At 41.2% G+C, this 72,089-nt stretch overlaps 6 protein-coding genes across 6 annotated transcripts; 4 read left to right on the forward strand and 2 right to left on the reverse strand.

Moving 5' to 3' along the window:
- Window positions 1-633: 633 nt before the first annotated feature.
- LOC309516922 (vomeronasal type-2 receptor 26-like) lies at window positions 634-9,369 on the forward strand. Its single transcript, XM_082195880.1, has 6 exons — window positions 634-1,126; window positions 1,886-2,051; window positions 3,387-4,235; window positions 4,986-5,213; window positions 6,430-6,556; window positions 7,036-9,369. Exons 1-6 carry the CDS (start codon window positions 909-911, stop codon window positions 7,935-7,937), a joined length of 2,490 nt encoding a protein of 829 aa, XP_082052006.1. The 5' UTR covers window positions 634-908; the 3' UTR covers window positions 7,938-9,369.
- Window positions 9,370-19,168: 9,799 nt separating this feature from the next.
- On the forward strand, window positions 19,169-25,167 carry LOC309516839 (vomeronasal type-2 receptor 26-like). The gene is made up of 4 exons (XM_082195788.1): window positions 19,169-20,023; window positions 21,285-21,512; window positions 22,106-22,232; window positions 23,583-25,167. The coding sequence occupies exons 1-4, from the start codon at window positions 19,187-19,189 to the stop codon at window positions 24,482-24,484; spliced, it is 2,094 nt and encodes a 697-aa protein (XP_082051914.1). The 5' UTR covers window positions 19,169-19,186; the 3' UTR covers window positions 24,485-25,167.
- Window positions 25,168-50,668: 25,501 nt separating this feature from the next.
- Window positions 50,669-51,580, forward strand: LOC309516493 (vomeronasal type-2 receptor 26-like; the record flags this gene model as incomplete). The annotated part of the gene is made up of 1 exon (XM_082195258.1): window positions 50,669-51,580. The coding sequence occupies one exon, from the start codon at window positions 50,669-50,671 to the stop codon at window positions 51,578-51,580; it is 912 nt and encodes a 303-aa protein (XP_082051384.1).
- A 9,458-nt stretch (window positions 51,581-61,038) lies between these two features.
- LOC309516495 (vomeronasal type-2 receptor 26-like) lies at window positions 61,039-61,950 on the forward strand (the record flags this gene model as incomplete). The annotated part of the gene is made up of 1 exon (XM_082195260.1): window positions 61,039-61,950. One exon carries the CDS (start codon window positions 61,039-61,041, stop codon window positions 61,948-61,950), a length of 912 nt encoding a protein of 303 aa, XP_082051386.1.
- Window positions 61,951-63,594: 1,644 nt separating this feature from the next.
- Window positions 63,595-64,545, reverse strand: LOC309516496 (olfactory receptor 11H6-like; the record flags this gene model as incomplete). Its single annotated transcript, XM_082195261.1, has 1 exon — window positions 63,595-64,545. The coding sequence occupies one exon, from the start codon at window positions 64,543-64,545 to the stop codon at window positions 63,595-63,597; it is 951 nt and encodes a 316-aa protein (XP_082051387.1).
- Window positions 64,546-68,965: 4,420 nt separating this feature from the next.
- On the reverse strand, window positions 68,966-69,928 carry LOC309517347 (olfactory receptor 11H6-like; the record flags this gene model as incomplete). Its single annotated transcript, XM_082196488.1, has 1 exon — window positions 68,966-69,928. The coding sequence occupies one exon, from the start codon at window positions 69,926-69,928 to the stop codon at window positions 68,966-68,968; it is 963 nt and encodes a 320-aa protein (XP_082052614.1).
- Between the last annotated feature and the right edge of the window lie 2,161 nt (window positions 69,929-72,089).

The following is a 72,089-nucleotide window of genomic DNA, read 5'->3' on the forward strand; positions in this document are numbered from 1 at the left end:
TCACCATGTTCTACTGTGTCCTAGGCTCCATGGGAATGCTGGCCATGGTCAGTTTCACTGTGGCTTTCCTAGCTAGGAAGTTACCAGACAGTTTTAATGAAGCCAAGTTCATCACCTTCAGCATGTTGGTCTTTTGCAGTGTGTGGCTGTCCTTTGTTCCTACCTACCTGAGTACCAAGGGAAAGTAAATGGTGGCTGTGGAGATCTTTTCTATTATGGCCTCTAGTTTTGGGTTACTAGGCTGTATCTTCTTCCCCAAATGTTATATCATTTTGGTGAGGCCAGAGTTAAACAGCAGGGGACAGCTTACAATAAGAAAGAAATAAAGCATGACCAAGTGTATTTGATGTGGCATATAATAGATGGGCTAAATCTCCTTCCATTCATTTTGCCACAACCCAACAAAACAGTCCCCCATAGCTCATAGCCCATGTAGCTCTTCTCCCTGCAATTTCCCCTAACAAAGTACTCTGATTAAGGGAAGCAGTGGCTCATGTATCCCAGTCTCATAGAGCTGGAAAGGGACCCCAATTCCAAGATACTGACTACATATTTTGGAAACCCAATTGGTTACAATGTCTTCTTTAATGAGCTTCTAACTTTTAACATCTAACTTCATCAATACACCACTGGTCTTCTATTATCTAATGAAAGGGTAATAAAAATAACAGTTCTGAATAGGTGACAAACACATTTTCTTCAGCAATTCCAGAGGGAATTCTTACCATTGGATGAATAACTACATTCCTGCTTGATGATTAACAGGGCTATAATTTGAGTCTGATTTTGGATACTCCCAGATTGCATCATTTTGGGAAAATAAACTACCATTTAAACAAGACAATTTTAACTCAGAAAAGAGAAAATGTAGTTTCTGCATAGAACAAACAGTTGCCTTTGTATTGAGAATGGTGGTTTTAGTGGTCTTGCTTCTGGAACTGTTTTCATACAAAGTATGTCAGGCTCACATAGCAAAATGCAGGCTTCAAGATCCACACCATCCACTTCACATGTATCATCAGCCAGGAGAGTTCCTCATTGGTGGCATTGTTTTCCATAGTGGCTTCATCTCATCTCCAGCAACATTCACTGAGGAACCCCCACCAGCGCTGCCTGAAGAGCTTGTGTAAGAACTAAGCCACACATCTATTACAGAACAGGAATGATCAAACCTAGAGATGCAGCCTCAGAATCATGATGGAATATATTATGAAACATAGAATTTTGTGAATTACAAAATGAATTTCAGTAGCGGCAAATGTCAGGTTCTGCACTTAGGCAGGAATTACCAGCTACACAAATCTAAGGTAGGGAACACCCGGCCTGCCAGTAGCACACTTGAAAAGGATCAAGGAGTCTGCATCCACAGAAGTATAGTGCCCCAATCAAAAGAAGTAACAGAGCAGCTCTATTCTGCCATGCTCAGACCACACCTGGAGTACTGTGCTCAGTTGTGTACAGCACTATTTAAGGAGGATATTGACAAGCTGCAACATGTGCAGAAGGAGGATGATACATATGATCAAGGGTCTGGAAGCCAAAATTATGAGGGAACATTGAGGGGGTTGGCTATGTTTAGCTATGAAAATAGAAGACTGAGTGGATGTAGGATAGACATTTTTAAATATCTCATCAGCTGTCACCAGGAAGATGGAGCAAGCTTGTTTTCTCCAGAGGGAAGGACCCAAACCAGTGGATTCAAGATGCAAGAGAGGAGATTCTGTCTAGACATCAGGAAGAACTTGCTAATTATAAAAACTGTTCAGCAATGGAATAGACAGGGAGTTAACTCCACTGAAGTCTATATGCTTAACTACTTTGTTGATATGTAAAATGATATACCAGTATATGTTCCTCCTGATGCCCTTTGCAACTCTCATTCTAGGGTGGTGCCTAAGCTTTACCAGCACATTGTGGCCTTGGCATTTGCAGTCAAGGAGATCACTGAAGACCCTCACATCTTACCCAATATCACCTTGGGCTTTCACTTATATGACAGCTATAACAATGCAAGGAGCACATATCTCGCCACACTGCTACTTTTATCCAGGGTGGAGAAATTTGTTCCTAACTATCTATGTGATGTTGAAAATAATCTGGCAGGGGTCATTGGGGGACTTGATTCTGAAATCTCCTTTTATGTGGCAACTGTTTTGGATATCTATAAGATTCCGCAGGTAGGACACCTATGTACTATACCTCTGTTAGCTTGAGTTTCAGGTAGGTAGCCGTGTTGCTCTGGTGCAGTAGAAATATATAAAATTAAAAAATTTAAAAAATTGTCCACTAGCACCTTAGAGACCAACTGAGTTTGTTCTTGGTATGAGCTTTCATGTGCATGCACATTTCACAGCACCCGTTCAGGGTGTATTACCACTTCTGGGTTGGGATGAAATTGGAGCAGAACCAGTTCTTTGGAATGTAAAGGTGGTACAGGATTAAAATAAAATAAAATTACCTGAATTAGGGGAAAGAAAGGCTGCAATACCAGAAAAAATATGTCACACCCCCAATCTCTTGCACACACATTAAGTATCTGAAGAAGTGTGCATGCACACAAAAGCTCATACCAATAACAAACTTAGTTGGTCTCTAAGGTGCTACTGGAAGGAATTTTTTTTATTTTGTTTCGACTATGGTAGACCAGCACGGCTACCTATCTGTAACACACATTAAGGACATCCCAAAGGCAATTGGTGGGAGAGTGGGCTTCTCTCTCACCAGCCATGACTCCACACGCAATATGTGTATGTTTAGGGGGAAAGCACTTTCAAATTAAACACACTCTGAAGGTATGACAAATTGCAGATATAATCCAGTTATGCAGGAAAACAGTAATAGTACTGAGCAGCTGGTTCCAAAGTGAAATAAATGTTCATAAATGATGTCTGAGGTCTTGAAAAACAAGAGGGAGAAATGGCAGTTCTGCTGTGTCTTGGGGTATGTGCATCATGAATACGAAAGAAGTTCCAGAGAAGGAATGTGTATGCAACCCAAGTTGCAATTCTGTCATGACTACAGTAAATAATGTCTTTTACAGTGTTAGGCAATGCTATGTTTAGGGCATTATGTGTCTCTCCAATCAGTTGTACATGACCCTGCCAAATTTTGCAAGTATGTGAAAGTTAAAAAAATATAAGATAATATAAGAACAATCCCCCTGTCTGGTCAACATAACAAATGTGTAACAAGCAGGAATAGGAGATGATCGCAATTTCCAGACCATCTGCATGTGTGTTTAGTATAAATGAGAAAGCAATGCAACCCCTGGTGGGTGGCAAAAGGCATATCTGACAAACAGGATTCACCACATAATGTATATGAATAGTTTGAAAGAACTCTACAAATATTACTTTGCCTCTTCTCTTCCTCCATTTACTTTTTAGCTCATTTATGGCTCTGCTCCAGTGATGAATGATAAAAGCCCAGGGCTTCCCTTCTACCAGATGGCAGCCTCAGAAGCCTTTCAGTACGAGGGAATTCTCTCTTTGCTTCTGCATTTCAGGTGGATGTGGATTGGAATTATTGCAACGGACAATGACAATGGAGAAAGATTTGTGCAAACCATTTCCCCAATGTTTACCAAGAGTGGTGTCTGCTTTGCATACATAGAAAGAATCCCCAATTTTAGTTTTATTTCTGAAATTCCTGGCATGGTAACACAGGGGGCAATAATAAACGAGAAAATTTTTAGCAGCAATGCTAACGTAGTGGTTGCCTCTGGAGAATCTTACTTCATGACAACTTTTAGGTTGCTTTCATACTTTTCAGAAAATGATGACCAGACAAAGAAAGTAAAAAGTAAAGTATGGATAATAACAGCCCAGGTTGAGTTTGCTTCATTTGTCTTTCAAAGGTACTGGGAGGCAGGAATATTCAATGGTGCTATATCCTTTGAAATTCACTGCAAAAACCCACCAGGATTTCATCAGTATGTTGTGCACAGAAACCCTTCCAGCACAGATGGGGACGGTTTTATCAGGGACTTCTGGCAACAGGCCTTTGAATGTGTATTCCCAGATATCACTGCAGACAAGGCAGAGGGGAATATTTGCACCAGAGAAGAGAAGCTGGAGAGCCTTCCTGCATCACTTTTTGAAATGAGCATGACAGGCCATAGTTATAGCATCCACAGCGCTGTCTACGCCATGGCCCATGCTTTACATGCCAGATTGAGACATAGAGGAATGGCAAACGGAGGGAGAGGGAAGAATCTGAATCTGCAGTTTTGGCAGGTAAAGGCTGAACATCCTCAACTGTGAAAGTCCTCTTCCTTCCTGACACTTTTTGGGTTCCCAAAAGCCTATCGACTTGTTCTTTCCTCTCAGAGTTCAAACATTTGAGCGGGTGTGTTAGGAAGAAGAACAAAGAACTGAATTTATAATTCTACAGACAGAGTAGGAGGTGGCACTGATATGATAGTATCCTAGATAATTCCCCACATATTGTGCTGCTTTCAAATGACAGTAGACCCTATAGGAAAGGGAAATGATAGTGGTGTCCTTCCTTGAGTAGGTACTGCCTTGTGTTTGAAGAGAAAGCATTTGTATGAGGGAAGCTTTACAGCCCAGTGAGGTGCCACTGCATTCATATATAGGAAGCTGTGGTAATGGTTGAGAGAGATGTTCAGCATTCCCTCTATCCCATATCAAACAAATCCTTCCTTAGAGTAGGTGGTCACACACCACTGCCATGTCTTCCAAGATGTTCAGTGATGCTGAGGAGTACGAGAGAGAGAAACCTTGCTACTCACACATATTTAACTTGCGGGCATTCAGAGAGAGACGGGTTGTAAGGACGTTTGAAAGAGAGGCATGTGTGTGAAAGAAAACTGGTTGACTCCAAACGTGGACTTGAATCCACTGACAGTTCACTGAATCACCCCTCACCATTTGCTGTAGGTTCTGCTCATAGGGGAAAAATACTCCTCCCTGCATTAGACTAATGCCTTTTCCAAACCCATGTCTTTTCTGTTTTCAATCTAGCTCCATCACTTTCTGAGAAATATCTCATTTAACAATATGGCAGGAGATCTGGTCTTCATCAATCAGAATGGAGAGGCCGCATCTAGCTTGGATATTGTCAATTGGATCATATTCTCCAACCAAAGTTTGCACAGAGTGAGAGTTGGGAGGATAGATCCGCAGGCTCCTCCAGACCAATCATTACTCCTTGATGAAGATGCCATCACATGGCACAGTTGGTTTAACCAGGTAGGGTTGCATTGTTTGCTAATTCAAAAGAGATTAAGTATTGAATAAGCAATCATTATCCACCTGCAGGTCTACTCACTATCTTTTGAGTCATAAATTGATGAGTGGTGTATGACCAAAGCATCCAGGTACCAGATTAAGAGCCAAAAGTTTGCTGCTAGAAGACCAATATTTTATTAAGGAGGTTACAAAACAGAAGAACACTTTTACTACAAAATAAAGTTAAGCATGGCTAAGAGTGTAAATATGCCTTAGGGGGTTGCTAGTTCAGATGAAAATAACAAAAGCTAGGTTGTCTCAGCCTGATCCCAACCATTCACAGAGCCAGTGTGGTGTAGTGGTTAAGAACGGTAGTCTTGTAATCTGGGGAACCGGGTTCGCGTCTCCGCTCCTCCACATGCAGCTGCTGGGTGACCTTGGGCCAGTCACACTTCTTTGAAGTCTCTCAGCCCCACTCACCTCACAGAGTGTTTGTTGTGGGGGAGGAAGGGAAAGGAGAATGTTAGCCGCTTTGAGATTCCTTAAAGGGAGTGAAAGGCGGGATATCAAATCCAAACTCTTCTTCTTCTTCTTCTTCACAGACCACACTACAAGCTGCATCCATGGAAATGTGGGTTTTGCATCACACAATCCTTCATCTGAATGTGTGTCATTAAGTCCAGATCAAATAACAGTTTTTCTATGAAAGGGCCTGGAGACAGGAGGGCAAGTTTTCTTTCAGTCAAATGCAGCCTCTGGGTACATTCCCCCAGCACAAGAGGGGATACATGCTCAGAGACCATGAAGCTACAAAGTGGATTTCTTCACAATCATTGTGACCTTGAAGCAACAATATATCAAACAATGCAGACAAGTAGTAAGCTTGACTAATTAAATGGATTGTTTTTTCCGCTGGGGGACTTCAACTAGAATCCTAAGTAGAAAAGAAGAAAACTATTGTAAAATAAACCAAAGCAATTTGGATTTCTGTATAGAATTTTTGATTGGAGCAGCCCCTGATAGCTGCAGTCATTTTTACCATCTCGGCAAACTCACAAATCTTAACTTGCCATCCCAGAACAATACTGAGGGAATATCACATAATTTCAAACATTACTACTACTACGAATATGAAAAAAGTAGTTGCTCTCTGTATGGCCATTACATATTACTGAAATTCTGTATCCAAAGTGATTAGTCCCTTGATGAACCTTCTGCTGTTTCATTTATGGATTAGACTCAGCCTCTTTCTGTCTGTACTGAGAGTTGTCTTCCAGGATCCAGCAAGAAAGTGAAGGAGGGAGAGCCCCCTTGCTGCTACAGTTGCATCCCATGTCCAGAGGGGAAGATTGCAAACCAGGAGGGTAAGAGAAATAAATAGATTCAATAGATCCAGACTCAGTACTTAGGATTGAATGGTGCTGTAAGGAAGGCTGAGTTTAAGTTTCAAAAAAGGAGATCATCTACTGTGTGTGTGACCCTGCCTCTTTGTAATCATTGCCCTTCAGATAGTCTAAATATGCTAATCAAATGAGAATGACTATGCATTGAGAGTAGTTGGGTGGTATGTGGTTCAAATCATATCTAGAGGGGTCTTGGCACTCCTTCAGACTTACACAGGCTGCACCCAGACTAGTGTGAATAAACATTCAGTTGTCATTGGCTCTGGCTGTGGCACCACATAGTTCTGAACCAATTAAATTCAACAATACCACATTGCAGCACATTAGACAGTATTCAGCATGTGATTTAATTTGAGCAGAGCTCTTTTCTTCTCAGACAGAAAGTCAACCGGACCCAACAAGGTGATATGAGCTAAAGGTCATTTCCTTATTTTTTCCAGATATGAATGACTGTGATAAATGCCCTGACAAAGAATATCCAAGCAAGAACCAGGATGCATGTCTACCCAAGGATATCAGCTTCTTGTCTTACAAAGAACCTTTGGGCATCAGTTTAGCCTGCTGCTCTCTTTCCCTTTCCTTGATCACAGCTCTGGTACTAGGTACATTTATAAAACACCATGACACACCCATTGTCATTGCAAACAACCGAAACCTCACATACACTCTCCTCATCTCTCTCCTGCTCTGCTTCCTTTGTGCATTGCTCTTCATTGGCCGACCTGAGAAGGTGACATGCCTCCTCCGACAAACAGCTTTTGGCATCATCTTCTCAACCGCTGTCTCTTGTGTCCTGGCAAAAACCTTCACGGTGGTTTTGGCCTTCATGGCTACAAAACCAGAATCCAGGATGAGGAAATGGGTGGGGAAAGGACTAGGCCACTCCATTCTCCTTTCCTGCTCCATTGTTCAAGCATGCATATGTACTGTGTGGCTGGCAACCTCTCCCCCATACCCAGATGTGGACATGCACTCAATGACAGAAGAAATTATACTAGAATGTAATGAAGGGTCTGTGGCAATGTTTTTCTGTGTCCTCATCTACATGAGTTGCCTGGCAACTGTAAGTTTTGCTGTGGCTTTCCTCACCAGGAAGTTACCAGACAGTTTCAACGAAGCCAAGTTTATCACTTTCAGCATGTTGGTCTTCTGCAGTGTTTGGCTCTCCTTTATTCCTTCCTACCTGAGCGCCAAGGGAAAATATATGGTGGCAGTGGAGATCTTCTCCATCTTAGCCTCCGGTATTGGGCTGCTCGTTTGCATCTTTTCCCCCAAATGTTACATAATCATTCTGAGGCCTGAGCTGAACAATAGGGAACAGCTAATAAGGAAGAAAAAGTAAAGACTTAAGAAACCTGTCCTTTCTGCATTTTGTACTTTTCTCTGTGTGTACAATAGAATATTTGCAAAGATGTGTTCAGCAGTTGCCTTACATAATTTTTTCTAGACCTGGTGATTCATGATAGTTAGTCATAAATATTGACTATTGAATTCACTCCGGAGAAAAGAGTGAATAGGTGATTAACCTCTCTTGCTCTGAAAAAGCCATTTTATGTGTTGGGGAACCAAGATGCTGTCAGCTCCCAGGAATCCTGGCAAAGTTAAGAGACTTATCAGAAGAAGAATCAGCATCTTGCCCCAAAGCCACATGAAACTCCACAGTTTCCCACAGATTTCGGTTTCACTTTGCAGCCAGCACGTCCAAAAAAAGGACCAAGAGTTTAAAGTAATATAAAATGAAAATTCTTAACAATCAAAACACCCTTCCCTGTTTATAATCTTTCTTACCTGGAAACAATAAAAAAGGCTTTTTGTTTTGTTTTGCTAAAAATGGTGTCTTCTTATGCCAGCTGTCAGCTCACATTCCAAGTGAAATTTTCCATTAGCAGACAGATAACACCAGTTGTAATTTATCAGAGTCTCAAAAGTAATTTAAATAATGGATATTTACCTGACCTAATGCTCCGTTTGTTTATCTTTGGGGCTATTATGTGGTGTTTGGGCCTTTCTCTACATCACTCACCCCATCTGAAAATTTATTGGTCTTCACTTTGTGAAGCAGCTTTTTTTTAGAGCACCATATCATTAACCAATACATAACTGCATCTGTTAATGGAGTGTCAGCAGTAGATGACAATTGAACCATCTTTGCTCCCGGAAGCCTTCACTCTCTTGGTCTCCCGTTCAGGATGACTCCGAGAAGACTTTGGCTGAAAAGCAATAAACATGTTTTCTTTAGTCATATTGCAGAGACTCGACAACCCATATCAAGTGATTACCTCACTTGTAATTATCCCATTACTCCTAATAGCATCCTTCCGACACCCTCAGGACTTATTCTGGCCACATGCAAAATGCTAAAATTAAGACTATTAATAAGGAAGGTCCTATTAAGAACTATGAACTATTCAGAGCTGGTTATATGGAAACACAGAGAATCATCATTGTGATGACCCTTTTTTATATATTGTACTATTGTGGCTTTGCATCATCTGAGGCAATGACCATTCAAGCTGCTGGCTTTGCTATTCAGGATCATTTGAATAGCAATGGTAAAATAGTTAAATTTGTGCCAAAAATAAATAATCCCTTGCAAGATGGTAGGGTTTTTATTGCAGGTGGTATTACTGCCGATACAGAGCTTGTGCAAGTTTCTTCCTCTTCCTCCATGTTCTGTCAGAGAGCCAGTCTGTATTCTTCACAAATATTATCAGTCAGGAGATCTCATCATTGCTGGCATTATTTCTCAGATCTACATATTTTCAGATACCCTATCCTTTGAAAAACACCCATCTCATACTATGAATCAGCAGCTCTTTGCTGGTTGAAAGATTGGCTACTTCTGGAGAATACAGACATTTTAGATTTGGAAGGGTTTAACAATGTTTTCGGGTGGCATGCATATATATGGTATGACAAGGTGAAAGTTCATAAAGCTTTTAAAAATCACATTGTAAGGAAAGCACTATACAATGTTTGGATTAGATATAAAGATTTGTTGGAAAATAGAACCCCAAGGTGGTTATCGCCAATGGAGGCAAAAGCCGTGAAAAAGCTGAACATGGAGGCCAAATGGCCAAAATATTGGGAAATTTTGGAACAAGAGGGAGATAAACTGAAGCTACAGAGTTATGAGAAATTGAAGGTTAAAGTACGAGATTGGCTCCATTATTATCAAATAATGGAGGTCTACAAGCAGGATAGGAAAATTGGCTTCCAGGTGGAAAAATCAAAATTAGAAACAGAATTGTTAGAACCCAATACTAATAATCTGTCAAGAATGTACACTTGTTGCTGAAATGGAATACACAAGATGAAACAGTGAAATCAGCTATGATAAAATGGGCACAAGACATTGGTCATAACATTATGTTTGCTGACTGGGAACAGTTGTGGATCACCGGTATAAAATTTACGGCATGTAATGCCTTGAGAGAGAATATTATGAAAATGATATATAGGTGGTACATAACCCCAGTCAAGCTAGCAAAAATCTATCATTTGCCTGATAATAAGTGTTGGAAATGTAAAGAAACTGAAGGTACTTTTTTTCACCTTTGGTGGACGTGCCCGAAGATTAAGGCTTTCTGGGAAATTATATATAATGAAATGAAAAAGGTACTTAAATGTACTTTTCCTAAGGAACCAGAAGCCTTTCTCTTGGGCATTGTCGGCCAATCGGTACCAAAGAAAGACAGGACTTTTTTTATGTATGCTACTACAGCAGCAAGAATTCTCATCGCAAAGTATTGGAAGACACAGGATCTACCCACTCTGGAAGAATGGCAGATGAAGGTGATAGACTATATGGGACTGGCTGAAATGACTGGCAGAATCCGAGACCAGGGGAAAGAGACGGCGGAAGAAGATTGGAAGAAATATTGTAAAATTAATGAGGGCTAAAATGTTGAAGTTATAGAAAACAGGGGATTACAGCTGTGGAAGATTAAGTAAAAGAAAAGAACAAGGGAAAATTAGATAAAAGTAAGGGGGAGGATTTGCTGAAATAAATTTGGGAATTGGAATGCAAAAAGGGGAGGTACGGGAAAGTTAGTGAAGCAAGGTTTAAGAAAAAAGGATTCGAAATTATACATGTTTGTTTATGTTTTTGTATGTTTGTATTGTGTATTGTTTGTGTTTATATAAATTGTGAAAAACCAATAAAAATTTTTATAAAAAATTAAAAAAACAAAAACACCCATCTCAGGAATTTTCAGATGACCATATGTAAGTTGGAATTTTTAAAACCCATATTATAAAATGATGTTATTCACAGCCAACCTAGTCCTTGGGGTTGGAATTCCACTGGATATAGCCAGTGGGCTAGCAAATTATTGGAGCTTCAGTTGTACCAATTGATTTAAGTCTACCCTACTTGTGTTTATATACGTAGTTCTAATGTTTGTCTTCACATGGCCATCCTGTGTCCCTATGGGATACCATGAGTAAATTCTAAATACATGCAGCATGGGAGTTAAACAAGCCATTTTCATTTCTCTTCCATTTTTGATGAGGCTGGCAGATTTAAAGTGGTTGGACTGCAATATAGAATCACATTTTGAATGTCAGATTCACTTGGGGTTTTGAAATAAAAAATGATAATATACCTATATTGATTAAGCCTCTAAACAAAGGAATAAGAATTCAGAACAATCTGTGATTTCAATGCTAAGGGCACTGCATAAATCCAGTACATGAAGCCATAAGGATGTTCCTTGTTCATCCCCCTCTAGTCTACAGGATTATTCTTGAAGTTTCACCCTAGTATTCTGCATGACAAGATAGCTTTTCTAAAGATATGTATATCACTGCTGAATTTTCATGATGGTTTTTTTAATATAAATGCAACATGATGTGATCATGCAGAAAATTAAATTAGGAAAAAAGTAACTTCAATAGGTTCACATGTGTGCTAATGATACTTTTACAATTTTTTGTATGCATCACAAATACATAGTGGGGATAGAGAAGAGGATTTAGCTGGTGGGTTACACCTTGAGTTACCCCATTCCATACACCACCTTCATAGGGACAGAGGTGCCCATATGTCGGTCATCTGATACTTACTTTATGGTTTCAAGCAGTTTCTTGAACTTTCCCATCCCTGATATAGTCTATAACGTGAAACCTTGGAAATATGCTTATGGCTTGTCCAAGATGGCATGTTGGGCCAATCTCCAAGGCCTGGTAGAACAGAGGTTTCCCACTACAGATCTGTAGTATGCAAAGTGAGAGTTTAACACAATTTAATGTATTGAAACCCATAGCTATACTCCATTCCAAGATATGTACCAAGCTCATTTGAATCTAAAGAGAATTCCCAACATAGGAAATTCCCCTCACATAAAATGTGTGTACTTTTAGCTTGGCGAGGTAAGAATAAGTAGATGTGCATTCAATGCATTCTATACAAGCTGTTCAACTAATGTAAAGCAGCATTCATGTATCCTGGGTGGAATACAAAGAAAAATGCATAACTTCACTTATAGAAATACTGTCGCATTTTTCAACAATATTATTTCAAGGAAAGGTTGGAGAGTGTCTTCCACAGCTGATTCTACATATATTTGCACAGTGACATGAACTTAATCTCACTGGGTAAACTTTGAGGCAAGTATGTCATAGGCCAGATTCCTGATGATGAGAGGATGCAGAATTCCATACCGTTCTTGATTTTGTCACAATGAATAAGCACCAGAACATCAGTAGAAAGCAGGGCCAGAATAGAAGCACTCAGCTCTTTTCTTGACATCATACGCCTCCCGCCTACTTCTGTGTGCGCAGTACACTCTGCTAATTGCATGCCCTGGCTTCTGAAGTCTGGGCTACTGATTTATGTCAGAGCACGGGCTGATGGGAGGAGACGTCCAAGCTGGGCTTGCCAGCTGGCCTCCCAACCCCTCTACATGTCGACAGGTATGTGATGCTCTTTGTAAGTCTGTGCTTCTCCTTGTAGTAAGGTTGATACCACTAATTCTATTTGTCTTGAAGATGCAAAAGAACAAAAGTGGGGAGGAAGGAGTGGTAGGAAGACTGCCATGACTGAGGTGTGTTTTGAGTAAACAACCACAGCTGGCTGCACCTTGTTATCGTGCTCAAAAGGCATATTTTCTAAGACTGTATCACATTTGCAAACTCAAATTAGGAGTGGATATAAATTGATGTTCAGATGTAATCACAGTTTTTCAAATCTAATCCAAATCACTCTCTCTCATATCCTTTAACATTTTTGAAATATTATTTAGCTCATATATAGCTCTGCTCCAGTCATTAATAAAAAAACTGAAGGGATTTTCTTCTACCAAATGTGAACCACCTATATAAAGGGATTCTCCACTTACTGTTGCATTTTGCATGGACATGGATTGGGATGCTTTCTCAGGATGATGACACTATAGAGAAGTTTAAAGAGGACATGTTCCCATTGTTTTCCAAAAAGGGCATCTGCTTTGACTTCATAGAGAAATTCCCCAAACAAACTTCTTCTAGTGATTTTGGCGACATGGTAGAAGAGGGCTTGAAATCTATCAAAGTTGTTATGGAAAGCACTGCCAAAGTTGTGGTTGTATATGGAGAAATCGAGAGTATAATGGCAATGAGATCAATGCACCAGCTTTTACAATTTGCAAATATATCAATGAACATCCAGACAAAAGTCTGGATTATGACAGCTCAGGTGGATTTCACATCATTTCCATTCCAAAGATGTTCAGACATAAATTTCCTCCATGGTGCTGTATCTCTTGCAATTCATTCAAAGGAGGTGTCAGGATTCCATAAATTTATTCAGCATAGGAACCCTTACTCAGAAAACAATGATGGTTTCATAAAGGACTTCTGGGAAGAATCATTCAGCTGTACATACCCCAATTCTTTTGTAGACAAGATGAACAAGAAAGTCTGCACTGGGGAGGAGAAGATAGAGACCCTTCCCGCATCTGTTTTTGAAATGTCTATGACAGGAAATAGCTACAGCATCTACAATGCAGTCTATGCAGTGGCACATGCATTCAGTACAAGGCATTCATCCCAAGTCAAACACAGAGCAATGGCAGATGGAGTAAGATTGGACCAACAACCATGGCAGGTAATGTCCTGCTCATGATTTTAAAGATTGAGGTATACTCCCATATTTGTAGGTGCAAAAATTTCCCATTGCATGCATCTCCATCCAAGACCTTTAGCAACTATTCACTGATTTTATGGCAATTTCTACTCTATGGTAGAAAAAGGGAGGAAAGACCTGATGTTAGAGCTGGGAAAAAGTATCATTTCCTTTCTCCAGTTCATTTTGGGTTTTATTTTTTAAAAAAATAATGTGGGGGGGCAGCTCTGGTTTAGGGCGACCTAAGCTTAAGCTTGAGCTCTGGCTCTGGCTCTGGAGTGGTTGGCTATCGGACGGTGTAGGGGATATCGGGCAATTGCCCTAAAAAAGTTCAAGAACTCTTTCGCCCAGATTTTTACCTCTTGAAATGGGGCATAAGGAATCAAGTGGTGGAATGGGAAAGGGAAAGAGAGGAGAGAGAAAGGAAATGGGCAGCTTCTGACTAGGCACTGGGCCTTGGAGTTTGAAGAAGCCATTCCAGATTAGCCTAGAATGGTGGTTGTGTTGGGGGTGGATGTGTTTAAACTGTCTCTTCAAGCCTAAAAGCCAGGACAAACTCAAAGCTTCCTCTCCTCATTTTAGTCAGCCCCCTTTTATTTCAGTGATTATGGGGTAAGTGGGTAGGTGGAGTCTTCAGTTTTTTTCTAGGGCAGAAATTACTGGAAATACAGAGGCAAAAGCACATTTTCATAGATGTCACATTATCTCTACTGTGCTGTACTTGGAACAAGGGAGCGGGTGGGGCTGTCGTCTAAACCACCGGTTCTCTTGGGTTTGCCAATTGTAAGGACAGCAGTTTGAATCCGTGTAATGGGTGAGCTCCTGTTCCTCAGTCCCAGCTCCTGCCAACCTAGCAGTTCAAAAGCATACCAGCGCAAGTAGAACAGCATTTCCATGAGCCCTATCACTCATCCCGGCATCCAGTTGTGCCAGAAGCACTTTAGTCATGCTGGCCACGACCCAAAAAGCTGTCTGTGGACAAACACCAGCTCCCTCGGCCTGAAGCAAGATGAGCCACATAGTCAAACTTTACTTAACCATCCAGGTGTCCTTTGCCTTTGCCTTTGCCTTTACTTGGAAGGGCATATGTCAAAATCAAGCACTATCTCAGGGGCATTGTGGGAAAGGATAGGTGGGGTATAAATAAGTTGTTGTTGTTTCCCACAGATTCCCACAGATTTTGGTTTCATTTTGCAGCCAGCACTTCCACAAAAGGGACAAAGAGTTAAAAGTAATATAAAATGAAAATTCTTAACAATCTAATTTCCAGTTAGCAGACAAATCACATCAGTTGTAATTTGTCACAGTCTCAAAAGAAAATTAAAGAATGCAGATTTAGCTGACCAATGCTCTGTTAATCTTTGGGGCTATTACATGGCGTTTGGGCACAATGGAGGTTCCACGCACTACATCATTCACCCCATTTGAAAATCCATAACTCCCTTGATTTTAATGGGCCTTCTCTGGTTATGACTTGGATTAGACATCACCGTTTCAGAAACATGTGAGTATAATTAATCATTTTTTATTGATTTAAAGTCCTTCTGTTTCCTATTTTCTTTAAAAAAATCCAGTGATACATGAAAGACAAGAAAAGAAGAAGGGATTTAGAAAAGGCTTTGGCTGAGATAAACATGTTTGCCTTAAAATATTACACAGAAGCTGTAATTCAAAGCAAGTGATTACCTCTCCTGTAATTATTCAGAATTACATCTTCTCCCCTTCCCTGGGGACCTCCTCTGCCCACATGAAAAACAATGAAACTAAGACTGGAAGGTCTTATTAATAACTATCAACTATACAGAGTTGGGTCTATAGACATACGGAGATTGATCAGTCTGACTTTGAATCAGCTGTGTGAGTGACCATTCGAGTTAGCCTTTGCTGCTCAGGATATCAGGAATGGCAGTAGCAGAAAATGTGAACTTGTGCATAAATGAAGAACCCCTTTCAAGATGGTAGTGTTTCGGTTGCTAGTGCTCTTACTGTTGGTGCAGGGGATGTGCACGTTTCTGGATATTTCTCAATGTTCCATCAGAGAACCTGTCCCTGTTCTTCACAAATATTATCAGTCAGGAGACCTCATCATTGCCAGCATTATTTCTCAGATCTACATATTTTCAGATACCTTAACCTTTGAAAAACACCCATCTCAGGAATTTTCAGATGACCATATGTAAGTAGCTGGATTTGGAGGGAGGCGGGGACATAGTACATCATAAATAAATTTACAGCCAACCCAGTCTGCCTGTTGGGATTTGCCTTCACCTGGATTTGCCTCCAATGGAATGAGAAATAGTTGGACCTCATTTCTTAACATCCACCACATTTGATCTTACAGGCAGGAATCTGATATCTAAACCCATTCTCTGGAGGTTATGTAAACACAAAATGGCAATAAACAGTGTATTGAGCAAGATAATATTTGTGTTCTCTCTCCATTTCACTTTGGGAGATTTGACAGAACTCCTGGAACTGATTTAAATAGGACTATTGATGGGACGCAGGTGGTGCTGTGGGTAAAAGCCTCAGCGCCTAGGACTTGCCGATCGAAAGGTTGGCGGTTCAGATCCCCGCGGCGGGGTGCGCTCCCATCGCTCGGTCCCAGCGCCTGCCAACCTAGCAGTTCGAAAGCACCCCCGGGTGCAAGTAGATAAATAGGGACCGCTTTATAGCGGGAAGGTAAACGGCGTTCTGTGTGCTGCGCTGGCTCGCCAGATGCAGCTTGTCACACTGGCCACGTGACCCGGAAGTGTCTGCGGACAGCGCTGGCTCCCGGCCTCTAGAGTGAGATGAGCGCACAACCCTAGAGTCTGTCAAGACTGGCCCGTACGGGCAGGGGTACCTTTACATTTACCTATTCTAAAAAGGTCATTGAATTTCATGACACTCTTCATATCCACATATAGAAGTTAGTATTTTTTTAATTTTCATGTCCTATATATTTGTTGTGAATGCAGTGAGAAACATTGCAAAATTCATTTATTTGCTGTGAAATGAAGGTATACCCTGACTAATTGGCATTGCTTACTCAAATTTGTGAAGGAATAAATCAGATTTTATCTTGCAAGATTTACTGTATTTCACAGAACACAGCAGTCAAAATTGCTAAACCATTGGCCGAGTTCAACCATTATTATTTTTTAGCCTTCCCCCTTTACTAAAGCCTAAGCAGTTGATTAAGAAAGCACGTTCACTGCTGGGGATAATAATCATTTGAAGAATAGATAGGGAGTGATTTTCCTACTCATAGCGATGCTGGCTTGGTCACACATTAGTCTATACAGGTCAGTCGAAGAATTTAAATTCATATTTTGATTTACCCATTTCAAATACTCATTTTTCTATTACAAGCTTTATTTAATTTTTTAAAACATTTACCAAGGATAAATATTGGCTTCCAGAACAAATGCTTATACAGATGTCGAGTCTTGCACGCAGACATCCACATGGCATCAAAACAGGCTTGAAACATATTTTACATTAGAAAGTAAACACACCCAAAGGGTATACTTAAAACTAGAGCATGAAGATAATTTCTCCATAGTGACTGCTGTGGGCCTACGTAATTTTTAACCCATTCTTAGAAAAACCCAAACAAAAATGCTACATTTGTATTTGCTTATTAGGATGTGTATTCTGTGTGAATGAAGAACATGCAGACTACAAGTAACTTTTGACAGGCAGATATTAAACAAACAAAACACCTCATCCAGATTCCCTAGAGGCCAGAATAAATAAAAACACCTTATTGAATTATGTCTTCTATAGATATACTAAGAGACTCTCTAAGAAGTCCTGGAAGTTGAGATGGTTTTAAGAGACATCATAGATTCATGAGCCAGTTTACTTTTACACGCCTGTGAAATGTTAGATTACAACCTGTTTTTGTACAATATCTGAACTGATATTGAATTGAAAAGCGGTCTATGTTATGGTCTGAAGCAGATGAACCTTGATGCAGCATGTAACTCTCAATACAGGGTGCTGACTCACCTATACCAGCACATCCTGGCCTTGGCATTTGCTGTAAAGGAGATCAATGAAAATCCCCAGATCTTGCCCAACGTCACCCTGGGCTTCCACATTTATAACAGCCATTTCAGTGCAAGCTGGACTTTTGAAGCCTCAATGGAGCTTCTCTCAAGAAGGGCCAAGGCCATCCCTAACTATAAATGTGATGCTGAGAGCACTCCAATAGCAGTCATTGGGGGACCTAACTCTAATGTCTGTGTTCATATGGCGCCCATCCTGTCTACCTACAAGATACCACAAGTAAGATGCAAATTCAGTCACACCTCAATTTCACTGAATTCACGCTTTCAGAAGCAATACATGCAGTGCAGTCATTCTTTGAAATTCTCACTTCTCTTGATTTTGCAAAGCAGTTCTCCAGTCAAATAATGTGTCCAAAAAAGCACAGATTAAGGTAAAGTGTGCATAAAAAATTCACATTTGTAAAAATATCCTTCAAATGCATTGTATTCATGAAATTGCTTTGCAGAAATGTGCATGTTAGGTAAAATTTGCATCCAGGTTTTGTATTTTAGGAGAAATTTAATCCTGCAGTCTGTAGGGTCTACTTAACCAGCATGGTCCCTGTCAGAAATGAAGAGAATAGGGAGACTAGCATGATGGTATCATCTACTCATCACTGGAGAATTCACTCCTGCAGAGTTCAGGGGTCTGCTAAGCAACTAGTTCTGAGATTTTGAATCACTTCATTTGCACTGAAATAGTGATTGCAATATTTTTAAAAAAAAAATTAATGCTGTCATTATTGTGAGCAGTTTTGAGGTCAGTTTTGTTGTTTGTAAAGCAAATGTAAATATTACTTAGAAATCACAACTCAAATAAAATATGTTCCCTCCAGGGAATGTGCTGGCAAAAATGTATCCTACAGGATTGAATCTACTCATCTCTGCAGTATTATGGTAGTGGTTCAGCCATATGTTTATGTTATATTGCCTCCCACTGATAGATGCGATTGGCCTTCATTCACATTAATGCCTCCTAATATAAACATTGAAGGATGGATTGGGTTTCTGATGATGTTTGAGTATAATCACCACAATATGGCAAGCCTCTCACTAAAAATTCAGTTACAGATGGGTAGCCGTGTTGGTCTGCCATAGTCAAAATAAAAAAATTCCTTCCTGTAGCACCTTAAAGACCAACTAAGTTAGTTCTTGGTATAAGCTTTCGTGTGCATGCACACTTCTTCAGATACACGATACATGCACACTTCTTCAGACACACTTCTTCAGATACACGTGTATCTGAAGAAGTGTGCATGCACACGAAAGCTTATACCAAGAACTAACTTAGTTGGTCTTTAAGGTGCTACAGGAAGGAATTTTTTTATTTTGACTAAAAATTCACAGAGAACACAAATACACACAAGCAAATGTGTTATATTGATAAGAACTTTTCCTCTCTCACTTCTTTTTTAAAACCTTTAGGTCATATATGGTTCTTCACCAGTTATGAATAAACAATCTCAAGGAGTTTTCTTCCACCAGATGTTTCCAAATTGGGACCATCAATATAGAGGAATCATCAAGTTACTGCTGCATTTCCAGTGGACGTGGATTGGAGTGGTTTCTGAGGCTGATGAAAATACAGAAGGTTTTATAGAGAATGTACTTCCACTGTTTTCCCAGAGTGGCATCTGCTTTGACTTCATTGAAACTTTACCTAAGCTAACATCTTCCAGTGGTGTCACGGACATGGTGGGGGAGGGCTTTCACGGTGTCAATGTTATTATGGGAAGCACTACGAATGTTGTAGTTGTACATGGAGAAATTCAGACGATGATGGTAATGAAAATGATGCCCCAGGTTGTAAAATTTGAGCATATACCAATAAGAACCAAGGGTAAAGTCTGGTTCCTAACAGCCCAGATGGATATCACATCATTTCCATTCCAAAGAAATTGGGACATAAGTTTCCTTCATGGTTCTCTTTCCCTTTCCCTTCACTCAGTGAATCTGTTAGCTTTCCAGAAGTTCCTTCAGATCAAGAACCCAATCACAGAAAAAGAAGATGGTTTAATCAAGGACTTCTGGGAAGAGTCATTTAACTGTTCATTCTCCAGTTCTGTTACAGATAATATAGGTAGGCAAATTTGCACTGGGGAGGAGAAGATGGAGGCACTTCCTGTGTCTGTTTTTGAAATGAGAATGTCTGCCCATGGCTACAACATCTACAATGCAGTCTATGCAGTGGCACATGCTTTGCACATCAGACATTCATCCCAATTCAAGCTCAGGGGAATGGCAAAGGGAGTAAGATGGGAGCTTGCAAATCAACAACCGTGGCAGGTAATGTCCTGAAGGTACTTCCATATATTTGGGGGTGGGGAAATGGGCAAGCTCTTTCAACCTTCTATGGGATTAACAAGTTTTTGGACTTTTATTGTTTTAATCAGCTATATAATAATTTAGATCTGATTGTGTATTGCAATTCACTCTGGGATTTATTAGCGTAGAGTGAGTTTTTAAAAAAAATATTTTGTTTTTTAAAAAAACATATAACCACATTGGGGTTAGGATATCAAAAATTTCTTAAGCATTTCTGTCCTTGCATAGAAACCTGTCTTATATCAAATACAGACCACTGGTCCATGTAGATCAGTATTGTCTACACTGACTGACAGAAACTCCCCAGCAATTCAGGCAAAAACCGTTCCTGGGCCTACTTAGAGATGCCTGGGATTGAACCTGGAACCTTCTGCATTCAAGCATGTAAAGGTAACGGTAAAGGGACCCCTGACTATTAGGTCCAGTCGTGACCGACTCTGGGGTTGCGGCGCTCATCTTGCTTTTTTGGCCAAGGGAGCCAGCGTACAGCTTCCGGGTCATGTGCCCTGCATGACTAAGCCGCTTCTGGCAAACCAGAGCAGTTCATGGAAACGCCGTTTACCTTACCTTATCTACTTGCACTTTGATGTGCTTTCAAACTGCTAGGTTGGCAGGAGCAGGGACTGAGCAACAGGAGCTCACCCCATCGCGGAGATTCAAACTGCTGACCTTCCGATCATCAAGTCCTAGGCTATGTGGTTTGACCCACAGCGCCACCCAAGTCCCATTCAAACATGTACTCTACTGCTAAACCAAAGCCCTTCTCCAGGTGCCTTACTGGAAAAAGCAGAGGAGGGTATAACTCCTCATTTTTGCCCATACTAGAAACAGCAACAGGACTGCCATCAGTAGCATTGCCAGCCATGATATCTCACCCCATAATAGTTGCATCCATACCACAGACTTAAATCATGGGCACTACAGTCTAAAGGTAGTAAAGGTATTTTGATAGAAAGACCTAAAGCTCTCTTGATAAGCCTACAATGTGCAAGGCTCTTTAGTGTAAGCCAAGACAGTGGAAGTTAAAGTAGTGGTGCAGTTGTGGCCAATATTCCATGATGTAGGATTTTATGTGACCTTTTCCTGTTTCTAACATTAGCTTGCACAAAGCTTTCAAGAGATTGTAATCCCAAGCCTTCCTGTTGCATGCATTTTTACCACATTGTATGATAGCATAGTTTGAACTTTTATATGTATCTTCCTTCTTATTTTCATTATTTAGCTCCATCACATTCTCAGAAGTATTTCATTTAACAACACTGCAGGAGAAAAGGTGCATTTTGACCCAAATGGTGAATTAATTGCTGGCTTTGACATTATAAACTGGCTCACGTTTCCAAATCAGTCCTTTCTTAGAGTCAAAATTGGGAAGATAGACTCCCTGGGTACCCAGGAGAAATCACTCACCATTCATGAGGATGCCATTGTATGGCCCAACCAATTTAACCAGGTGGGTTCTCTGCACTATTCAGGGTTCATTCCATCACTTGACCAATGATCTAAAAAAAAGGTAGTTCCCTATGTGGCTGTTTCTCCATATTCTGTAAATATAGTGAGCCCTATTCAAACTACAGCTTTCAATCTGAACATTCATGTTGTAGTTACATATTAATGTGCCACATAATGTTCATTTTGCACTTTCAAGGAATCATTCATTCAGAGTGGTAGCACTCTGAAACTCCTTTACCATTATATTAGGCATCTTCTTTCACTGTTATTTCGGGGTTGGTTGGTTGGTTGGTTGGTTGGTTGGTTGATTGGTTGGTTGGTTGGTTAGCTGAAACCCATTTTTCATTTGTGAAACCTACTCAGCAATGCCAGTGATGGCAGGACAAGTAAGTACCATTATCTCTACACATCAACCATTACCACCATTTGGTTCGAGAACTGATGTGATAGATGATAGATGATGGATAGATAGATGATAGATATAGATATAAATATATATGTTATGGTGGAGGATCTAAAAGCCCACTGCATTTGCAATACTCTCTAGTGTTCACGATATTACCTAAAACATTATATTCTGCCATTTATGAACAGACCCAGCCCATTTCTATATGTAATGATCATTGCCGTTCAGGTTATAGTCGGACAAAGAAGGAAGGGAAGCCATTTTGTTGCTATGATTGCTTCCCATGTCCAGAAGGAAAGATTTCCAACCAGAAAGGTAAGAAAGGTTAAAACATGTTATATATTGACGTATGTATGCCACCTATTTCATAGTTTATTTTGATCTGGTTATGCATATCAATGTGTCTTTTTTTTTACATAGATTTCCTTGATGTTCAAAACATTGCCCCAATTCACTGGTAATTGATTAGAAATACATTATAATTTAACTACAAACCTGCTTTTTATACACTGCTGTATCACTATTTAGTTATGTTTCCAGAGATCCATTTGAATACATAGGAATTCACGTAAACAAGTACCACTGATTTCAATGGATCTTCACTAAGCTTGACTAAATCTAAATCTGATCCATTGGCAATTGACTGAAACAAATACTACAGCCTCAGTGGAGAGAAGGGAAATAATGTTAAGTGGCATTGTGTAATATCTAGGAAGAAAAGACAACTTCACAATGTGAATCTTTACCCACAGAAAATGGCACAAGACCTAGTTTTTTTGTGAAACTACCGTTATTAGCTACATGGTGAGGCTGTTGAAAATGAGTTTCTTAATTTGCCTGTATGGGTGAGATGGTAGTGACCAAACAGGGGTGGTGAGATTAAAATGTGTTTGGGAAAGTGTATTTTAAAACATCAGCAGAACGATGAATATATTTCAGCTTATTAAAGTGTGGACATTTTAATAACAAAAAGAAGTCAACAACATTAGTTCTGTAGTAATAAATTATGGGTTAAGCACCTGTAGAAAATGTTTTCCATTGTTTTGGGAGTTAATGTGATCCCAAGTCTCCTAGGGTATAGGGAGATACAAGAAAGTCACTCAGAGCTGCTAATGAGTCTTGAATTCTTTTATCTGTACATGCTCTCATCTCAGCTAAAGCACCAAGCACCAGACCCAGGAAACAGAGCCTTTCTATCATTAAAACAAATGTTTCGGTCTGCTTATACCATGAGCCAGAACTTTCTTGTCAAAATCTTTCTTCTATTCCACTCCACAGCTGATCACCTTTACCATGCACATAGATTCACTGTTAAAATGATCTAAATGAGCTAAAATGAGTAACAGCTGCAGCCTCAGAAAGTGTGGAACCACCAATTCTAGTCTGCTGAGATTTAATTTGATTCCAACTACTGAAATAGTCTACAAAGTACACAGTTATTTCCATTATTTCCACAGATAAGACATTGAGTCAGGAATGGTCAGGTGTGGGGGATACAGGGTGGGGGCAGCGAGCGGGGCCTAGTCTGTGTGGGCCAACAGACACTTCGATGAGTCAAATAGAAAAGTAAAATATAAAGCAAAAGGACTGTGGAAAACTTCCCTCCTACCACCACTAACTCTTAAAAGTGTACAATGAATATGTTTTCTTTATTTCTTTTTCCAGACATGGATGACTGTGTTCAATGTCCCGAAGATCAGTACCCAAACATTGGCCAGGATATATGTCTTCCGAAAGATATAAGCTTCCTGTCTCACAGTGAACCTCTGGGGATCAGTTTGGTCACGTTTGCTCTTTTATTGACTTTCCTTGCAGCTTTGGTGCTTAGGATCTTCATCAAGCACAAAGAGACTCCCATCGTGAAAGCCAACAATCGGACCCTCACCTACATTCTCCTTATAGCCCTCATTCTCTCCTTCCTTTGTCCTTTACTATTCATTGGCCAGCCCATAAGAATAACCTGCCTCCTTCGACAAACTGCTTTTGCAGTGATCTTCTCAGTAGCAGTGTCTTGCATATTAGCAAAAACAACTATAGTGGTTCTAGCTTTCATGGCTACCAAGCCAGGCTCCAGAATGAGGAGATGGGTGGGGGGAAATCTGGCCATGTCCATTGTTATTTTCAGTTTCCTCATTCAAATGATGATTTGTGGTGCCTGGCTGATAGTTGCTCCCCCATTCCCTGATTTAGACAAGCTCTCGGTGACTAAAGAAATTGTACTTCAATGTAATGAAGGATCAGTCACCATGTTCTACTGTGTCCTAGGCTTCATGGGACTGCTGGCCCTTGTCAGTTTCACTGCGGCTTTCCTAGCTAGGAAGTTACCAGACAGTTTTAATGAAGCCAAGTTTATCACCTTCAGCATGTTGGTCTTTTGTAGTGTATGGCTGTCCTTTGTTCCAACCTACTTAAGTACCAAAGGAAAGTACATGGTGGCTGTGGAGATCTTTTCTATTTTGGCCTCTAGTTTTGGGTTACTGGGCTGCATCTTCTTTCCCAAATGTTATATCATTTTGGTGAGGCCAGAGTTAAACAGCAGGGGACAGCTTATCATAAGAAAGAATTAAAGCATGAACAAGTCTATTTGATGTAGCAAATCATAACTGGACTACATCTCCTTATATTCATTTTGCTTATTCTCAGAATGCCTGAACCCAACAAAACTGTTCCCCAAAGCCAATACAGCAGCCCATGTAGCTGGTCTGCCCAAAAAGTTCTCTGATTAAGGAAAACAGTATCATAAGAGTTTTGGCCCGGTGGTTGCCAAGATGTGTTTAGTCGTCTTATGCTATGGTCACTTCCAGATTATTCTGAGAATGACCAAAAGGGTCAATTTCTTATTTGGGAGCCTGTTATTCCATTAGTTCATAGATGAGGTCCCTGTTGCTGCTGGAATCCTCCACCCTATCTATCACACAAAACACTGAGCAATGAATGGTCAATCAGAAGGTCACCTGTGCTTGAAAAAAAATCCAGTATGTTTTAAATAATAAAATCTCAGAAACTATTTGCAGCGATTCCCCAAGAGTGTCATTCCATCAGCATGGGCTAGTGGAATGAGGCGCTTGATCCTAGGCCCAGTACCATGCCAACCCCACCTTTCACAGTGGTCAATAGAGTTGGATTGATTTCACCCAACCCCAGTATTTGTCTTATTTTCACCACTGTCACTGCACCAGAGAATGTGTCTGCCTGGGCAATTTTATTTGATTCATTAATCAGGTCCAAATCTCATTTCTTTGGCTGCATTGACTGTAATGGGGAATCCAAAAATAAAAATAAAAATTCATTTCTGCATAATTGGATGGAATTTGCAGGGAAACAAGCTTTCAGTCAGGCTAAGCCCTAACCTGAGTTTTGGTGTGCTATAGCTAACCCTCCATCCCAATCCCCGTATAGCTCCACTTTTATGCTTATCTTGCCCAATGCCATTTCCGGGGAAACCAATTCAGTAACTAATTGAGGTTTTGTTAGAGACTAGACTGAAGAGGAATGGTGGAGACCATCCTCCCCTCCTCCTGAATCTTCCTGAGAAGAGGAGGACAGTATAGATTTACAACAGTAGTTTGCAGAAGGTCATAGTTCAGAAGCCACAGAGGGGAGAAGCTGGGAAATATTGGGAGAACTGCAAGAGGAAGAAGAAGCACCAGGCAAGAGACAGCTGGCAGACTCACTGTCTTTAGAAAGCATTCCTGACCCCCCCCCCTCCCAGGACCCAGCAGGTGTTGAGAGTAGGAGAACAGAAAGCACAGAGGCAGAAAGCACAGATCAGCCGACACAGGGATGACATATAATATGAGAGATGGAGGGGGTGGGACTTTACTCAGAGCAACACCATTACTGAAATAGAGGCACCTTTACTAAGCCTTTCACTGTGAATATTGAATAAAAGACTGGTAAGAGCTCTTCTTGTTTATCTGCTTCTTGGCTGCCACCATGGGAGGGATCGGATTCCCTGAAGCTTGACAGGTTTGGAGGGAGGGAATCCTTTGTGGCCCTGTTAATCAGAAATCAAGTATCTCAGTGAGACTTTAACATGGAGACTGGGTGGGCAGCTCACAAGGGGCAAATAGTCAACTGTATACATTCGTCCCCCGTACTTAATTTATTTCCTGCCTGAAATCAAGGTGCTGGTTTTGACCTTCAAAGGGACAAGGTTCAAATGCATATGTGGAAGGTCATTCTTGTTCAATTGAAGCACCTTGTCAACATCATGCCTCCACAACTTGAACTAATCTACCCAATGGTGCTCTTGATACTTCCATGAATCAGATGTGTTACCCCCAAATGATGTATTATTTCATTGAAACCCAAGTTAATCAGCAAAGTGCCAACTATTACTACTACTACTACTAAAAATATGATACAATACTAACCACACATACCTGGGAGTCACCCCCACTTAATTCAGTAGCACTTGCTTCTAAGTAGACATGGTTTGGATTCGCAGTTAATATCACAACCCATACGACATCACATACAATGCAGCACTCTCTGTTACAGATCTTGCAGGCTCTATTCCTACCTCCATTCCCCTATCAAATGAGGGATCCAGGATGGAACATTGTTGTGAAAAATCCCACCAACAGTTTCATAGGTTTCATGCATAAGACCTCACCACTGTTTGATTGTTATGAACACAGAACTGTCCATTTTTGTCTTTGAGGCTTTTTGAAGACAATGCCTCTTGAACTGCTGAAGTTCTATAACCTTCCCTGATACCACCTTATCCACTAGGATTGGGACAGCAACTGGGCAGCTTCCAACCATTATCAGAGGGGAGAAGTGAAAAGTAAAACAGAGATTTAAAAAAAAAAATTGGAAAGAGGGAAGGCTTGTATAGTAGTGCCTCAGGTTACAAACGCTTCAGGTTACAAACTCTGCTAACCTGGAAGAGTTACCTCGAGTTGAGAACTTTGCCCTAGGATGAGAACAGAAATCAGGGGCCGGCGACACAGCAGCAGCAAGAGGCCCCATTAGTGAAAGCACGCCCCATTAGTGAAAGCACGCTTCAGGTTAAGAATGAACCTCCAGAACAAATTAAGTTCGTAACTAGAGGTACCACTGTACTTTACCAGGAAAGCAATCATGAATAGTCTCTCCCCCACCTCCCTTTTCAATAGTTCCATTTATGTAAAATCGGTGACCAATGAAGTTTTCCATCTGGGTTCCTTCGGAGATTTCTTTTTTATTATTTATTAAAGATTTCTTAGTTTACAAAAATACATGAATTGTCTCTTTTTTCAAGTTGTGTTTTCTACAGATCAGTTTCATTTGTTGTGAGACATTAATGTGGCTTTATGAGTTCCTTTCAGCCACATTCTTCTTCCTATTCCAGATTACTATATGAACAATGCTACGTAGAAATAAATATTCATGATATTACGTATACATTGATCTTTCCTCATTCTTGCTTTTCATCTGAGTAGGACAAGAAGAAACTTTGGCTGAGATGTGATAAACTTGTTTTCTTTTGCAGCATTCCAGAGAAGCTGCAAGCCACAACAGGAGATTACCTCTTGTATAATTATCAAATTAGTTATTATATTTTTTCCCCACCCCTAAGGAGTTCCAGTGGCCATATGCAAAACTATGAATCATGTTATTAATAACCCTTGAGCCATTCAGAACTGGTGCTATAGGAACAGAGACCTCTGTCAGTCTGATCTCTGATTCTTTGCAACACACTGTTCCAGCTTTGCATCAGCAGAGCAAAGCTTGAATGATGGTCCATGAAAGATGAACTGTTGTGTGCTGTGATTTGCTTGCAAGATGGTATTAGCTATGGTGCTGGTGTTAGTGTTGCTGCCCCAGCTGTCATGCAAGGTTTCTATTGTTCAGTGTTCACTCAGGGACCCCCTTCCAATTCTTCACCAATATTATCAGTCTGGAGACTATATAATTGCTGCCATTATGTCACAGATCTATATATTTCCAAATACCATAAACTTTGATATGCATCCATCCCAAGACATCTCTGATGCTGACTTGATGTATGTAAGCAGTTTTGTGTTTCTTTAACCATATCATACACATGTAAGGAATATATTCGCCTTAGACCTCCTCCCCAGCCTCCTCTCTCATAAGTTTTGGGGCAGATATCAGTGCTATTTTTTTCTAGAAAAAAGGGGTGCTGGAACTCACCATGAACACTCCCTTGTTCTCTTATAATGGTAATGGCACCCACCTGAGAGGTGCTGGAACTGAGTTCTGGTGAGTTCCAGCTTGGGGGGGGGAGCCCTGGCAGATCTGATATCTCACCACTGCTTTTGCAGGGTAGTCCAGGTTTGTATCCTTTCGTTTCCACAAACTTCCCTGGGCAGTGGCCATATGGTCTATTTTTGCACAGTTTCATAGGTAGATATAGAAAGATAGATATCCTGATCTGTAGAAGATGTCCTTTGATGCAGTTTGTAGCTCTCATTGCAGGCTAATGACACAGCTCTATCAACACATCCTGGCCTTGGTATTTGCTATAAAGGAGATAAACAAAAATCCCCAGTTCTTACCTAATGCCACATTGGGATTCCACATCTATAATAGCCATTTCAGAGCATGCCGGACCTATCAAGCCTCATTGGAACTACTCTCTAGAAGGGGCAGTTTCATCCCGAATTACAAGTGTGATGTTGAGAACATTCCAGTAGCAGTCATTGGGGGACCTAACTATGAATTATCTTTCCACATGGCAAATATACTGTGCATGTACAAGATGCCACAAGTAAGATGCATGCATGGAGCATGGGTTATTGTTCTCCTGGACTTTGTATCTTTTGGCTTCAAGGTGGTGTTTGAACACATATGTGATCCAAAATTCATTTCATAAAATGAAAATAAATCAATCAATCTCCCTGAACATAACACACTAGAATGTCAGTTCATTTTTGTATCCAGCCTGACATGTTTTCTTTGTAGCCACAAAGTTGATCTCTAAGGTGCTACTGGAAGGAATTTTTTAAATTTGTTTTGACTACGGCAGACCAACACGGCTACCTACCTATAACTAGATCTTTGTAGCCACAGTTCCATATAGGTCTTTGCACGGACCAAAAAATTGCCTTGTATCTGCACATTTTATTTTATTTTTTAAAGCTGATCCATTTCTGAGTCACTCTGTGCTCTCATTTCCAAGTTGCTCTCTGTAAAGAAAAGCTGTAGTTATTCTATTAATTATAATAGGGAATCTAAAAATGGCTAAAAAAATATTGTTTTCCACTTTTGGTGAAAGTGGATGAAATTTGCATATACAGGAGCCCTTTTAGAGTGGATTAAGCCTGTCACATTATAGGCAGGGAAATCTGAGATGGGGGTGAGGTGATGCAGGACACCTTTAAATCATGTGTTTTTTTAAGAACAAATGAAAAGTCTGTGGCTTTTAAATTTTCTGCCAGAATTTGATGCAATGTCAGAGTGGCCATTCAGAGGAGATGGAGCCTGCCCGGTTTCATAGTAATAGGTGCAGTGTGGCAACCTTCCCTGAATCACCCTATTTCATCCCACAAGTTGGGATAGCAACAAAGCCGATGTACGTTCCTAGCTCCAAATATCCTTAAAAGGTCTCCTGGTCTGCATTTTGGCATTAAAAAAGAGGAGAAATCTCTCATTGGGTTTTACACTTTAAATTAATATAGATTATGCAAAGATTCCATAAACTAGAATATGCCAGTCTTGAAATGAAGTTGCAACTTTTCCTTCTCAGCCCTTCCTAAATTTAAATTCAACCACTCAATGCCACCTGGGGAAATGCTGAACCTGGTGCAATTTTAAATTTAAATCTATTGTTGCCTAATACAAAATGTATTTAAGTTACTTCCAAGCACAGTTCAAATAAGAAACTATTACGTTTAACAGAAAGAAAGAAAGAAAGAAAGAAAGAAAGAAAGAAAGAAAGAAAGAAAGATCCCCTGACTGTATGTAATACAGAACAACAGTAAGCAAGAGAACTATATTCCCTCAAATGTCTTGGAGAAGACAAACACATTAAAATGAGACCAAAAGGATCCTAATGTTGGTGCCAAGCAGGCATCTCTATGGAAAAGGGACTAAAACCAAAACAACCTTTTTCTTGTCAGCACCCTCTAAACCTCCAGGCCACCTGGGTAAGGGCTTCAGGAGACGACTATAGGGGACAAGTAAGCTAAAATCAGGAGAAGTGTACCATTAGGTCTTGAGGATATAGCTGTATGCCTTTCATATGTGTATTTTTTTTAAAAAAAAATGCACATTTATAAATAATTGTTTAATGCCCTTGGTTAACAAGAATCGAAGCTAATTGAAATCTGGATTCAATTTTATTTAGTGTTTGCTTCACACCCTTCCTTCCTTCCTTCCTTCCTTCCTTCCTTCCTTCCTTCCTTCCTTCCTTCCTTTTTTTCAAAAAAAACCTGCACCTTAAGCTCCTCTATGGCTCTTCTCCTGTGATGAATAACAAAGCTCAAAACGTCTTCTTCCATCGAATGTTTCCTGTTGTGGCTCTTCAATATCAGGGTATTCTCCAGTTACTGCTACATTTCAGCTGGATGTGGATTGGGCTGATTTCGCAAGATGACGACAGCTCAGAGAGATTTGTCCAAAACATTCTCCCCATGTTTGCCGAAAGAGGTATCTGCTTTGACTTTATAGAAAGATTCCCCAAACCTACATTTTCTGCTCACTTCTCTGATATGGTGGATGAGGGTTCTGAAGTTATCAGTGTTGTTCTGGGGAGCACTGCGAATGTTGTGGTTGTAGATGGTGAAGTTCATGCCATTATGGCAATGAGAATGATGCCTGCGCTTGCAGAAATCGAGGGCATACAAGTGCAATTCAAGGCAAAAGTCTGGATTATGACAGCCCAGATGGATTTCACTTCGTTCTCCTTCCAAAGGGATCGAGACATAAATTTACTACATGGTGCTCTGTCCTTTGCAATTCACTCAAGGGATCTTCTAGCATTCCAGAAATTTCTTCAGAGGAGAAACCCCATTACAGAAAAAGAAGATGGCTTTATCAGGGTCTTCTGGGAAGAGGCATTTATCTGTTCTTTTCCCCAGAGACATTTAGATGATGAACGTGGGGAAACCTGTACTGGCAAAGAGAAGCTGGATACTCTTCCTGGATCTGTTTTTGAAATGAGCATGACTGCCCATAGTTACAGCATCTACAATGCTCTATATGCAGTCGCACATGCTTTGCATTCCACCCATTCATCCAAACACAGAGCAATGGTCGGTGATGAGAAATGGGAGATTCTATATCAAGAGCCATGGCAGGTAAACTCTCTCTCATTATTAACATTCAGGGCAAATTAAAAGAAAAATCCTGCTCACCCAGGCATTTGATGGTTGAAATTTACTGTTCCCAGCAGCCTTGATATTATTAGCTGTGAGGATATGTGGCTGGTTTTGTTTTTATTAATAATAAATAAATAAATATAATAAATGTTATTATTATTTTAAATCTGAATTGTTTTAAAATGTTTTAAATATGACTTTATTTTCTTTTTAACTGTATTTTACCTCTTTGGTTTTTCCCCTACCCTGGTTTCTTTTGAGAGCGAGGATTTGAAAAACTTTTAATTTTAATAATAATAAGAATGATTTGTTACTGCATGGCATGATTCATCTAGAATATTCTTTTATGCCTTATGCTTATGTGCTTTTTTGTTTTTTTTTTTAAAAAATGTTCCATACATGGTTTCCTATTTTGGGGTGCAATTCTTTCATCTCTGGTGGTGGTTGTTATAGATTTATTTTGTGTCAGTTCGTTTTATGACTTTGCATTATGTAAACTGCATTGGGTGTCCTGCACTGACTGGCTAGGTTGGAATCAGTTCGTTTTATGACTTTGTATTATGTAAAGTGCCTTGGGTGTCCTACACTGACTGACTAGGTTGAAATCAAAAATAATATGCAATAAACAAACAAACAAACAAACAAACAGTTTTTACAGTTACTAAGATTCTTCTCCATGAATAAATTTAAAGGGACAATTACTCAGTGTGAAACATATCACCCTACTGTTTATTTATGTATGTTCATGCATCCTCATGAATTCCTTCCCTCAATTTAGCTCCACCACTTACTGAGAGGTGCCTCATTTAACAATGGTGCTGGGGAAGAGTTTTCCTTTGACCAAAATGGTGAACTAGAAGATGGCTTTGATATTATCAACTGGGTCACATTCCCAAATCAATCATTTCTTAGAGTCAAAGTTGGTACAATGAACCCACAGATTACCCCAGACAACAGGTTCAACATTCATGATTATGTCATTGTATGGCCCAGCAGGTTCAACCAGGTAAGGCCAATTTCTGGGTGTCTCCAGACTTTTCCTCCATGCTAAAAAAATTGATTCACTGTGATACGTTGAAATACATTCCTCAAGGTAAAACTAGATGTGACAGGGAAGGTGTGATATCATTGCACTGATCTAAATAATATATTTAAGGAGCTATAACCAGAAGCAGCTCATCAGGTGGGACCAAGCTGCTATCCTAGCTTCTCAGAAGGTGGTTTGCTGTTCCATATCTGGATGGAGAGAGGCAGGGTCAGCTGCATTATCAAAAGCACTGGATTGGCTCCACTGCTATATTTGCACTGCACACATCACTCCACAGTTTTGTCTGGGGTGAACTGTAGTCTAGCAGTAGAGCATTTGCTACACATGCAGAAGGACCCAGGTTCAATCCGCAGCATATCCAGGTCAGGTACAGAAGGAACTCTACCTGAAATTTTGCAAAGTTGCTGCCATAAGTGCAGACAATATAGATCTAGATGTCTTCTTCTTCTTTGGCGATCACTCATAGCTAACTAAGATTGTCTTCCATAAACACAGTTTTAACAGTGAGTCCAGAAGTGACTGTGGAGGCCAATTCTGGATCCTCACGCCCTTCCACAGTGGGGACATAGGTTTCCAGACGGGAGTTGATCACGGTGAGGGTTTCCCAAGCATGCCTTCCTCTTAGCACATTTCTCCCTTTCGTCCAGAGTTTAAGCATCTTCAAAACCCATGACACCTTTGGTAAAGGCTGTTCTCCAGTTGGAGCACTCGCAGGCCAGTGTTTCCCAGTTGTTGGTGTTTATGCTACATTTTTAAAGATTTGCCTTGAGAGAGTCTTTAAACCTCTTTTGTTGACCATCAGCATTACACTTACCATTTTTAAGTTCAGAATAGAGTAGTTGCTTTGGAAGATGATAATCAGGCATCCGCACATGACCAGTCCAATGAAACTGATGTTGAAGAATCATTGCTTTGACACTGGTGATCTTTGCTTCTTCCAGTACACTGGTATTAGTTCACCTGTCTTCCCAAGTGAATTGTACCAATCAAGATGTACCAATGATCTGACTCAGCATAAGGCAACATTCTCAAATTCCATGTTCCTCCCCCTCTTGGTAAGCAACAGTGACCCTCCCACTGGGAAGTTAGCATCGTGGTTCTGACTCTCCCAACAAGTCATTTGGCTATACAGTGGTGCCTCGCAAGACGAAATTAATTCATTCCGCAAGTTTTTTCTTCTTGCGAGTTTTTCGTCTTGCGAAGCACGGTTTCCCATAGGAATGCATTGAAAATCAATCAATGCGTTCCTATGGAGACCGTCCGGGGACAGAGGGGAAGCGCCGCTCTGTCCCCTCTTTTGAAGCAAGGGGCTGCAGGGAGAAGATAGCTTCTCCCCACCGCCCCTTGCTTCAAAAGAGGTCCGGGGACAGCGGGAAGCGCTTCCCGCTGTCCCCGGAGCTTGCAGGGCAAGCTTCATTTTGCGAAGCAAGCCCATAGGGAAATTCGTCTTGCGAGGCAACTCCAAAACGAAAAAACCTTTCGTTTTGCGAGTTTTTCATCTCGCGAGGCATTCGTCTTGCGGGGCACCACTGTAACTTCTGGGAAGCATAAGAGAACTGACACTGGACTAAAAACACCTTGTGTGTTAGAGAGGACTAAACTAGAAAAGATGCCCATTGTGAAGTATAACAATAGTGATCTAGACCATGGAATAAGGGGGTAGAGTCTTTAATCCTTCAGTCATCTAATCCTTTAAACCCACCTGCAGTATCAATAATCCATCTTTATGTCTAATGTGGGAACTTGATCTGGATTGTCACTGCAGTCCAGGGGAAAGAATTAAATTGTCATGATCCCAGTCCAGAACATTCCCCCCCCCATGCAACTTCAATTGACTTTAAAAAGTCAGTCATAAAATTGATAATGTTTTCTGTGGCTGGCACCCTGTTAAGTGCACAGTCTGATGAGACCCCACACTTCCTTTATATTCAAGGAAGCCAAACAGATTTGCTTTTTTTATATATAAAAAAGAGAGAGGTAATGTTTACTGATCCCCCATCTTGTAGAACCTCAGTTATCCAGGTTCTATGTGCATTGCAGAAAACAAAGTTACATTTTAAGACAAAAAGACAAAAAGAAGTAGAAAATAACACTGTCAGATTTCAAAATTATGTCAAACAACACTTGAATGTGTTTAAAATTGATAATCAACTGGATTAAGTTTTAAAGCAGTCGATATATTTTTCGGCATCTTTATCATGAAGAAGTAGTAGTTGCAAAATGGAGGAGGAGGTTGTAGCCAATTAAGTTCTACTCAAAGTAGACCCATGAAAATTAACTAAATTAAGTTAGTCATGTCCACTCACTCGATGTGTCTACTCTAAGGATGACAAGCATTGGACACAACCCAACACATTCTCTGTAAAAAATGTCATTGAGTCACACTAGCATTAAACTATTTCTTGAATATCAATTTTTTAGATGGCCCAGTGACATAAAACTCCCAAACGGTTCTCTTCTCTTATTTATGGACAGGCACAACCCCTCTCTGTGTGTAATGAGAATTGCCATGTAGGCTATAGAAGGGCTAAAAAGGAAGGAAAGCCATTTTGCTGCTATGATTGCCTCCCATGCACAAAAGGGAAGATATCAAACAAGAAGGGTAAGAAGTGTTGCATACATTATTCACAAACTATAACAGGCAACATGCAGTGTATATTAGGGCAGTGCTGTCAAAAGACTTTAGTCAGGTCACAAGGAGAGTGGGGAAGCCCCCAACTGCTTATTTAATCCAGGTTTTAATCCCTAATTCCGACCTACCTAACACATACTTAATCAGGGTTTAAAACCCTGATTAAGCATAAGGTAAAGGTAAAGGGACCCCTGACCATTAGGTCCAGTCGTGGCCGACTCTGGGGTTCCGACGCTCATCTCACTTTATTGGCCGAGGGAGCCGGCCAGCATGACTAAGCCGCTTCTAGCGAACCAGAGCAGTGCACAGAAACGCTGTTTACCTTCCTACCTATTTATCTTGTTGCACTTTGACGTTCTTTCAAACTGCTAGGTTGGCAGGAGCAGGGACCAAGCAACGGGAGCTCACCCCGTCGTGGGGATTCGAACCGCCAACCTTCTGATCGGCAAGCCCTAGGCTCTGTGGTTTAACCCACAGCGCCACCCGCGTCCCTCTCTGATTAAGCATAGTGCAAAGCTATTGATTTGGTTCAGGACCTGGCTGCAGCTCAGGATGGCCTTGCATCATCCCTGGATGGATCAGTACCACTCCAAAGCACCACTCTTTTTTCTCTCTTTGGCAATCACTCGTAGCTGAGTAAGATTGTCTTCCATGAATACAGTCTTAACAGTGTATCCGTAAGTGACTGTGGAGGCCAGTTCTGGATTTGCACATCCTTCTACAGTGGGGACATAGGTTTCCAGGCAGGAGTTGATCACGGTGAGGATTTGTCAAATGTGCCTTCCCCTTAGCTTGTTTCTCCCTTTTGCCCTGAGTTTGTGCTTCTTCAAAGTCCATGACACCTTTGGTAGAGGCTATTCTCCAACTGGAACGCTCACCAGATTGGTATACACAGCAGAAGAGCATAACAACATTCTATTGGGAGGTGTGGCATCATACCCAGGCACACTGAACTAATAGGGTCTTTTAACAAATTGTATAAGTCTGGTGACCAGCCAGCCCAATCACAAGCTTACACACAATGAACCTCATTAAAAGTGCCTGGGTTTGCTAGTTAATCAAATCAGCACAAGTCGACTGGCACCTCAACACTACTGAGACATATGTATTCTTGAGCATAGCACCTAATTTCAAGTTGTAGCAGAACAGGGCTTTGAGGAGGAATTTCAGCAAATACAGACATTATGGAGGACGCGAGAACTCCTGCTTGGTGGCATCCAGGGACAGAAAATGTCTTCATTGCTAGACATAGGTTTCTTCATATTGGGTCCAATACCTACATTACTCAGCTGGCCATATATGGTTTCTTGTGCAAGTAATTATTTATCAGTCTTTCTGACATTGGCAGGAGATACATATTTAAAGTTCCTTTTATAAATATAGTCCTGTTTGATTACAGAGTACACAGCATAGTACACAGTGTTCATGCTACCTTTTATTTTTCAGACATGGATGACTGTTTTGAATGCCCAGGAGATCAGTATCCAAACAATGAACAGGGTGGATGCCTTCCAAAGCAAATAACTTTCTTGTCTTATGGAGACTATTTGGGGGTCATTTTGGCCACTTTTGCTCTATTATTTGCTTTTATCACAGTTTTTGTGTTTTGCATCTTTGTGAAGAACAAGGAGACTCCCGTAGTTAAAGCCAACAACAGGAGCCTATCCTATGCTCTCCTCATCTCCCTCATTCTCTCTTTCCTCTGTGCTCTGCTATTCATTGGCAAACCTCATAAAGTGACATGCCTCCTTCGACAAACCACTTTTGGCATGATCTTCTCAGTGGCAGTTTCTTGCATATTAGCCAAAACCACCACTGTGGTTCTAGCTTTCATGGCCACCAAGCCAGGGTCAAGGATAAGGAAATGGGTAGGGAAAAGGTTGTCAAATTCTATTGTGCTTTCCTGCTCCCTTATCCAAGCCACAATTTGTACTGGGTGGGTGGCAACTTCTCCTCCATTCCTGCACTTTGACATCCATTCAATGGCTGAAGAAATTGTATTGGAATGTAATGAAGGATCAGTCACCATGTTCTGCTGTGTCCTAGGCTTCATGGGAATTCTGGCCCTTGTCAGCTTCACTGTGGCTTTCCTAGCTAGGAAATTGCCAGACAGTTTCAATGAAGCCAAGTTTATCACCTTCAGCATGCTGGTCTTTTGCAGTGTGTGGCTGTCCTTTGTTCCAACCTACCTGAGCACCAAGGGAAAATACATGGTGGCTGTGGAGATTTTCTCTATCTTGTCCTCCAGTTTTGGGTTACTTGGCTGCATCTTTTTGCCAAAATGTTATGCTATTTTGCTGAGACCTGACTTGAACAGCAGGGTGCAGCTAATAAGAAGAAAGAACTAAAGAACTGATGTCCACCTAGTCTAGTTAAATTTACCACTGATTAAACCTCCTCATTTTCCAATGTATCCAGTTAGCAATTAGATAGGATCCCTTCCAGAATATCATCAAGGTGAACTAAATTAGTTGAGATGGTGGGGTAACCTGGAACCTGTCTAGAATCATAAATTCTCCCGTCTCTGAAAACAGCAAGTCATTAGAAGCTGAGCCCCAAGTTTTCTAAAGTTTGTTCCCAGCTTGTAATATCTCCACCTACACACCTAATATAGACCTCATTGTTGATGAGCCCTAAACTGATGAGCCCTAAACTAAACTACTCTGACAAAGGAAGAATGTGATTGAATATGGTATGGAAGACGTTATTAGTGTAGTCATCATTAAGACCTGGTTATATATTTAAATTTGTCTTTATGTGAACCAGCAGTTATGTTTCACTTAGTATCAAGGTTACATTGAATTTACTGTTCTGCTGTCTTTTACTAGTTTTTCATAGTGTATTTGTTAATGAAGAAAAGTGCTTAGTTGTGAACCCAGTCCCTTCTCTGTGTATGCATGTAGAGTTATTAACAACAACAACAACAAAAATTGCACTGGTCACTTCTGAATCATTCTGAGCTTCAGCTAAAGTGTCCATTTCATGTTGCGGTATGTGTGATTATGTGAGTGATCAGTCTTTAAACATAATGTCATTGACCACATTGACGAGGAATGCCTTTGGAGGGGCTTCTCCCAAGCGGTGTGGGCGAAGGTGTCTGCGGAGGCATGCCCAAGGTGGTGGTGGTGCAGCTGGGTGAAATTGCCAGAAGGCCCTGGCTGAGATTGTGATCCCGCATGCAGGAGGACTATGAAGAGTTGAAGGCAGCTCTTCCTGGACTCAAAATTGGGTCACTGATGGCAATGACATGTGTGGCGAGGTAGCCAATGCCCAGCTGCCAACGATAGGGCCCAGATGAGTACCCAGAGTGCGGTGGCCAAGAAGGTTCTGGCCTTGGGCAGGGACGGTGAGCCGTCACATGGGCATTATCTTCCGTGATGCGTCCCTTTACAGGCTTGATGGAGTTTATCTGTTGGGGAATGATTTATGACTGACCTCCATGTCAGCGGGGTTAAGGGATTGGTTACAGGTGTGAGTGGTTGGTGGCGAGTGTGGTGCGAGTGTGGTGGATAGGCTCTGGTTCAGGTGATAGGGATGGGGGAGCGCTCTCGCCATCCCTATGTGAGGGGTATTCCATTAAAGGAATCCAGGGACTCAATGGTTTGGTCAACCGTGTGAGGGGATTGTTCCTGTGCCAGAGTCCAGGGGGACATCTGGGTGGTGGACATAGCCTGCTCCTGGCTTTCCACCTATCCAGGTGTTTACCCTAGGCTGACCTATGCTGGTGCCCTGGGTCAGCGCTACCTGCAACAGTGCAGGGAGCTAGTCGAACCAGAGCCTATGCAATTACTCACTTCCTGTAATCAATAAAGTTGTGGCCTAAATTCTGCCAAAAACAAAACCAATTTTTGAGGGGGAGGTTTAAAGGTCTAATCATGCAACTAGTTCTCACACCAAACTCTTCTGAGCTTCTGAGCTTCCTTATTGAACTGCTTTTCATGTGATGCCCACTGCAATCTTGGGAGGCCACTATAACAAGGTATCATTTGCAGACAGACTTTGTATTTGTGGTTAACCTTTGGGGGAAGACATCACTCATTATCTGTTAGCCTATCTCTTATATAGAGAACAAAGATTGCACTTTCTGAAACCTTTGTTCACTCAAGCAAGCAGGTATACCCCATCAGACGTGGTCTGGTTTCTTTATTTAGAGTGACAACAATAGCTTTGTAACATGGAAGATGGCTGGGAAGGAAGGAAGGAAGGAAGGAAGGAAGGAAGGAAGGAAGGAAGGAAGGAAGGGATAAATTAGATAAAAGTTCTGTAAATTATGGTGGTGAACTGGAGGTTTAATTTTGTGTCAATGTTGTGTCCGTTTGTCAGCCAAATAGACAAAATGTGTCATACAATCTCCAAACATCCAAGAGGCTGAAACTTTCCACAATGACACTTCTGTTCATATTGGGGAGTTTCCTTTTTTGAGGGCCTTACTGTAGACATCTGTACCTGAAAATGAATATTGGAAAACTTTGATTAATCCCCAAAAATGGATTCCTATCTTAAATAAAGCTATATCCGAATTTAAGTTGTGCAAAGATTATTCCACATATAAGAACAATTGCCTACAAAATAGTTACAAAATATATAGTGATATATTTTCTTTTTATGAACTCAGATTTTAGATTGACTTCATTTTTCTACTTTCCCCCGCCTTTGCAAAGACCCATTATAACTCTCCCTACTAAGCAGAACCAGCTGAGACTTTGGCTCATCATTATCTCTGTTGACAGACTGTTAGCAGGAGATGTTTAGTCCACCCTCTTCTTCCTTGGAAATCCTGCTAAGACCCAGTATAACTTTTCTTCCCTACTAAGTAAGACCAGCTGAGACTTTGGCTATGATAAGGTAAACATGATTTTCCATTGCAATCTGGTAGGAAACCTGCAACTCAGAACTGATAATTATCTCTCATCTTATTAATAGTCACTTCTGCTGCTTCTCCTCATCCCAGGGCAGTTTCAGAATCCACATGCACACTATGAACCAAGACTGGAGGACACAGTGAATGGCCCCATTCTCTTTTTCCCCAGAGAGAATGTGATAACCGAGTTGGCCTGGCTATCATTTTTCACCACATTATTATCTCTGTTGAAAGACTGTTGACAGGAGATGTTTAGTCCACCCTCTTCTTCCTTGGAAATCCTGCTAAGACTCAGTATAACTTTTCCTCCCTACTAAGTAAGACCAGCTGATACTTTGGCTATGATAAGGAAAACATGATTTTCTTTTGAAATCTGATAGAAAACCTACAATTCAGAACTGATCATTATCTCCCATCTGATTAAAATTAATCATAATCACTGCTGCTGCTTCTCCTCATCCCAGGTGTGTTTCAGAAGCCACATAAACACTATGAACTAAAAGTGGAGGACACAATGAACAGCCTTTGTGCCATTAAGAGCTCATGCTAAATCCAAGGCTCTCTCAGACTGGTTGCAGATTTCCTTACCCTGAGAAGATCAATTTTTGGGAACGGGCATTCCAGTGAGAGCTTTTGAAGCAAAAACATTTGAATGACAATGTGCAGGATTCCTATTGCTCCATGTTCTATTAGATATCCACTTCCAATTCTTCACCAATACTATCTATCTGGGGATTTTATCATTGGTGGCATTATGTCTCAAATCTATATAGCTTCAAATATATTAACCTTCCACAAACCTCCCTCTCCTGAATTATTTGATGACATGTTGTAAGGAATTGTGCGTTTTTAAAAATTTACATATACATATATATTTTAAATGTTTTTTAAAAATCCTTCATGAGTATATGTCTGCATTTGATATGTGGTGATTTAAGAAGATGGTGATGATTCCGACTTCTCCTTCTCTGTACTTCAGATGTTTATGATGGGCTGGGGAAGTTCTCAAAATGCTTTGTGCAAGATCTGCTAACCTTAAATTCATAATTTCAATATATAAGGCAGGTCTAAAACTAGCATTTACCCATTATAAGATGACAACAGGATTGTTCATTTTAATTGCATTTAGGTTTTCAGGATATTTCCCATGGAATACTTTGGACATAGAAAATCCTTATTTGGCTTTTCTCATACCTGCCACAAATGGTTAATCACTCATATTAGAAAGTGATCTTCTTATACGTTTTGGACAGTACTTGTATGATTGGGTGATCAGGCACCGTCAACTCATTTAAGCAGACTACTACTATCACCATCGTTATCATCAGTTGCAGTATGGTTATAGCTGCTTACTTTCTGCAAACAAAAGTACATTCCTACATGAGATATGGCCCTAGGTCATATTCTTTTGTGGTATATCCACCAAGGGTCCACAGACCAATATGACATTGCACTGATAGATTTGTTTTCTCATTTCCAAACGATTAGAGTATAATAGTCATAATAGAGTCATAAAACAGTAACAAAAAACCATCGGTGTTTGAGATTTCTCTCATGCATGCTACATATTTCAATGGATTAAATCCATATTCATTCAATGGAGTTTGACTGCTCATTCATTCATTCATTCATGCACGTTTTGTGTGAATATTGACATGCACATAATATGAACACTTTTACTTTCTGAGATATTCAGAAAACAATAGCAAGGGGAAAGGTGAGTGTTTTGCAAGCCTCTGCTCATAGAGGATGTAAATTAATAGCATTCAAAGCCATGCCAAGAGTTGACTGTAGAGGGTATCATGTCCCTACCTACCTATCTACAAAAATTTTCTTGAACTGTGGGTATGCCATCGATTTGTCTAAACATACACTGTTATACAATATGTTCCTCTCCTCACAGGCCAATGACACAACTCTACCAGCATATTCTGACCTTGGCATTTGCTGTGAGGGAGATCAATGAAAACCCACATCTCCTTCCCAATATCACACTGGGCTTCCACATCTATAATAGCCATTTCATTGCCAGATGGATCTATCAAGCCTCACTAGCAGTTCTCTCCGGGAAAGGAATTCTTCCTAATTACAAGTGTGATGTTGAGGACACTCCCATCGCTGTCATTGGGGGATCGAACTCAGATTCATGTCTACAGATGGCCACCATCCTTCATATGTACAAGATGCCCCAGGTAAGATGTGTGCATGGAGCATAGGCAGAGATGAAAACATGTACACTTGGATTTGATGATATGCGTTCAGCTTGAACGTTGTTACTTGATCAGTTGAGGACTTAGCCATCTTTAAAAATCGGAGGTGCATCATAGACCTCAAGGACAAAAGAATTATGGCCTCAAGAAAATAGAGATTTTTGATACTGCCTGAAGCAGTTTTTTAAGAAGTGGTGATAGGTCATAACACAATTCGTTACCACTTTTCTTTTCCTATTTGTTCTTACTTTTAGCTCATCTATGGCTCTTCTCCCATGATGGAAAACAATGTACAAACTCTTTTCTCCCACTGGATGTTCCTAGATGGGACTCATCAGTACAGTGGGATACTCCAACTTCTCCTGCATTTCAGCTGGTTGTGGATTGGGGTGGTTTCACAGAATGATGATACTGGAGAGCAATTTGTACAAAATATTCTTCCCATGTTTGCTCAGAGGGGTATCTGCTTTGATTTTATAGGAAGATTTCCTAAACTGAAGTTTTCTGGAGAGTTCAATGAAATGGTGGCTGATGGTTCTGAAACAATCCGTGTTATTATGGAAAGCACTGCTAATGCTGTGGTTGTTAATGGTGAGATTGACAGCATTATGGTATTGAGAATGATGCCAATGGTTGCAGAAATACATGATATACCAATGCATGCCGCATCAAAAGTCTGGATAATGACTGCGCAGATGGAATTCACATCCATCCCCTTTCAAAGAGGCTGGGAAATTGATTTCCTCCATGGTGCTCTCTCCTTGGCAGTTTCCTCAAAGGAACTTGCAGGATTCCAGAAATTTGTTCAAATGAGAAACCCTGCCTCAGAAAGAGATGACAGCTTTCTCCAGGTTTTTTGGGAACAGGCATTCATCTGTTCTTTTTCCAATACTTCTTTAGATAAGGAACATGAGGAATCATGCACTGGGGAGGAGAAGGTTGACAGCCTTCCTGGTTCCGTTTTTGAAATGAGCATGACTGCCCAAAGCTACAGTGTCTATAATGCTCTATATACTGTGGCACATGCTTTGCATGCCATGCAATGCTCCACGTTCAAAATTAGAGCAATGACAAATGGAATAACATTGGACTATCTGAAGCAACATCCATGGCAGGTATAATTTTGATCCTATTAATGCAAATGTTATATATCATATTCTAGCACTAAGCTAAAGGTGGCCTCTAGTTTTGCAGATCTTTTGTGGATGAGAAAATATAATTCCTTCCAACTTAATGGATGGAATATTGTTTTTATTCTGAAGTGTGATTCCTATCCTCATTGCCACTTTGTCTGATTAGGTTGTTATGAATTCTGAAAGTAATTTTTCACATGCAATCCTTACACCCCTTTTTTTGATGTTTTGCTACTGACCCTAGCTGGTTCCAGAATTTGACCTCCCAGTATTAAAATTGACAAAGATTTGAATTCCTTAAATTGTATCCTCTGAGGCTGAGCACATTTATTACTACTGAGGGCAGTTATTGTACATGCAAGGAACGAAAGGTTTGTCTCACTATAAGTTTTCCAGAACGACTCTTAATTTTTGCACTTTCTGGTTTGACACTGGGTGCCATGTCCAGTTTTCCTTAAAGGGAATTCTACTGATTGTCCCCAGTACCTCCAGTATGAGTCACTTGTTCCTTCATTTCTCTCCACTGCCTTTCCTCGGTCTCGCTCTCCATGCAACATTCTCAGACTTTACTTATTACAAACAATCCTGAAAAGGCTATTTGTCGTCTGCTAACTTCCAAGCCCCCCCCCTTCATGGATCACTGCCTTGCCGTGGCGAAGGGGCTTGAAGAACTCAGGGAAGCTATGAACTACGCCGAGCAGGGCACACAAGATGAACAGGTCATAGTGGAGAGTTTTGACCAAACGTGATCCACCTGGAGTAGGAATCGGCAAGCCACTCCAGTATCCCTGCCAAGAAAACTCCATGGACAAAGACAACAGGCATATAAAAGTTATGACACTGGAAGATGAGCCCCTCAGGTCGGAAGGTGTCCAACATGCTACTGGGGAAGAGCGGAGGACAAGTACAAGTAGATCCAGAGCTGATGAAGCGGCTGGGTCAAAGCCGAAAGGACGCTCAGTTGTGGATATGCATGGAAGCGAAAGGAAAGTCCAATGCTGTAAAGAAAAATATTGCATAGGAACCTGGAATGTAAGAACCATGAACCTGGGTAAGTTGGATGTGGTCAAAAATGAGATGGCAAGAATAAATATTGACATCCTGGGCATCAGTGAGCTAAAATGGACGGGAATGGGCGAATTCAGTTCGGATGACTACCATATCTACTACTGTGGGCAAGAAACCCGTAAGAGAAATGGAGTGGCCCTCATAGTCAACAAAAGAGTGGCGAAAGCTGTACTGGGATGCAGTCTCAAAAATGATAGAATGATCTCGATACGAATCCAAGGCAGACCTTTTAACATCACAGTAATCCAAGTTTATGCACCAACTACTGGTGCTGAAGAAACTGAAATTGACCAGTTCTATGAAGACTTACAAAACCTTATCGAAGTGACACCAAAGAAGGATGTTCTGCTCATTATAGGGGATTGGAATGCTAAAGTAGGGAATCAAGAGATAAAAGGAACAACTGACAAGTTTGGCCTTGGAGATCGAAACGAAGCAGGGCAAAGGCTAATAGAGTTCTGTCAAGAGAACAAGCTGGTCATCACAAACACGCTTTTCCAACAACACAAGAGACGACTCTACACATGGACATCCCCAGATGGGCAACATCGAAATCAGATTGATTATATTCTCTGCAGCCAAAGATGGAGAAGCTCTATACAGTCAGCAAAAACAAGACCTGGAGCTGACTGTGGCTCAGATCATCAGCTCCTTATAGCAAAATTCAAGCTTAAACTGAAGAAAGTAGGAAAAACCACTGGACAGGTAAGATACAATCTAAACCAAATCCCTTATGAATACACAGTGGAAGTGAGGAACAGGTTTAAGGATTTAGATTTGCTGGACAGAGTGCCTGAAGAACTATGGATGGAGGCTCGCAACATTATACAGGAGGCAGCAACTAAAACCATCCCAATGAAAAAGAAATGCAAGAAAGCAAAGTGGCTGTCCAACGAGGCCTTACAAATAGCGGAGGAGAGAAGGCAAGCAAAATGCGAGGGAGATAGTGAAAGATACAGGAAATTGAATGCAGATTTCCAAAGAACAGCAAGGAGAGACAAGAAGGCCTTCTTAAACGAGCAATGCAAAGAAATAGAGGAAAGCAACAGAATGGGAAGAACCAGAGATCTGTTCAAGAAAATCGGAAATATGAAAGGAACATTTCGTACAAAGATTACCATAATAAAGGACAAAAGTGGTAAAGATCTAACTGAAGCAGAAGACATCAAGAAGAGGTGGCAAGAATACACAGAGGAATTATACCAGAAAGATATGGATGTCTCATACACCCCAGGTAGTGTGGTTGCTGACCTTGAGCCAGACATCCTGGAGAGTGAAGTCAAATGGGCCTTACAAAGCACTGCAAATAACAAGGCCAGTGGAAGTGATGGTATTCCAGCTGAACTGTTTAAAATTTTAAAAGATGATGCTGTGAAGGTGCTACACTCAATATGCCAGCAAGTTTGGAAAACTCAGCAGTGGCCAGAGGATTGGAGAAGATCAGTCTACATTCCAATCCCAAAGAAAGGCAGTGCCAAAGAATGCTCCAACTACCGCACAATTTCACTCATTTCACATGCTAGCAAGGTTATGCTTAAAATTCTACAAGGAAGGCTCAAGCAGTATGTGGACCGAGAACTCCCAGAAGTGCAAGCTGGATTTAGAAGAGGCAGAGGAACCAGAGACCAAATTGCAAACATGCGCTGGATTATGGAGAAAGCCAGAGAGTTCCAGAAAGACATCTACTTCTGCTTCATTGACTATGCAAAAGCCTTTGACTGTGTTGACCACAGCAAACTATGGCAAGTTCTTAAAGAAATGGGAGTGCCTGACCACCTCATCTGTCTCCTGCGAAATCTCTATGTGGGACAAGAAGCTACAGTTAGAACTGGATATGGAACAACTGATTGGTTCCAAATTGGGAAAGGAGTACGGCAAGGCTGTATATTGTCTCCCTGCTTATTTAACTTATATGCAGAATTCATCATGCGAAAGGCTGGGCTGGATGAATCCCAAGCCGGAATTAAGATTGCCGGAAGAAATATCAACAACCTCAGATATGCAGATGACACAACCTTGATGGCAGAAAGTGAAGAGGAATTAAAGAACCTTTTAATGAGGGTGAAAGAGGAGAGCGCAAAATATGGTCTGAAGCTCAACATCAAAAAAACGAAGATCATGGCCACTGGGCCCATCACCTCCTGGCAAATAGATGGGGAAGAAATGGAGGCAGTGAGAGATTTTACTTTCTTGGGCTCCATGATCAGTGCAGATGGTGACAGCAGTCACGAAATTAAAAGACGCCTGCTCCTTGGGAGAAAGGCGATGGCAAACCTAGACAACATCTTAAAAAGCAGAGACATCACCTTGCCAACAAAGGTCCATATAGTTAAAGCCATGGTTTTCCCAGTAGTGATGTATGGAAGTGAGAGCTGGACCATGAAGAAGGCTGATCGCCGAAGAATTGATGCTTTTGAATTATGGTGCTGAAGGAGACTCTTGAGAGTCCCATGGACTGCAAGAAGATCAAACCTCTCCATTCTGAAGGAAATCAGCCCTGAGTGCTCACTGGAAGGACAGATCGTGAAGCTGAGGCTCCAATACTTTGGCCACCTCATGAGAAGAGAGGACTCCCTGGAAAAGACCCTGATGTTGGGAAAGATGGAGGGCACAAGGAGAAGGGGACGACAGAGAATGAGATGGTTGGATGGTGTTCTTGAAGCTACTAGCATGAGTTTGATCAAACTGCGGGAGGCAGTGGAGGACAGAAGTGCCTGGCGTGCTCTGGTCCATGGGGTCACGAAGAGTCGGACACGACTAAACGACTAAACAACAACAACAACAACTTCCAAGCCCATGCTTTAGGAATCCAAGCTGATCTCATCCCTACATAGCAACACAAACTTTTCGTGTGAGTTCTGTGCATCCCTACAATGTCTTCCAGACCCAAACTGTGTATCCCCCTGTCAGCTTTCCTGAGACACATTCCTTAAGGAGGAGATTAAGGTAGGTGCCTCCATTCCCTGCACTTCCCTCTTCACCTAGCTGAAACAATATCCAACACCACAAACCAGAAGATAAATCAAACAACACATCAGTACCCGTCCCACAATGCACATCACATTGGACATCAGGTTTTGGCACATAGGTATTTACGTTAGACCACTTGGTCAGCTGATATAGTTTAAATAAATTATGAATCAAAGGTCTCAGAGGTGAACTATGATCTCAATAAGGAATCCTTTTGTAGATCTTCACTATAATTCCCTACCCCAAATTTAGCTCCAACGCTTTCTGAGAAGTGTCTCCTTCAACAATAGTGCTGGAGAAGAAATTTCCTTTGACCAAAAGGGAGCATTAGTAGCTGGCTTTGATATTATCAACTGGGTCACATTCCCAAATGAGTCCTTTCTTAGAGTCAAAGTTGGAAAAATGGACCCACAGATTCTCCAAGAAAGGGGGCTCAGAATTCATGATGATGCCATTATATGGCCCAGCAGCTTCAACCAGGTATATCGCGTTTTATAGTATCTTCCATCCTTTCTTCAATGTTAAAACTGATATCTCCTCAGGTCTTGTCTAGATTTTGTAGAACATCCATATAGACTTGGTTAGAAGACCCATTGCCATTGCAGTTATCTGAAGCCATTTCACCAACCTAAATAACCCTCCGAAGCAGTTATTGCAAACATGGCAGGGAACAATGGGAGATGAACAAACAGCTGAAAACCTCTGGGAACATGAATTTATGCACTGAAATGCATACTTGAAGCAAAATAATTAAGCCGAATAATGACTGAATCATTACTATATTAGTAATATAATTTTAAAAAGTAATCTTTAAAAAAAGCAGGCATGGAGGATGCCTATAACTGGAGGACCTCCAGTGTTCTGGAAAAAGTTCAAGAAATATTGCTTCATGATTCTGGTCTCTAAGGTAGTGATATTCCAAAATAATGCTCACAGGAACATAGCATGTAAACTAATATGCTTAGAACCTGACCAAGCAAAGGTCACCATCCAAAACAAATATTAATGCTGAAACATATAACCATGGTGGGGGGGGGTTAACACTGCAAGCAAGAAATATTGAATGATTGTATGAAACACAGACAATTAGAACAATTAACACCTGACAGTGTTCTAACATATTTTAGTTACTTCATGTCCAAATTATAGCAATTTGTTACTTACCCTCTATGTTATTTATATGTTGTTGTTGCTGCTGCTGCTGCTGCTGTTGTTTTCATTGTACATTGTTTACATTAACCCTGCTAGTGTCTTAAATTGTTTACAATAGCTTTGTAAATATACTATAAATGAATTTCATTGTGTCTTAAAAACTTGATCTTTCTGATTCCTTATTCTTCCTGTGAGTTTTGCCATTTCTGCATAGTCCATTAGTTTCCATAACCCTTCTTCTTTTATTGGGACATTTCCTTCTTTCCATCTTTGGGCATACAACATTCTGGCAGCAGTGGTCTCATACATAAATACATTAGGTAACTTTAATCCCATTATTCCCAAAAGAAATGTCTCTGGTATCTTAATAAAGGTTAACTTAAACATATTTTTTAAAACTCATTATACAGTGGCACTTCTGGTTGCGCACGGGATCCGTTCTGGAGCTCTGGTCGGATCCCAAGGAATTTGCAACCGGAGGTGCCTGTTCTGCGCATGCACATGGCGTGTTGAGTGCTTCTGCCCATGCACGCATGGCGAAGCCCAGAAAAATATTTCCAGGTCTGCCGCGTGCGTATCCCCGCAGGATACGCAAGCAGAGGTGTGCATATCCAGAGGTACCACTGTATATCATTTCCCTGTAGGCTTTTGCCTTATTGCAAGTCCATCACATATGGAAAAAGGTATCTTCTTGTTCTTTACATTTCCATCAGATACTAAATTCTGATTTGTACATTTTGGCAAATAAATTGAGTGTTAAGTACCATCTATACATCATTTTAATTTGATTTCCACTCTAATTATAAAACGCTGCAAACTTTATATCATTATTCACAATCGCTTAGTCATGCTGCCCACACGACATGGAAAGCTGTATGGGGACAAACGCCGGCTCCCTTGGCCTAAAAACGAGATTAGCGCCACAACCCCATAGTTGCCTTTGACTGGACTTAACTGTCCAGGGGTCCTTTACCTTTTACCTCATTATGACCAATATCCATTGCCCAGTGTATTATTGAAGATTTCACGTGTTCATCTTTTGTTTCCCATTCTAATAGCATCTTATACATTTTTGACAAAACATTAACATTACATTCTAGGAGGTTTCTCTCTAATTCTCTCAACATAAAAGGTGCTCTCTGGGGGGGGGAGCATTTTCCTATATTATTGTCATATTTCTAAACTGTGGATTTCACCATGTTTGCTGTGCCAGGGAGATGCACTCCCTGAAACTATTATCTTCTTTTATTTATGTACAGACACCACCTCCTTCTGTGTGCAATGAGAATTGTCATTTAGGTTACAGTCGGACCAAGAAGGAAGGGAAGCCTTCTTGCTGCTATGATTGTCTTCCATGTCCAGAAGGGAAGATCACAAACCAGAAGGGTAGGAGATAAACTATGAACTCTTCAAAAGCTATATCAGGATCTTGCTTGATATCACCACTGAGATTTGTATTTGGTGTACAAATCTGAATAACATTGGAGAGATGCGATTGGGTAGGAGTTTTATAAGAGCCAGGCATATTATTTATGTGTTTATTCATAAAAACCACTTGCATTGTACAATTTCATTAAAAATATGAAAGTAGTTTACAACAACAACAAAAATTCACAGAGGCAGACAAACATACACATATAGACACAAAAAACATGCAAGTATATATACAATGGCACAAATCTCCAGTCTTTTAGTTAACAGCCAAATACATTAACCCAGAGGAGGGTTTAAAAAGCAACAAAAGGGCAGATCACCAACTAATTCCTAAAGGATATATTTTCTTAATTTTCTCCATATGCTTGGCAGAAAAGAAAAGTTTTCAGATATCTAAAGTTTACTATAGAAGATGCCTTCTGATTCACTATTGAAAGCATGTTCCAAAAGACTGGGTCCAATGACAATAAAGACATAGTCCCAAAACCTCAAGCTAAGCAATTCTCCTATGGATTATCTCAATCATCAAACTGGAATAGAAGGGTTCAGGCTGTTCCTTTAACAATAATGACCTGAGTTGAGGGGTTGTAAATTGGCACAGGGATCTTGAATCTGGCTTGGTAATAGAATGTTGGCATGCTAACAAAGGTCTCATGTGTTGTCAGCTATCTACCACCATTAAAAGGATTCAATCTATCACACTGCCTAGGAATGGAAGGAGCAGGCAAACCAGCTAGCCAGATAGTGGATGTTAGGAATAAATCTTCAGACCTGTAGACTGCTACCTTCTTGAGATTGACCCAAGATGTAGATTGCTTTGCAATCAAAGCTGAATATTACTTCTAAATATAAGGATGTGTTTTTTACAACTGTTCTAGGCATCCTAATTCAAGGCTCCAAAATACAGTATTTCCACCAAGCATGGCAGAATGGATTTCCATGTAGATAACTCTTTCTTTTCTTTTTCAGACATGGACGATTGTTTTGAATGCCCTGGGGATCAGTATCCAAAACATGACCAGGATGGATGCCTTCCAAAACAAATAACTTTCTTGTCTTATGGAGAACCTTTGGGCATAATTTTGTCCTCTTTGGCTCTCTCCTTTTCTCTCCTCACTGCTTTGGTTCTTGGAATATTCCTGAAGCACATGGATACTCCCATAGTCAAGGCCAACAACCGGAACCTCACCTACACTCTCCTCATCTCCCTCTTGCTTTCCTTCCTTTGTGTTTTGCTATTCATTGGCCAGCCTGGAACACTGACATGCCTCCTTCGACAAACTGCTTTTGGCATGATCTTCTCTGTGGCAGTTTCTTGCATACTGGCTAAAACCACCATTGTGGTTCTGGCTTTCATGGCCACCAAGCCAGGCTCTAAGTTGAGGAGATGGGTAGGGAAACCATTGTCCAACTCCATTGTCCTTTCCTGCTTTCTTATTCAAGCCAACATTTGTACTGTGTGGTTGGCAACTTCTCCCCCATTCCCTGATTTAGACATGAATACAATGATCAAAGAAATGATTATGCTCTGTAATGAGGGGTCGGTCCTTATGTTTTACTTTGTGTTGGGCTACATGGGCTTCTTGGCTTCTGTCAGCTTTATTGTGGCATTTCTTGCTCGGAGGTTGCCTGACAGCTTTAATGAAGCCAAGTTCATCACCTTCAGCATGCTGGTCTTTTGCAGTGTTTGGCTGTCCTTTGTCCCAACCTACCTGAGCACAAAAGGAAAATACATGGTGGCTGTGGAGATCTTCTCCATCTTGGCCTCCAGTTTGGGCTTACTGGGGTGCATCTTTTTTCCCAAATGCTATATTATTTTACTGAGGCCTGAACTGAATACCAAGGGACAGTTAATTAGAAAAACAAAGAATCAGCCTAGCTGACCTAACTGAAGCCCATTGCATTCAAATATCTTTTATTAGTAATGAGTGATATACCCTCCAAGATCACAGAAAACCTCTGTGCAAGAATGAGCCATTATTTCCATGTACTCACTTAGGATGATCCCATTAAAGTATTTCAATTCATTATTTCAGCTCTTTATTTAATTTTTATTCCACCCTTCAGCCAAAGTTTACAGAAAAAATGCACAACAGAAAAATACAAAATGAGAACACAAAGTATATAATAAACATCAGTCAATAGCCTGGTGATAGAGAAACATCTTTTTCTCGTGCGTAAAAATATGTAACGACAGATTACAAAAAGCCACTTGAGCTGCTGTTAAGTGAATGAGCCATACTTCCATGAAGTCAGCTCTGATGATCCCATGAAAGCATGAAAATAATGCATCAAAGTAATGCATCAAATAATGCATCAAAAATAATGCATCAATCCACACCCAATTCTGTATATTCTGATCCCATTTCCTGTTTGCCAGGATTTTCCATCCTAATTTAGAAAAAAAAGAAGTTCCTTCCATTTCTTCTTCTTCCATTCTTTCTCCGGGGAAATTGCCAGAAGCTCAATAGCTTTTGCATCTAATTTCACTCCAAATTTCACTCCAAATCCTTTCTCTCTCAGCTCTAGAATGCTTTTTAATCTCCCCGTCCATGGTTTCATTCCACTTCTCCAACATCATGACTACACCACTTGCCTGTTTCACTCCTCCAGTCACCTGTGTGAAAATTCTCTCCATTTCATTGTTTACTGCCTCCAGCTTTACCATTCCACTCTGCTGTTCTGGCAGTGCTTTATCAATTCTCCAAATGTTCTGTGTCTTCTTTAACCTCATCATTCTCTGGTCCATTTTCATTCACCATCTTATCCATCTCAGCTCTGATCTCTTTTAGTTGCTGATCCAGTAATTGATGCAAGATGCCAACAGTCAATGGGGTGTCCAACACTGTTTTTACAATACTGACTGTTCTTACTCTTACTAACAGCTCACTCTCCACCTTAAGATCTTACAATCTCTACCTTAAGCTTGATTCTCCAATCTCCCGTCACCATGTCACACTTCATTCCTCGCCCCCCCCACCCGTGCCACAGAATAAAACATAGCTTCGCTTTGCAGTCAGCACTTGCTTCAAAAGGACAGCAAGTTAAAAATAAAATGAAAATTTCTAACTGTCCCATCACCCCTTACATGTTTTGAATCTTTCTCAGTTGCAACAAAATAAAACGTTTTTATTTATTTATTTGCTTTCAGCCTTTTAATATTGCAGACAGCTCACATTCCAGATTTGAATTTCAACCAGCAAATAAATCACTTCATTTGTAATCTATAACAGTCTCAAAAGTATTTAAAGAAAGGGAGGTTTTACCTATGGCTGACCCCCAGTACTATTATGTACTGTTTGGGCGTGATGAAGGTTCCTCTGCTCCGGGTCACTCACCCCCATCTGGTTCCCCAATACACCTTGTTCTACCAGCATGGAAAGCTGCTTTCTGAGGGAATCAAAGGTGAATCCCTGTTCTCTCTTTTTTCCCCAAACAGAATATGATAACCAAGTTGGCCTGGCTATCATTTTTCACCACATTATTATGTCTGTTGAAAGACTGTTGACAGTAGATGTTTAGTCCACCCTCTTCTTCCCAGTATAACCTTTCCTCCCTACAAAGTAAGACCAGCTGAGACTTTGGCTATGATAAGGAAAACATGATTTTCTTTTGAAATCTGATAGAAAACCTACAATTCAGAACTGATCATTAGCTCTCATCTGATTAAAATTAATCATAATCACTGCTGCTGCTTCTCCTCATCCCAGGGGTGTTTCAGAAGCCACATAAACACGATAAACTAAAAGTGGAGGACACAATGAACAGCCCCTGTGCCCTTCAGAGCACATGCTAGATCCAAGGCTCTCTCAGACTGGTCACTGATTTCTTTACACAGAGCAGATCCATTTTTTCTGCTCATTCCAGTGAGACTTTCTGAAGCAAGAACATTTGAATGATAATGTGCAGGGTTCCTGTTGATCTATGTTCTATTAGAGATCCACTTCCAATTCTTCACCAATACTATCAATCTGGGGACTTCATCATAGGTGGCATTATGTCTCAAATCTATATAGCTTCAAGTATATTAACCTTCCACAAACCTCCCTCTCCTGAATTATTTGATGACATATTGTAAGGAATTGTGGATTTTTAAAATTTTATATATACATAGATATTTTAAATGTTTTTTAAATCCTTCATGAGTATATGTCTGCATTTGATATGTGGTAATTTAAGAAGATGGTGATGATTCCGACTTCTCCTTCTCTGTACTTCAGATGTTTATGATGGGCTGGGGAAGTTCTCAAAATGCTTTGTGCAAGATCTGCCAACCTTAGGTTCATAATTTCAATATATAAGGCAGGTCTAAAACTAGCATTTATCCATTATAAGATTACAAGAGAGTATAAACAGGATTGTTCACTTTCATTGCATTTAGGTTTTCAGGCTATTTCCCATGGAATACTTTGGATATAGAAAATCCATATTTGGCTTTTCTCATACCTGCCACAAATGGTTAATCACTCATATTATACGTTTTGGACAGTATTTGTATGATTGGGTGATCAGGCACCGTCAACTCATTTAAGCAGACTACTACTATCACCATCATTATCATCAGTTGCAGTATGGTTATAGCTGCTTACTTTCTGCAAACAAAAAGTACATTCCTACATGAGATATGGCCCTAGGTCATATTCTGTTGTGGTATATCCACCAAGGGTCCACAGACCAATATGACATTGCACTGATAGATTTGTTTTCTCATTTCCAAACGATTAGAGTATAATAGTCATAATAGAGTCATAAAACAGTAACAAAAAACCTTCGGTGTTTGAGATTTCTCTCATGTATGCTACATATTTCAATGGATTAAATCCATATTCATTCAATGGAGTTTGAATGCTCAGTCATTCATTCATGCAAGTTTTGTGTGAATGTTGACATGTACATAATATAAACCCTTTTACTTTCTGAGATTTTCAGAAAACAATAGCAAGGGGAAAGGTGAGTGTTTTGCAAGCCTCTGCTCATAAAGGTTGTAATTTGACAGCATTCAAAGCCATGCCAAGAGATGACTCTACAGGGAGTCACATCCCTACCTACCTGCCTACCTATCTGAAAAAACTTCCTTGGACTGTGGGCATATAATCTATTTCTCTAATCATGTTATACAATATGTTCCTCTCCTTACAGGCCAATGACACAACTCTACCAGCATATTCTGGCCTTGGCATTTGCTGTGAAGGAGATCAATGAAAACCCACATATCCTTCCCAATATCACACTGGGCTTCCACATCTATAATAGCAATTTCATTGCCAGATGGATCTATCAAGCCTCACTAGCAGTTCTCTCCAGGAAAGGAAGATTCATCCCTAATTACAAGTGTGATGTTGAGGACACTCCCATAGCTGTCATTGGGGGATCAAACTCAGATTCATGTCTCCAGATGGCCACCATCCTTTGTATGTACAAGATGCCCCAGGTAAGATGTGTCCATGGAGAATGGGCAGAGATGAGAATGTGTACACTCGTCTTTGATGACATCCTTTCAGTTGAATGTTGGTACTTAAACAGTTGTGTACTTAAAAATTGGAGGTGTGCCATAGACCTCAAGGACAAAAACAATTGTGGCCTCAAGAAAATGGAGATTTTTTATGTTACCTGGAGCAGTTTTTGATACTGCCTGAAGTGATGATAGGTCATAGCACAATTTGTTACCACTTTTCTTTTCCATTTTATCTCACCATTTGCTGCCATTACTTTTAGCTCATCTACGGCTCTTCTCCCATGATGGAAAACAATGTACAAACTCTTTTCTCCCACTGGATGTTCCCAGATGGGACTCATCAGTACAATGGGATACTCCAACTTCTCCTGCATTTCAGCTGGTTGTGGATTGGGGTGGTTTCTCAGAATGATGATGCTGGAGAGCGATTTGTACAAAATGTCCTTCCCCTGTTTGCCCAGAGGGGTATCTGCTTTAATTTTATAGGAAGATTTCCTAAACTGAAGTTTTCTGGAGAGCTCAGTGAAATGGTGGCTGATGGTTCTGAAACAATACGTGTTGTTATGGGAAGCACTGCCAATGTTGTGGTTGTTCATGGTGAGATTCATACCATTTTGATAATGAGAACGATGCCAAAGGTTGCAGAAACGGATGATATACCAATGCATGCCACATCAAAAGTCTGGATAATGACTGCCCAAATGGAATTCACCTCATTCCCCATTCAGAGGGGCTGGGAAATTGATTTCCTCCATGGTGCTCTCTCCTTGGCAGTTTCCTCAAAGGAACTTGCAGGATTCCAGAAATTTGTTCAAATGAGAAACCCTGCCTCAGAAAGAGATGACAGCTTTCTCCAGCTTTTTTGGGAACAAGCATTCATCTGTTCTTTCTCCAGTGCTTCTTTAGATAAGGAACATGAGGAATCATGCACTGGGGAGGAGAAGGTTGACAGCCTTCCTGGTTCTGTTTTTGAAATGAGCATGACTGCCCAAAGCTACAGTGTCTACAATGCTCTATATACTGTGGCACATGCTTTGCATGCCATGCAATGCTCCACGTTCAAAATTAGAGCAATGGCAAATGGAATGAAATTGGACTGTCTGAAGCAACAAATATGGCCGGTAAAGTTCTAATCCCATTAATGCAAATGTCATATTCTAGCACTAGTGGCCCCCAGTTTTGCAGTTCTTTTGTTGCTGAGAAAATTTAATTGCATCCAACTTAATGGATGGAATGTTGTATTTATTCTGAAGTGCGATTCCTGTTCTCATTGCCACTTTGTCTGATTAGGTTGTTATGAATTCTGAAAGTAATTTTTCACATGCAACCCTTACACCCCTTTTTTGGAAGTTTTGCTACTGACCCTAGTTGATTTCAGAATTTGAACCCCCAGTATTAAGATTGACAAAGTTTTGCATTCCTTAGATTGTATCCTCTGAGGCTGAGCACATTTATTACTGAGGGCAGTCATCATATATGCTAGGAACTAAAGGTTTGTCTCACTGTGAATGCCCCAGAATGACTCCTTTAATTTTTGTACATTCCAGTTTGTCCAAATCTACTTAAACAGTTTTCTAGTTCCTCCTGTATGTGTCACTTCTTCCTTCATGTCTTTCCACTGCCTTTCTCAGTGTCCCACAACAGGAAGGACACCAGACTACTGCCTTTCCCCTTTTGCTCTTCTGTTGCCTTCTGATTTTATCCAAACACTTGGATCAAGGCCTGAGAGGTTGACCTCCCTCCTCCTCCTCACTCTCACTGAACCCAGACTAAGACCACTGCTTATCTGCTGATTGCCTAGCAACGCTTTGGCTGCCTTCCAATTCTTCCTCTCATTGATAGCTAATAGAGTCTTCTCTTAAAAGGGGGGTCAAACTGCCCTTTTTTGATTCTTACAGGCAGTTCTCATCTGCAGAGTTGGTCCCTAGGTCAATCCTTGAGCCTAACTCATCCCCGACACTCTGGGGGGCCACGTTCCTAACACCTCTTCACTGAGCTGAAACACTATCCAACATCACAAACCAGCAGATAAATCAAAAGACACATCAGTACCTGCCCCACAGTGCACATCACATTGGAAATTAGTTTTGGGCCCATAGGTATGCTTTAGGAGAAGTAGTCTAGGGTAAAGTGGCCTGGAGAGAACATATGTTAACAAACACCTCTGTATTTAATGATGGCAGTGGATTCGAAGCGAGTTGGCAGACTGAAACTTAATTGGGACAAGACCAATGCAAGGCATGAAACTATTATCTTCTTTTATTTATGTACAGATGCCATCTCTTTGTGTGTTTAATAAGAATTGCCATTTAGGTTGGCCCAATTGGTCAGTTGATATAGTTTAAATAAATTATAAACCAAAGGTCTCAGAGGTCAACTGTAATCTCAATTATCTAATAAGGAATCCTTTTGTAGATCTTCATTATGGTTCCCCACCCGCAATTTAGCTCCAACACTTTCTGAGAAGTATCTCCTTCAACAATAGTGCCGGAGAAGAGATTTCCTTTGACCGAAAGGGAGCATTAGTAGCTGGCTTTGATATAATCAACTGGGTCACATTCCCAAATGAGTCCTTTCTTAGAGTCAAAGTTGGAAAAATGGACCCACAGATTCCTCAAGAAAAGGGGCTCAGAATTCACAATGAGGCCATCGTATGGCCCAGCAACTTCAACCAGGTAAATTCAATTTTATAGTATCTTCCGTCCTTTGCTCAGTGTTAAATCTGATGTCTCCTCAGGTCTTGGCTAGACATGGTTAGAAGATCCATTGCCATTGCACTTATCTGGAGCCATTTCACCAACCTAAATAACTCTCCAAAGCAGTTATTGCAAACATGGCAGGGAACATTGAGAGATGAACACACAGCTGAAAACCTCTGGGAACATGAATTTATGCACTGAAATGCATATTGAATCAGAATAATTAAGTCAAATAATGACTGAATCACTACTATGTTTGTAATATCCTTCAAAGAGTAATCCTTAAAAATTAGCAGACACAGAGCATGCCTATAATTGGAGGACCTCCAGTGTTCTGGAAAAAGTTCAAGAAATATTACTTGAAGACAATGCTATTACATAAGACAATGCTCACAGGAATGCAACATGCAAACTAATATGTTTAGAACCTGACCAAGCAAAGGTCACCATTAAAAACAAATATTAATGCAATATACAAAATAAAAATAAACTGAAATCACAGAAAGTCATTGGGCGACCTAGCAGCGACAGCTCCAGCCCCCAGGGATCTCCAGGAAGGAATAAAGACTCTGTTAATATAATAATAATAATAATAATAATAATAATAATAATAATAATAATAATAATAATAATAATAATAATTTGTAATTTATACCCCGCCCATCTGGCTGGGTTTCCCCAGCCACTCTGGGCGGCTTCCAAAAGAATATTAAAATACTATGATACATCAAACATTAAAAGCTTCCCTGTTATGGAATTCATATTTGGCCACAACTTTATTAAACTTTCAAATGTAGGAAGACCTTGCCTTAAGTATTGTGTGTGTATCCCTCCCAGCCCTGCAGCAGGGGGAACTGGGGCTCGTTAGGGTAAATGGGATATGGGGGTGCACTGCAAGACATATGTGCACGCAGGCAGCCCATGCCATATCCCCACACGCAGAGAAGTTCATTGACAACCTTTCAGTGTATGGCCAGTGACACCCTTTATATAACCCCTTTAAAGAAGGGACCCTGGAATCACCGCCACAGGAGGGGTGAGTCACCACTTCACGCCCACCCCCCATTATAGGGAAGAAAAGACTAAAGGATTCCACTCAAGGCCTTAAACCGCCAAAGTTGTGACAAATTGCTACGGGGAAGAAAAAAAACCTGTCAATATAGGAAAATTTCTTCCCGGTTTGTCAACAACAACCAGTCAATAGACTGTAGCAGTGCCCGCTAAACAGGATGAAAAAGGGTTAACCTGCAAACAAGAAACATTAAACAAAGGGAGGGGAGGGAAGGTAAATCTCTTGAGCCAACTGCCTGGCTGCAGCCGGCTCCACCCCCTATTTATAAAACTGGCCCCCACCTCCCAGCAGTGTAACTTGACTACTGAGGCTTGGCGTGAACCTCCAGAGAATAACACTGAGAGGCAGGCCAGTCCCTAGTTGCCAGTAAGTTCCCTGGTAACAGAAGCACCGTGTGTGATCTTGCAAAGGGCACCCACAATGTAAAGTGTGAGTGCTCAGTCTCTCATTTCAGCTCCCCTCTCCCTGTCTTAGAAAACTTCCTATCCAGACTCTATTTTGATTGAACAGTTCAGTTTGATTTGCAGATCCTCTGGGCTGTTATATTTGATCGATATGACCTTCCTCTCAAAATATTGTGTTCTGTGTCTTCTTTGAGCTGTATTAGTAAAGGCAGTGTTCCCATTGATAATTCATTCTGACCTGCAGCTACATAAAACAAATTTTCAAATATTATTGTCCTATTTCTAAACTGTGTATTTCACCACCTTTGCTGTGCCAGTGAGATGCACTCCCTGAAACTATTATCTTCTTTTATTTATGTACAGACACCACCTCCTTCTGTGTGCAATGAGAATTGCCATTTAGGTTACAGTCGGACCAAGAAGGAAGGAAAGCCTTCTTGCTGCTATGATTGTCTTCCATGTCCAGAAGGGAAGATCACAAACCAGAAGGGTAGGAGATAAACTGTGAACCCTTCAAAAGCTATATCAGGATCTTGTTTGATATCACCACTGAGATTTGTATTTGGTGTATAAATCTGAATAGCATGGGAGGGATATATACAATGACTCAATCCTCCAACCGTTTAGTTAACAGCATTAACCCATTGCGCCAGAGGAGGGTTTTTTAAATAAAGCCAATTTCCAGATAATTCCTACACAATATATTTTTCTTAATTGTCTCCATAAGTTTGGCAGGAAAAAAGAGTTTTCCGATGTCTAAGTTTACTATAGAAGATACCTTCTGGTTCACTATTGAAAAAAATATTCCAAAGGAGTGGGTCCATTAACAATAAAGACTTGGTCCCAATACCTCAAGAAAAGCAAACCACCTATAGATTACCTCAAACATCAAGCTAGAAAAGAAGCGTTAGGGCTGTTCCTTTAATATCCTTGACCTCAGTTAAAGGTAAAGGTAAAGGTACCCCTGCCCGAACGGGCCAGTCTTGACAGACTGTGGGGTTTGTGCGCCCATCTCACATCTATTGGCCGGGGGCCAGCGCTGTCCGGGGACACTTCCGGGTCACGTGGCCAGCGTGACATCGCTGCTCTGGCGAGCCAGAGCCGCACACGGAACGCCGTTTACCTTCCCGCTGGTAAGCGGTACCTATTTATCTACTTGCCCCCGTGGGTGCTTTCGAACTGCTAGGTGGGCAGGCGCTGGGACCGAGCAGCGGGAGCGCACCCCGCCGCGGGGATTCGAACCGCCGACCTTTCGATCGGCAAGCCCTAGGCGTTGAGGCTTTAGCCCACAGCGCCACCCGCGTCCCTTTTGACCTCAGTTAAGGGCTCTGCAAATTAGTACAGGGACCGTGAATCTGGCTTGGTGATAGAGGACTACCCAGTGTTGGCATGCTATCAAAGGTCTCACGTGTTGTTAGCTATGTACCACCATTAACAGAGGTCAGGCTATCACACTCCCTCAGAATGGAAATAGCTGGCAAACCAGCTAGCCAGATAGTGGATGTTAGGAATAAAACCTCAGACCTGTAGACTGCTACCCTCTTGACGTAGGCCCAGGATGTGGATTGCTTGGCAATCAAAGCTGAATATGAGGATATCTCTTTTACAACTGTTGTCGTCATCATAATTCAAGGCTCTACAGTACATAAATTCTGCCAAGCATCGCCGAACGGATTTCCACATATTTAATTCTGTGTTGTCTTTTTCAGACATGGATGTTTGCTTTGAATGTCCTTGGAACCAATATCCAAACCATTTCCAAGATGGATGCCTTCCAAAACGAATAACTTTCTTGTCTTATGGAGAACCTTTGGGCATAATTTTGTCCTCTTTGGCTCTCTCCTTTTCTCTCCTCACTGCTTTGGTTCTTGGAATATTCCTGAAGCACATGGATACTCCCATAGTCAAGGCCAACAACCGGGACCTCACCTACACTCTCCTCATCTCCCTCCTGCTTTCCTTCCTTTGTGTTTTACTATTCATTGGCCAGCCTGGAGCACTGACATGCCTCCTGCGACAAACTGCTTTTGGCATGATCTTCTCTGTGGCAGTTTCTTGCATACTGGCTAAAACCACCATTGTAGTTCTGGCTTTCATGGCCACCAAGCCAGGCTCTAAGTTGAGGAGATGGGTAGGGAAACCATTGTCCAACTCCATTGTCCTTTCCTGCTTTCTTATTCAAGCCACCATTTGTACTGTGTGGTTGGCAACTTCTCCCCCGTTCCCTGATTTAGACATGCATACAATGATCCAAGAAATGGTTCTGCTCTGTAATGAGGGGTCGGTCCTTATGTTTTATTTTGTGTTGGGCTACATGGGCTTCTTGGCTTCTGTCAGCTTTATTGTGGCTTTTCTTGCTCGAAGGTTGCCTGACAGCTTTAATGAAGCCAAGTTCATTACATTCAGCATGCTGGTCTTTTGCAGTGTTTGGCTGTCCTTTGTTCCAACCTACCTAAGCACAAAAGGAAAATACATGGTGGCTGTGGAGATCTTCTCCATCTTGGCCTCCAGTTTGGGCTTACTGGGGTGCATCTTTTTTCCCAAATGCTATATTATTTTACTGAGGCCTGAACTGAATACCAAGGGACAGTTAATTAGGACAACAAAGAATCAGTCTAGCTGACCTAACTCAATTCAAAAGTCTTTTATTAGTAATGAGTGACATACCCTCCAAATTCACAGAAAGCTTCTGTTAGAGAATGGGCCATGGTTTCCATGTATTCACTTAGGATAATCCCATTAAAGTATTTCATTTTATTATTACAGCTCTTTATTTAATTTTTATACCGCCCTTCATCCAAAGATTACAGAAACATGCACAACAGAAAAACACAAAATGAGAACACAAAGTATATAATAAACATCAGTCAATAACCTGGTTATAGAGAAACATCTTTTTCTTGTGCCTAAAGATATGTAACGAAGTTGCCAGGCAGGCTTCCCTGGGGAGAGCATTTTACAAAAGGAGAGTCATTGCAGTCTTGCGCTGTCACTTTCTCAAGGGAAAAACCTCAGATGATGATAGCAGGGTCCAGATTGGTTCATATGGAGAGATTCGATCCTTGAGGTATTACTATCCTGAGTCATTTAAGGCTTTATAGGTCAAACAGCACTTTTCCCCAAAGTATCTTAATTGAAAGTTTTCAACATAAAATACAATAAAAACCAATCTAATCTAAAAAAGAAAGAAAGAAGAGTAAAAATAAGAGAATAAAAAGCAAGAAATAAAAAGTTGTCAAGAGTTATAGGTCATTTTTTAATCTAAGTAATCAATCACTCGTGCTTCCTGAGAAGAATTCCAACCTGTAAGATTAATCTACTTTACAACCATCAAAAAATAAATTATCACCTTTGTGGTGTTTAATTGCCAGATAATTTGTCCAATTAACATTTATTTCCCTATTTCTATAATAATTAAAAGACTGGGGGTGCAGACCTGAAGCTTTTTAATTAAAAAGTGGTTTGTGCAGTGTCAAGCTGATGAAGCAATCCTTGTTCTGGGTTCCTTCACGTCCCTCAGAAATATTCTCTTTTCCCCAGGACAAATGACAGGTGCCTCTTCAGAACATCTGAGGGCATGCTAATTCTGAGGGGGTGGGGATTAGATAGTCAGACCGACAGTCTCTTATCACTCTTCACTAGCAGGGAACTAGCCGGGGAGCACCTCGGTCAGACATTCCTCAAACCAGAATCCCCTGCCCTCTTTTGGAGGAAGAGTTTCTCCTCTACCCGCCACCCCCAATGAATTTTACTTACGGTACTTCTACATGTCCCAAATATGCAGATTCCTCTCTTTTGTTTGTTGAGGTGTGTGTGATTTGGATACAAAATAATTAGAATGGCCCGTCCCAAGTTCAGCATTAGGGGGAAAGATGCATAATACATTCTCTCAGAGTTTCTGCCTAGTTAACAGTTGTGTCTGAAATTCAGATGCTGACAGCAGATGTCCTTGTAGTTCCACTCAGCTACCAGGTAAACATCAGACTCTGCTCTACCTCTGTCCCCACTTTGAGCCCTGGTCTCTTCCTGCAGGAAAATGAGGTGATAAAATTTCAGGTGGCAGGATGGATTATGCCACTTCAGAATGAAGGTAGGGTATACCATTTATGAATGCTCCCTGATGTAAAACAAACAAAGCAATGCAAGTGATAAACCTCCCAATGCATTGTGGTTCTAGGCTTGCCCTCTCTCTGATACGCAGGTTTTGCACCAGTAGGAAGACTCATTTCTGTTTTTGCTTTGCAACATTTTCATGCTATCCGTGTTTTCAAATACACCTCCATTTCTCCAATCTCTTCAACAACCTCCCCGCAGTCTCTTTCATCTGATCATTCCTCAGAGAATAGATCAGAGGATTGAGGAAAGGTGTGATAGCAGTGTAGAAGAGTGTTGCTGCCTTTGTCACATCTGAGTGGCTTTCTCCACCTGGAGCAGCTAAGTATACTCCTGCCACAGAACCATAGAAAATACTCACCACTACTAGATGGAATGATACGGTGGAGAAAGCCTTCCTACGACTGCCTTGGTTAGAGGTTTTCATCAGTGTGAAAACCACAGTGCCATAGGACAACAGAATGCAAAATAAGTTGCCTAAAACCATAACATTCACAAAAACCTGGTGGATGAGAGGAGCATTTCCAAGTGGGGGGCAGGCAAGAGACAGGAGCGGCCCAGGATCACACAACAAATGGTTGATGATGTTGGATCCACAGAAGGACATCCTGGAGATCACAGTTACTGGGACAATGTTCCACAGGAAGCCAAGGATCCAGCAGGCAGCCATCAGAGCACAGCAGGCATCCTGGGACATAATTTGTGGGTAGCGCAGTGGGTGGCATATGGCCAAGTACCTGTCCAATGCCATGGCTGAGAGGAATAAACATTCTGTTGCACCAAGAGAGAAAAAGATGTAGAACTGGAAGAAGCAAGCCTGGAAAGAGATCGTCCCATGAGGTAACACCAGATCAAAGAGCATGCGAGGTACAGTGGCACTCATGTAGCACATCTCCAGCCAGGAGAAGGTGCTTAGAAGGAGATACATGGGAAGTCGTGACAAGTGCGAGTCTAGAACCACCAGTGTGATAATGGTCAGATTCTCAGCCAAAGTGAGCACATAAAGAACAGTCAAAAAAAGGAGCAGCAGCAAACGCTTCACCTGTCCACCTCCAAATCCCAGCAAAATGAATTCTGTGACTTCAGTTTCATTGGCCAGTTCCATCTTCAATTGAATAATCTGGCTGGGTTTTCCCAGCCACTCTAGGCAGCTCCCAAAAGAATATTAAAAACACAATAAAACATCAAACATTCAAAGCTTCCCTAGACAGGGCTGCCTTCAGACGTCTTCTAAAAGTTGCATAGTTCTTTATCTCCTTAACATCTGGTGGGAGAACATTCCACAGGGAGGGCACCACTGCTGAGAAGGCATTCTGCCTGGTTCCCTGTAACCTCACTTCTTGCAGTGAGGAAACCACCAGAAGGCCCTTGGAGCTGGGCCTCAGTGTCTGGGCTAAATGATGGGGGTGGAGATGCTCCTTCAAGTATACTGGGCCGATGCCGGTGAGGGCTTTAAAGTTCAGCACCAACACTTTGAATTGTGCTCGGAAACATACTGGGAGTCAATGAAGGTTTTTCAGGACCAGTGTTATATGGTCTCGGCGGCCACTCTGTCACCAGTCTAGCTGCCGCATTCTGGATTAGTTGTAGTTTCCAGGTCACCTTCAAAGATAGCCCCACGTAGAGCGCATTGCAGTCGTCCAAGCAGGAGATAACCAGAGTAAGCACCACTCTGGAAACACAGTCTCACCCTAACAGAAAGATTTACATAACATGACAGAGAGATTTACATATACCAAAAGGAAGCAACATCTGCCTTCCTGCCTATCACAGCTGTGAGTCTTTGCCTGTTTAAGAGTCATTCTTAACAAAGTACGACGCTGCTGCCTGGTGTGCAATGTAAAACTATGCATGCTTTTGCAAAACTAAGTCCTGCTGTATTGATTTGTGTCACTTCCAAGTAACAACTGATCCACACCCTACATAAAACATAATTAAACTGTGGAACTCACTCCCATAGCTGTCAACTTTTCCCTTTTCTTGCGAGGAATACTATTTGGAATAAGGGAATTTCCCTTTTAAAAAGGGAAATGTTGACAGCTATGGTCACTCCTACAGAAGGCAATGATGGCCACAAAACTATACCCCTTTAAAAGAAAATTAGACCAATTAGTGGAGGACAAGGCTATCAACAAGGCTATCCATTCTTAAGGAAATCAGCCCTGAGTGCTCAGTGGAAGGACAGATCCTGAAGCTGAGGCTCCAATACTTTGGCCACCTCATGAGAAGAGAAGACACCCTGGAAAAGACCCTGATGTTGGGAAAGATGGAGGGCACAAGGAGAAGGGGACGACAGAGGACGAGATGGTTGGACAGTGTTCTTGAAGCTACCAGCATGAGTTTGACCAAACTGTGGGAGGCAGTGGAAGACAGGAATGCCTGGCGTGCTCTGGTCCATGGGGTCACAAAGAGTCGGACACGACTAAACAACTAAACAACAACAACAACAAGGCTATCAACAGCTACCAGCCACAATAGCTGCATTCTACTTCCATTGTCAAAGGCATTATGACTGTGAATGCCGGTTTCTGGCAACTGAGAGCCAGTGTGGTGTAGTGGTTAAGAGCGGTAGATTCGTAATCTGGGGAACCGGGTTCGTGTCTCCGCTCCTCCACAAGCAGCTGCTGGGTGACCTTGGGCTAGTCACACTTCTCTGAAGTCTCTCAGCCTCACTCACCTCACAGAATGTTTGTTGTGGGGGAGGAAGGGAAAGGAGAATGTTAGCCGCTTTGAGACTCCTTCGGGTAGTGATAAAGCGGGATATCAAATCCAAATCCAAACTGCAGGTGGGCAGAGTGCTGCTGCACTCATGTCCAGCTTACAGGCTTGCCACAGGAGTCTTCTCAGCCACTGTGGGAAAATGGTGCTGCACCAGAGAGGCCGTGGCCTTAACCAGCAGGCTTGTCTTGTGTTCTTATCCTTTTATGCTTGATAATAACATGTTCCCCTTGTACCCTGCACTCTTCTAAGCATCTTGGACAAACAGTTTCAAAAATACACAGGTATGGAACAGCCTTTGCTTGGAAGCAAGCACAGATTATTACAGTAGGACTTATTTTGTTTCTCCACAACACAATACAGAAACAGCTACCAAGTTTCCCATACTGGAACAAACTCATGAAAAACAAACAGCTGCAAAATAAGATCGGAGGAAGATCAAAGGAACAGTGAGTGAAGAGGTTTGCTATGCTGAATCAAATCCTTACTGGCCCAATCTGGCTAATGGCTGCATCTATTCAGATCCATCCTTCTAATATTCTTACCTCTTCCCCCATTTGACTTATTTGGCACCTCAGTAGCTTTCCATGTGAAGATCCACCACCCTGAAGGCATCTCATATATGTTGTGTCACAAACCAAGAGGAGTATGTTGTTCCATGTGTTTTACAGTGGGACTTGGCAAGAAGAATGAATGGGCCTCTGCACAGAACAAAGGTTGAATGCATCTGATATATATATATATATGGTGGCTCATGGAAATGAGTCCTTCAAGAATAATGTCATTAGTACCCACCAAAACAACAGCTCTTTGGAGACTGATTGCCTCCCTCTGAAGCACTAGAGAGCCTCCTCGGGTAATTGGTGTTTTCCTGGGTTCTGCAAAGGGATTTATTAGAACAACCAAATGGATATAGTGTGTTATGGAGTCTCAAGCTGAGAGAGGCACTTGATTGACTTTCTTTTACAGTGGTACCTCAGGTTAAAGATGCTTCAGGTTACAAACACTTCAGGTTACAGATTCCGCTAACCCAGAAATAGTACCTCAGGTTAAGAACTTTGCTTCAGGTTGAGAACAGAAATCGCACAATGGCGGCGCGGCGGCAGCGGGAGGCCCCAGTAGCTAAAGTGGTGCTTCAGGTTAAGAACAGTTTCAGGTTAAGAATGGACCTCCAGAACGAATTAAGTTCTTAACCCAAGGTACCACTGTATTTCCTTCTCTTACTGCAAGGTTGGCTAAACTGTGAGCCTCCAGCTGTTCCTGGAATCCCATCATCCCTGGACTTTGGCCATGCTGGTTGGGGTTGATGGGAGATGGAGTCTAGCAACATCAGGAATATGGCAGTCCTGCTACCCCCATCCAACTGCATCAGGAATCTATTTATTTATTTATTTATTTATTTATTTATTTATTTATTTATTTGCATGATCAACACCCATCTAATGTGTGTTTGGTGTGGATATTAGTGTGGATATTGGGGAGAAGTGAACATTATGTAGAACCAGCAAATCATAAGAGATGGTCTATTATTGATGTAAGCCAGAATCGTTTTGTGGAGGGGGGATGGGTTTGAGATAAATAAGGCAATGGTTTTGAAAAGGAAGGGCAATTTGATGGATGGAGAGCTAATATTCTTCTACTCTTTCCTCCTCCCTTTGGAAAGGACTACATGTAAGGATGGACAAATTTGTCATGTTCAGTTTGTCATTTTTCCAATCTTAAATTCAATTAACGTTTCCAAAGCTTTTTGTGGTTTTCCTTTTTAAAGAAAAAGGGAAACAAAGAAATCCTGTTATGTATATGTAGCAATATTAGAGTAATCAAGGTAAAGTCTAATATGTGAATTAAAGTATGTGTCAGGTTGGGAGAGGGAGAAAATGTGCTTGGAATAGTGAAAGTGATAGGATAAGAGAAGAGTATAGTTTTTGGCAGTGAAAGTGATAGGATAGGAGAAGAGTACAGTTTTTGGCAGTGGAGAGAAGTGAAAGAATTGGTCAATAGGCATGAAATGTTGACCAACTGTTTCAGTGGAATAGAGATAGGGAATGGAATAGACCATTCTTGTCCAAATTGTAAACATCTGATCATTATCTCTCTCATTGCAGGGCTGGATATCTTGGTTTGTTGTTTGTTTTCAATATTCCTTCTCTCCTTTTTCTTGCAAAAAGTCAATGTGTCTGTCAGGATGCTGTCAGAGGTTCCCAGCTGCTTGCCCAAGAAAGTATAAAGACAAGGAAAAGTTTTTTATTGTCCTTTTTTATTTAAATATTACAGAGGGAGGCTACATAATCCAGCCTCTTGGATAATGGCATTGCCCACCCCCACCCCACCCCGTCTCTCCCACTTCCTCATTTGTCACTTCTACTGGTGCTGCTAGGTACCATCTGTCTTTGAGCTCTTTGGTCTCCAACTTTTAAGGCTCGCCAGGTTATGGGAGATGAGGGATCTGGAATGGTTTCTAAATACACCATGTCAGCCAGCTGCTGTTCCAGTCCTGTCTCCTCCTCTTCCATTATTTCCCAACTTTCCCCCTGATCTGCCTCTGGCGGGGTCAGGATAGGGAGGCAGTCTCCACCATTCCTCCTCTACCCAGTCCCAGACATTATCCATGCTGACCCACAAAAAAAACCCAAGTTCACATTAAATCCATATCTTTTGTTAAGCTTCACATTGATCTCACAAAACAGCATGCAAGCTTTTGAGAGACAGAAGAGCAGTAGGTTGCAGTGGGCAGAGTGAAAGGTTGGCTGATGTTGGAGCCATGGACTCTTCCCTTAATCATAGTCCTAAAACGGCTAAGGATGCTTTTACACAGTCAGCTTTCTCTTCACCAGTCCTATCTTCCTCCTCTGCAACCTGCCCACTGCCTCCTTCACCTGATTATTCCTCAAACAATAGATCAAAGGATTCAGAAATGGTGTAATTGCAGTAAAGAACAGTGTTACTACTTTAGTAACATGTGTTTGACTTTCTCCACTTGGAGCTACATACATCCCAGCCACCGTGCCATAGAAAAGGGTGACCACCACTAGGTGGAAGGATATGGTGGAGAAGGCTTTCATCCGACTGCCTCGTCTAGAAGATTTCATCAGCGTGAGAATCACAGCACCATAGGATAGCACAACAAAGAACAGGTTGCCTAGAACAATGAGACCATCCACAGAAAACTGGCAGATAATGGGAATATTTCCGACAGGAGGGCAAGCCAGTGAGAGAATTGGCCCCGGATCACACACGAAGTGGTCAATGATGTTGGGGCCACAGAAGGACAACTTGGAGATCAAAATAACTGGACCAATGTGCCATAGAAAGCCAGAACCCCAACAAGTGGCCACCAGGACATAGCAGGACTTGTGGGACATCATTTGTGGGTAACGCAGTGGGTGGCAGATAGCCAAGTACCGATCCAAAGCCATGGCTGACAGGAAGAAGCACTCTGTGTGCCCAAGAGAGAAGAAGATGTAGAACTGAAGGAAGCACTCATGGAAGGAGATGACGCCACATGGGAATGCCAGGTCAAAGAGCATACGGGGCACAGTGGTGGAGACGTAGCATATCTCTAGCAAGGAGAAATTGCTCAACAGGATGTACATAGGTAGCTGGGCCAGTTGGGCATCTGCATGGACCAGCGTGATTATGATGATGTTCTCAGCCAAAGTGAGGAGGTAGAGCACAGCAAAAATGGCAAGGAGCAAGTGCCGCTTCTGCTGCCCAATTTGAAAGCCCAGCAAAATGAATTCCTCAACTGTGCTGCCATTGGCCAACTCCATCTTGAATGAGAGAAGTGCTATCACAAACACTCAATAAGTGGTGTACATAATACCGTTGTCAATAAAACAAGGATAAAATCAATGAAACTTAAAAACAAATGTTGGTAGTCAAGATATAGGTACACAGCATATTCTAGGCTGGGGCCAAAATAGTGTTATTATGTAATCTTAAGGATTTGATTAATAGCACTGATCTTGAATTATTAGGACTAAAATCATATGGAGAGATGCCTTCTACCAAGACAGACCACTGGTTCATCTTCCTCAGTATTGTCCACACTGTTTTGTGGCAGCTCTTGAGTTTTTCAGTCAGGGGTCTCTCTCTCCAAGTCCTAACTGAAGATTTTATGGCTTGAACCTGGGTCCTGCTACATGTCAAGCAGCTGCTCTGTCATTGAGCCAAGGCACTTGCCAAGTATTCTAAACTCACCTACGTCTGCTAAAGCGTGTATAGGTGGAAACTAGAAGAAAAGTTACTCCACTGTTATCAGAATGGTATGTCAGATTATGGAATAACTGAATACTTGTTACTTCCGCTCTGGCAGATCCTCTCTTGTGGTGGTGGTAGTGTTGATCTGTAAGCTTCTCTGGGCCCTCTGGGGTAGAAATGGTACAAATAGAAAGGTAAGTAAATAATAGTAATTATTTCTTCCTTCTCTCACACATAGGATAATTTATAATGGTGTATCAACATTCCCTCCCCATAATCTTATCTCTTGTGTGCATCCCTTTGTGTTTCTCACTCCAATCTACTTTGCCTTAGTAAAGGTTTCCATTTCTTTACCTGAGCAGCATGCAAGGGGTCGATCCATCCAGCAGAAGGCTCACCATAATGGTGAGTTTGCAGTGCTGCTAGGTGCCGTCTGTCTTTGAGCTCTTTGGTCTCCAACTATTAAAGCTCGCCAAGTTATGGGAGATGAGAGGTCTGGAATGGTTTCTAAATACACCATGTCAGCCAGCTGCCGTTCCAGTCCTGTCTCCTCCTCTTCCATTATTTCCCAACTTCCCCCCTGATCTGCCTCTGGAGGGGTCAGGCTAGGGAGGCAGTCTCCACCATTCCTCCTCTACCCAGTCCCAGACATTATCCATGCTGACCCACAAAAAAAAACCCAAGTTCACATTAAATCCATACCTTTTGATCAGCTTCACACTGATCTCACAAAACAGCATGCACGCTTTAGAGAGACAGGCAGTGTGTGTTGTGTGTGAAAGAAGTACCTAGTTGCTTCTGGCGCCTTTCAGCTGTGACACTGTTGCTTGGGTGGAAAGATATGGTTGCTCTGCCTGTGGACCAAAGCTTGGATACTGGTGTTATTTATTCAACAGCTCTTGGGGATGTGCGTCTCAGGTATATTACCATTGTCTACCAAAACAGACTGTCTTTGAGGACACGCCATCTTAATTTGCTGTGGTGAAACACAGGAAATTTCCACAGGTAGTTAATTGTCTGTTGTTTTCAGCTGAAGAAGCCAAATTGTTCAGGGTGTTAGAAACAGGATTGTGAGGAGTTCCCAAGGGGTCTCTCATAAAAACAAAGGACAGTGTATTAAGAGAGAAAAGGTAAATAAGAGTAAAGTGAGGCATAACTTCACATACACACTAGTTAGGTCTGGATTGGCAGGAACTGACCAGAAAAGAGGTTTTGGTCTTGTAATAGGCAGATTCATGAAACTGCAGTATATGGCAGTTGTGAAAAGGGAATTTCATGTTAGGGGTCATTAGGAAAGGGATTGAAAGTAAATCTGTCCAAATCATGGCCATATTATTAGCACACAATTTTGAGTTTTCTGAAATAAAATAACATCCCAATTGATACAAATGTAAAGATAAGATGATACTGCCATTCCAGGCAATCAAAGGCTTTTTTTAAAGTCCAAAGAAAGTAAGGTGAAATGACGGTGATGTAAAGATAACATCAAGCAATCTTCGAATAGGGTCAAAAATATGTCTGCAGGGGATAAACCCCATTTGGTCAGAATGGATGAGTCTCTAACAACCAAATTTTGTTGCAATGCCAAAAAAGAAGAAAACATTTTTTTATCTTGATTCAATAATGTAATAGGACAGAGGTTTCCCACGTTTCTGAGTCCACAGCTCCCTTGACCAACAACATTCTTTCTGTGGCATCCCTGTGGGCCTCAGGAGCCCAGTTATGACACCC

This window comes from Podarcis vaucheri (genome assembly GCF_965113315.1).
Source record: "Podarcis vaucheri genome assembly, chromosome: 13".
In the NCBI taxonomy this organism is placed as follows: domain Eukaryota; kingdom Metazoa; phylum Chordata; class Lepidosauria; order Squamata; family Lacertidae; genus Podarcis; species Podarcis vaucheri.

Bases quoted from the DNA above. Each gene is read 5' to 3' on its own strand.
- LOC309516922 (XM_082195880.1), top strand. From the start codon at position 909: ATGGTGGTTTTAGTGGTCTTGCTTCTGGAACTGTTTTCATACAAAGTA. The intron at 2,052-3,386 runs GTGGAGAAATTT...TTTACTTTTTAG, and splicing joins CACTGCTACTTTTATCCAGG to CTCATTTATGGCTCTGCTCC. The intron at 6,557-7,035 runs GTAAGAGAAATA...TATTTTTTCCAG, and splicing joins GAAGATTGCAAACCAGGAGG to ATATGAATGACTGTGATAAA.
- LOC309516839 (XM_082195788.1), top strand. From the start codon at position 19,187: ATGAATAAACAATCTCAAGGAGTTTTCTTCCACCAGATGTTTCCAAAT. The intron at 20,024-21,284 runs GTAATGTCCTGA...TTCATTATTTAG, and splicing joins CAAATCAACAACCGTGGCAG to CTCCATCACATTCTCAGAAG. The intron at 21,513-22,105 runs GTGGGTTCTCTG...ATTTATGAACAG, and splicing joins GGCCCAACCAATTTAACCAG to ACCCAGCCCATTTCTATATG.